This window comes from Pleurodeles waltl, chromosome 5 (genome assembly GCF_031143425.1).
Source record: "Pleurodeles waltl isolate 20211129_DDA chromosome 5, aPleWal1.hap1.20221129, whole genome shotgun sequence".
Classification (NCBI taxonomy): Eukaryota; Metazoa; Chordata; class Amphibia; order Caudata; family Salamandridae; genus Pleurodeles; species Pleurodeles waltl.
In genome coordinates, this window is record NC_090444.1 from 651,332,034 (window position 1) to 651,404,122 (window position 72,089).

At 47.1% G+C, this 72,089-nt stretch overlaps 1 protein-coding gene across 1 annotated transcript; it reads left to right on the plus strand.

The window, feature by feature from the left end:
- The first annotated feature begins 5,077 nt into the window (after window positions 1–5,077).
- CCR6 (C-C motif chemokine receptor 6) lies at window positions 5,078–59,714 on the plus strand. The gene is made up of 2 exons (XM_069236561.1): window positions 5,078–5,677; window positions 57,348–59,714. Exons 1-2 carry the CDS (start codon window positions 5,078–5,080, stop codon window positions 58,494–58,496), a joined length of 1,749 nt encoding a protein of 582 aa, XP_069092662.1. The 3' UTR covers window positions 58,497–59,714.
- Window positions 59,715–72,089: the final 12,375 nt, after the last annotated feature.

Here is a 72,089-nt window from a genome sequence, read left to right on the forward strand (position 1 = left end):
ACACAGTCTCCACACATAGCAGCTTAGGTGAAGAATATCTGGATTTAGAAAAATCCTACAAAGGATCAGAGGGGGCATTAGATGACATCACTGAACATGTTAAAAGAATGTCCCTTCTTGAGGACCATTAACAGGGAACAGTCACAATATGCCTGTGAGGGAGAGGAAAACAATAAGACAGGACAGACTCTACAAAAGAAGCCAAGAGAATTACAGAGATTATTATTTGATGGGGCGCATGCACGCCCATATGAGAGAAAGGGAACATTTGATATGGCAGGAAAAATGACACTGAGGAAAGACATGGCACATGCATTCCCTGTATGCAATAATTTGACGCCCAATGAAATAGTAGCTCAGTATGAAAATAGTTGGTATAATGTTGTCCCTTTTACTGACAACCTAGCAGGTTGGGCAGACGGATTGGCATCACAGATGACACCATGGCCACAAGAGGGTTCCTTTAACCCCAGAGACATGGCTAATGCAGAAATGTGCATTTTTCAGGGCACAGGGGATCCTTACAGGGATTATCCCTATATGCAGAAACACTGATGGCAAGTGACCACACTGGTGCAATATGGGCATGTGTCAGCTTTTATGATCCCAACATGCAGGTGGGCGACATAGCAGATGACCATTTGTTTGCTGATGACCTTAGAAGGACAGAGATTGTTTTTCAAAACAGTGTACCTCTACGCACCGCACTGGAGACAAGCCCTGTGATACCAATAAATGTCTCCAGTCCCATCAAAGATAATGACCTTGCGCAGGTACCCTCCAGCTTGTGGACAAAAGGCCCTTATGATGTAGGCCTCGTCCGCACAACAGTACCATTCAGAATAATTTTTAAGGAAGGAACAATACTGCCAAGAGTGAGACAATACCCTCTATCCAAAGGAGGAGGGCATTGCACCTGTTATTCAGGCATTGGTGGAGCAGGGAGTCATATACCCAGGTGTATCCCTCTGCAACACCCCAATTTACCCTATAAGGTAGACCAAGGGAAATTTGTGGTGCATGATTGAAGACCTGCGCCCTTTAATGACATAGTGATACCAGAATTCCCTGTAGTACCTGACCCTTCCATCATCCTAACCAACATACCCCAAGATTCTAAATACTTTTCAGTCATAGACTTAAAGAATGCATTTTTCAGCATTCCCCTGCACCAAGACATTCACTATTTGACTGCATTTTCCTATTGCGGTTCACAGTACCTTCGTTCCCGATTACCTCAAGGATACTGTGAGTCCCCTGGTGTCTTTAACAGGACGGCCAAGAAGGACCTCACCAATTTTCAATGTGACAGCACAGTGTTGCAGTATGTTGATGACTTACTGATCTGTAGTCCAGAAGAGGAGCAGTGTAGAAAGGACACTGTGCCCCTGTTGTGCACCTTTCCTCAAAGAGGTTACAAGGTATACAGGGAAAGATTACAGTACTGCCAGGAAGAAGTTCAATACTTGGGGCAACTACAGTCTGCATCAGGCTGCCAAATTATGCCTGGGAGAGCAGAATCCATTCGGTAGATGACAGAGCCTGAGACTGTGAAAGGAATGCGGAAGTTCCTAGGCTTATGTAATTATGTCAGACAATGGGTTTTTGACTACAGTACTTTAATATTCCCACTGCTTGCATCTATCAAACAGGCGAAAACACAGAATGACAGGATAATATGGACTACAGAGATGGAACAAACCTTCAGTAAGCTAAAAACAGAGATAACAAATGCACCAGTGTTAGGAACACCAGACTACAACAAAGAGTTTTTTCTTTTTTGCCACTGTAATGGCCAGGTGATGCCAGCTGTCCTCACCCAAAAGTATCCTTGAGGCCACAAACCAATTGCATATTTTAGTAGCCTACTTGATTCTGTCATGAAAAGCCATTACCCTTGTGAACAAGCACTTGCCACAGCAGCCTTTGCAGTAGAGAAAAGTGCCCCCATTGTCATGGGTGCACCTCTGACACTGTATGCTGAACATGCTGTGTTTGCAATAATTCAGAAAGCTAAAACAACATTAACAACACAGAGAGTATCAGGCTATGAGATAATATTATCATTACCATCCTTGAAGGTGGTTAAATGCCACATAGTCAATCCTGCTACCTTCTTTGCACAGCCCATTTCAGACACTGACGATGATGCCCATGGTTGTGCCACATATACTCCAGATGAGTGTAGCCAAGCAACAGAAGACCCCATTCCAGGTAGTGCTGTATATTTTGTGGATGGGTCTTCCACAATAGATCAGGACACAGGGGTAAGACATACAGGTGCTGCAGTGGTCAGAGTGATGCAGCACAACTCTTCAGACACACTGCAGATAACCGAACAGATAACTTTGCCATCTCAATATTCAGCCCAGGCTGCTGAATTAGTAGCTTTGGTTGGCAGTCCTCAAACAAGGGGAAGGAGAAACAATAACAGTATACTCTTATTCAGCCTATGTCACTACGACAGTGTATTCTAGCATTATGCAGTGGAACAGAAGTGGATTTCTGAGTCTGATGGAAGCCCTGTCATTCACCGCCCCCTTTTAGAGGACTTGATACAAGCTTTAACACTGCCACATGCAGTTGCAGTAGTGAAATGTGCAGCCCACACTAATGGTCAGGATTTTGTGTCCCCGTGGAAATGCTCTGTCTGATTGGGCAGCCAAAGATGCAGCAACACGCCCTCTTCGTGATACACATACCACAGTTTTGTTAGCTAGTGAAACATTGATACCTTCAGACCCTTTGAATGCATCCAGACATTACACAGAGACAGCTCATCTGCATATAAGAGAGATTTAAGAAAATGCCCCAGAGCATGAGAAACAGTTGTGGGAAGCCAGAGGATGCACACAGAGAGGAACAGATTTAATATACAGACAAATGTCAACAGGGAAGCCTGTCATGCCCCAAGCATTGCTACTGATAGCTCTAAACCAGCTATATCTTCCTTCACATACTGCTAGAGACAATATGACCCTCCAAATATGTCAGGATTGATTTGTCCCTAACTTACATGAGATGATTACAATGTACATACACACCTGCACAGTGTGCCAGCAGCATTCACCAAGTCCCACCTTTACGGTAATAGCTTCCACAATACCTCACCCACAAGGTCTCTTTAAGGAACTGCACATTGATTACATTGATATGACTGACAGATGCAATCATTATCGCCAGCTTATAGTTGTAGTCTGCCCATTCTCAAGGTAGATTGAAGCAGGACCTTGTGTTCACTGTGATGTCATGTCTGCTGCTAATTTTCTGATCTGTGAGGTAATTCTGCAGTGGGGTGTCCCTGAGGGGATCAGATCCGACAATGGCACCCACTTCATCAATAATATTTTTTCTCACATTACCACCTTGTTCGGAATAACACACAAATTGTCCTCAGCTTATCATCCGCAAAGCAATGGAACTGTGGAACGCCTTAATGGCCTCCTCAAGAATAAAATAAGTAAACTATGTGTGACATTGAAAAGGAAATGGCTATACTGTCTCCCATTAGCACTCTTTGCTTTGAGAAATACCCCAGGATCGGATCACCATTTGACTCCTCATCAAATAGTGACAGGTTGAACAATGAGCACATTTGTGCCATCAACTAGACATAAGTTGGAGACTGAGAGTGCACCTGAAGTTGTACAAACTGAAATTAATGAATACATGTCTGAGCTAACCAAAGTTGCAAAGTTCTTCTATAAACAGGTTACACGTGCAGCCAATAAGCACGCCCACGCATCTCCTGTAAAGGATCAACAAACACCATTACCTTTGGGAACTTTCGTATATATTCGCAATTTTGTAAGGAAGTGGAAAGACTGCGAATTCAATGGACCCTTCCCAGTGACAGACAGCACAACTACAGCAGTGAAAGTCCAAGGCCACAAACCATGGTACCACCTCCAGGACATCCATCTGGCCCCAACCATGCCATCCATCCCTTTGGACACCGAGCAGGAAAAAGAAGGAGGAGAACAGGAGAAGCAACCGGAGTAAAGCTCCCTCTAAAGCTCCAATATTAGACAATTCTTCTTTCTAGTTATGTATTTTGTGTTTGTTTTTCCTCCTCGGTGCACTGATATTGATGTTTTTAGAACTTGGATATTTTTATTTTTGTTATCATATATCAATTATTACACACATGCATAGAACTGTTGATAATGGTATTGACCATCACCCTTTCCATACTGCTTTATTTGATAATATCTGGTACCAACACATGCATAGTATAGGCACATCCACGTCCAACACCAGTTGTTATGTATGCTCTATCATCCCCCATGCTGCTGGAGTAGATAGATTGCATCTCCCTAAAGAGGTATCCCCAAACATTACACATTGTCTCCTGCACCTATTTGTATGCAGAATGAGAGCACAGCTACTACCAACTCACGTAAGTCCTGTTACTGCACTAGTTAACACAACCTGATTTGACACCACCCCAGAAGACCTACAAGTCCTGACACAAAAACAAGAGATAATGGAAGAGATATCAAAAATGAAGAAAGCAGGGCAAAAAAGGTCTCACCCAGATTGGGAAAAAGGGGTATTACATCAAGGTTATTTTTGGAAGGTCTTACCCATCATCTGAATGTAGTAACTATTTAGCTAAACCCCTGCCCCCTGATTGCGCAGGCAGGCCAGTTCTTAGTATCACAGGATCAGTATTTGCCTATGATGAATGGCATACCGAAGCCAAGTTCATATGTAGAGCAATATCATTATGAAATGGCACCGGAGAAACAAGGTCCACTAAGTTTTAATAAGATAATAGGCCAATGTCAGGAAATATGGGATGCAAACATACAGAGATATACATGGACAGAAACTACCATACACCCTAGAATAGCAATGAAATTAACACTGTTTTCTCTTTGTTTCAAAGGGAATGGGACAGGGAAGGTGGGAAGTAACCTCAACTGCAACATCACCACCTACAACGCTGATATGCAGGGTGGCACCTCCAGCTTGATGGATCACTAGTGGATGTGTGGGGCCCGGCTCCACATACAACTATTCCAAACTAGAATGGCCTCTGCTCCCTAGTGACTTTGCACACCCGTCCCTGGTGATGCCAGGTGTGGACATCTCTCAGTTACATGACCATCCCATAAGCCGTCCAACAACCTTACTTCACCATTACTGGACAAAAAGAGCTGCTGAGTATTTTGGTACTGAAGTGTGGAAAGAGGTTCCAAAGGAACATAGACTATTTAATGATGCCCACATCTTTTTTGGTAGCATCCTACCATTTATTCAGGTGAAACAAACTGCACGCTGGCTGCAGATCACACGCTTTGAATTGATGAAGATCATAAATGCAACCGAAGATGGGTTCAATGCTATCAAGGAAGAACTCCGAGCCCTTAGGCTGATGGTAATGCAACATAGATATGTACTTGATTTAATGGCGGCCATGGAAGAAGGGGTGTGTAAGAAGATTGGATCGGCCTGTTGTACTTATGTGCTGGCCAATGATGCCGACAATGGGATATTAACTCAGGCCATTCAGACATTGCATGATCTACAAAAGAAAATGATCGATGAGGGGGGTGCCCCTGAAGGGTGTTTCGAGGGCTGGTTCGAATGGGTGCCATCCTGGATGTCAGGGTTGTTCAAGGCCTTATTGCCTTTGATCGTGTTGTTGCTCTTTATGTGTCTTATTTTTCAGGTAATAATAGCATGTTGCAATAGGATGACAGCTTAATTGGGAGGGACAGAGTAGTGGGTATATGGTGATTCCCCTAGTTTCATTAGTAGATGGGAAGGTAGGAAAAGTAGTTGAGTAATCAACTAGAGGGGGGAATGATGTAGGAAGAATAGGAACACATCATCTACATCACATACATAGAAACATAAGTTCCCAAACCCCAATACAAACATTGTAGGCTAGAGATAGTTGTAAACCAATGTAAGTAGTGAAAGGCTTAATACATGACATGTTAAAAAAGATAGACTGTGGTTTCAATAGAAAAGGCAGGTCATATTTAGGACAAGCAAACACTTATTACATAGGAAACTTATACACATGCTGCATTGTTAAGTTAGCTGTGCTGAAACACACAAGAGGCCCAAACCACATTAGAATGAGAGTTTTTCTTTGGAGCTGCACCAGCTGTCGCTTTCAAAATCTTCACTTAGCACGAACAGGGTGGAACAAAAGGGTGCATCCTGCCTTAGCGCAAGGGTCCTGAAAACCACAAGTCATTCATATCTTCGTGAGCGGAACTGTGTAAGGGTCAGATAAGCATTTGCACAAGGTAGGGCTACCGTAAGCATCAGGTAACATATAATCACTTGTCGAGCAGAAAGATAGAGATGTTGAATGACGTCAATGTTACTTACTCACCCATGAGGCGACCAATAATCATGCATGTGCTCTTTTCAAGAGGTACCTCTCCCCTATTATCTTATCTGTACTGCTTGTTCTTGCTTACGTCAATGCTGAACTTGTGACCGTAGTTTTTTGTGGTTTTACAGTATAAATACCACTGCTTGTGAACTAGAAATTTGAACTTCAGTCATGGCCTCTATGCGGAGACTGCCTGTCGTAACCAGTTGAAAATCGATTAAACCTATATTACTTTGTCTAATTGATCTGTCTTATTTTATTAACAGATTTCCTTCTAACAAAAGTGAAGGCAGATGGCGTGCTGACCAATCAGAAGCATGGAAATTAGAGCAACGTTGATTCCAACGAACAGTAAGTACAGGTAAGTAATGGGTGGGTTCTAAGCCCCGTTTAAGGATTTTCTAAATACAGGAGATTTGGCAAGGACAGCACATGCCTTTTGAGGTGAAACCTAAAGAAAAAAAGGAAATACCCATAGCACAAGCCTGCCAAGGCCAGATCTAATGGCTTTGTGTTAGAAACTGGGTCTCTAGTTGGCAGTGGTATGTATAGAGTGACCAGACGTCCTGGATTTCCCCGGACAGTCCCGGTTTTTAGAGGACTGTCCCGGTGTCCCGACGCCTCTCTTAATTTTAAACAAATGTCCCGGTTTTTGGGACAAAGGTCAGATTGTTACATAAATGTCCCGTTTTTTGGGACAAAGTTCAGATTATCTAGAGAAGCATAAATTAAAGGTATGCTCTCCTTTAACAGACACCTACAAAGTATGCAATAATTACATTAATTTATCTGTTACTGTGAGGCAACACAGTCCCCTGTCTGCTCCCAGCAGAGACACCGGAGTGGGAAGCAGAGAGAGGTGGGTGGGGGCGGGTTGGGTGGTGCAGGATGGGAGGTCAAGCCATAGTTAATTTTACATGTGTAGTCTTGTAAATGTGTGTGTATATTTATGTAAACACACACATGTATAGGCACACATTCACAAAGCTACGCAAAAAAACAGGACAGGCCAGATATAAAAGTGGGTGTAAAGTCTTTAGTCCTTCTTTTATGTCTGACCTGTCCCGGTTTTTGCTCCTCAAAATCTGGTCACCCTAGATATGTAACCTGTCCAAGTAGAGAACACAATCCTAGTAAGGGTATGTCAGTTACACTCCCTAATTTAACCTGTGGTCACCATCCTGGTAGCTTGGCACAGAGCAGTCAGGCTTGACTTAAGAGGCAATGTGTAAAGTATTTGTTCTACACTTAATTGCAGTAGCACATTGAAAGGCAGCACCAAAATATTCAATGCCAGTTTTGAAAAACATATAATATTTATCTGATTAAAACAAGGCCAAAATGACAAAAATCAAATAATTGGATCCTGAGATATGCAGTTTTAAAGATTTAGGTGAAAATATTGCATAGAAGTGCAAAGCGTCAACTGTGGTTATCTGGTCACACTGGCCCGGGACAAAGTCACAAGTTCAGGCCAACTGCGATGGAGCACGGACCAGCTACAGGGACCCACCTGGGCTCATTGAACACAGTACCTTAAATCCTTGTGCACGGTCTCAGCAGTGCTGCTTTGCAAGGCTTTGTGTTGTTCGGCATTGGTTCAGAGAAGCTGAATGGTGAAGCTTTGCTTCACACTGCTTTGCAGTGGTTCCAATGAAAACCACACAAGGCAGAGCACCTTAGGCCCACCTCCAAGGGTCCAGGACTGGTGTGGCACCATTTGGCAAGGTAGACTCACAGATGGCAGAGCCAAGTGCTGTATCAGGTGAGTTGCAGGCAGTCTCTGATGTCTCTGAGACTGCAGAAGAACAGGGGGCAAGCCAACAAGCCCTTGGATACTCTTGGATGCAAAGATGTAGAGAACAAGTCCAGTCCTTCTCACTGCAAGACAGAAGCAGCAGGCAGAAGACTAACAGCAGAGAAAAAAGCAAATTGGCAGTCCCTCCTACAGCACAGCACACAGCGGCAGTAGGCCAACACAGCAATGCAGTTGCAAAGTGGCAGTCCCTCCTGACAGCACAGCAGTCCTTCTTTCTGGCAGAGTAGCCTTGGTTCCAGTAGAGATCTGATTTGGTGGTGCTTGGGGTTCAGTACTTATACTTTGGTGCCCTGGTTCTGGGAGGTGGAAGCAGCTTCCACAGGCAGGCCTTTGAAATGTACAGATGCCCTGCGTCCCCTGACCTGGCTTCAAGCTGGCTGGAGTGACAATAAAGGGTTGTTAAGCCCTATTGTGGGTGGACAGGGCAAGTCTAATCAAGTGCAAGTGAGGTAGTGCTAAGTTCTGCCCCGCTCAACCTAGTTAATGGCCCATTAAGGCCCATCAAGTCACACCCAATCTCCCATTGTGTGTAGCTGTCTAGAGGGAATACACAGAGCCTTTCACCTAAAGTGAAAAAATGCTAACTTTCTAAAATTTAAAATTTGATTTCACCATAAGTTGTGATTTTAAAATGTGAGTCCAGAGACACCAAACTACACATTTTGATCTTTATCTAATTGGGAGTTACACTTAAAAGATGTTTTAAGACAATCCCAATGTTATCCTATGGGAGAGATAGGCCTTGCAATAGTGAAAAACAAATGTAGCAGTTTTTCACTACCTGGACATGTTAAACTTAAAAGTACATGTTCCACTTTTTAAATACACTGCACCCTGCCCTTGAGACAAACTAGGGCCTACCTTAGGGGTGCCTTACATGTATTTAAAAGGAAGGCTTGGGCCTGGCAAGAAGTGCATGCGCCAGGTCGAAATGGCAATTTAAAACTGCCCGCACAAGCTCTGCAATGGCAGCCTGAAATATTTTAAAAGTGCTACTGTTGTGCGTGGCACAATTAGCACTGCAGGCCCACTGATAGCATTTAATTTACAGACCCTGGGGACCTAGGGCCAGATGTAGCAAATGATTGCGAGTCGCAAATGGCTCGCAGCGCTATTTGCGATCCCGTAAAATGCGGAATGGGATGTTCAAATCCCATTTCGGAGTACTAAATAGCGAAGCGACCCATTACCGACTCGCAAAAATTGTGACCTGATTTTGCGACCCGCAATTAGGAAGTTGCAAATTGCGAGTCGCAAACCGTATGCAAAAGCCAGTCGCAAATTGCGACTAGTCGCAAAAAGCCAGTTTTGCACACCCAGATTACCACTGATTCAGAGCATGCCGTAACCAGAACCAAAGTATAAAAGGAGACCCAGAAGGCATCTAGGCTACTCAAAATGGCTGCACTATATGTGATTGCATGGAGGAGGAGAGTCCAGGCTGCCCAGCAGAGGAGGAGGAGGCAGAGACAGGAGAGGATATATCGAACCAGGCAGACACTATTTCAACAAACTGAGGAGGAGATATATGATAAATACAGACTGAGCAGCGCTGTTATCTTAGAGATAATTGAACTGCTGAAACCTCATCTTGAACGACAGAAAATGCGAGGCAACGCCATCCCCACACATGTGCAAGTGCTATGCTCACTGCACCCTTGGTAGCTATCAGGGGGTAATTGCTGTGGCAGGTGGGGTATCCCAAAGTGCACTCTCACGATTCTTCAGATGTTTCCTAGATGCCATACTCGCACACATGTCCAGATATATATACCTTCCCAGAAATGAGGCAGAAATGAACAGAACCAAGTTGGACTTCTACAAAATTGCCTACTTTCCCCATGCAATAGGGTGTGTGGACGGACACATTTACCAATTTGCCCACCAGCAAATCTGGAATATGTGTTCCACAATAGGAAATGTACCCACTCACTAAACATCCAGGTGGTATGTGAAGCCCATAATGTCATTACTGACATTGTGGCTAAATATCCAGGGAGTACACATGATGCCTACATATTCAGGCACAGTGGGATACACCAAAGCCTAGAACGTGGGGAGTTTGGAGAAGTATATTTCTTAGGTAATGGCGAATATACTCTGAAGCCTTACATACAGGTCACTGTGTAACCCTCTGATGCCCTGCTAAATTTGCCTCTTTTGTCAAACAGGTCACAGTGCATATGCCCTGAGACCATGGATACTCACCCCCTACCTAACACCTGGCAATCAGAATGAGAGGTGATACAACATTGCACATCGGCGGACCAGAACTGTAGTCGAGAGGACGTTTGGCTTGTTGAAGTCAAGATTCCGATGCCTCCACAAAAGTGGAGGGGCACTTCAGTTTGCCCCAGAAACAGCATGCAAGATAGTTGCCACCTGTGCAATCCTACACAACATTGCCACCAGATGTGGGCTATATCTCATCCCTGAAGACACAGATACGGAGGATGAGGAGCAAGAGTTATCACACTGACAGCCTGGGGATAGAAGCATCGCAATGGAGGGCAGACAGAGATGGAACCACATTGCAACCCACTACTTTGGCAGGTACGTGGCAACCGTGACAACACTCACTAATGTAAGACACACATAGCCCAGTTGTGTAGTCAAACAAACTAACCCTTTTTAATGCAGGACTATAATGTTGAAATCATTGTGAACTATGATATAGAATGGAAAAAAACTGTCAAATCGGACACATTACGTCCATGTGCCTCTGTAGCAGTACGTGTCAGTAGCTCACAGCCTCCTATGACTGCGGCCACCATGGCTCACTCCAGCTTGGTCCCATGAGCCCTGCCGTGCACTGCTACTCTGCAACACACGTGCATCAGTGGCAGACACACTACTCACAGTTGAGCCCTCCTCACTGTCTTGCGGGGTATCCCCAATGCCCCTTGCAGCCTGTCTGGTCTCCAGCAGATCCACCACATGGCTGATGCGGCCAAGTCCACGTGCCACATCTCCTGCAAAATGCCCTGGTTCTACTTGCAGGCTGACAGTGTGCCTTGACAGGCAGGTTGTGTTGGTTGCCAGGCGCCCTATGGATGCACCCAGCCTCTCTAAACAGGCAGCAGTGTTGCGCTCCCTGCGCCATGCCTGTGGCCTGTCAGCCACCAGTTCCCTGACCAAATTGTCAATGGAGGTAGTCAGGTTACCCAAATGTGTGTTCGTTGTTGTGAACTGGTTGTCCACATTTGCCAGCCCATGTGTGATAGTGGTCTGCAGTCTTGAGAGGTTACAGTTCATTAACCTCATTTGTCTATTTTGCAGGCGCTGACTGTGCAATGAGGATGCCTCAAGTCCCATAAAATCTATATCTGACACATCCTCACTACGCACAGACTGCATTGTTCGTCGTCATCGACGCACTGCGCCTGATGATGCATGTGTTTGGCTTTCCATAGGCATTGGCCCTGGTGTTCCAACAGCTGCCTCCATGCCCAGCACAGGATCGTCCATGGTCTCATGTGCCAATTCCACGGGTGGTGTTGTCCTGCACTCCCCTGCGGTGTCTGTGGCAGCCTCCTCCTGTGGGTCTGTGCCATGTTCCTCTCCCTGCACAGTGGCACTGATGGGGGGGCCTTGTGGGAGACCTGTGGGACATAGGGGATACACTGTCAGTCTCGCACTTATGTTTGATGCCTCTAAATAAACATTTGCCTATATTTTGACTACTTTACTACATTGCCCTTAATGCACTATTCTATAGGTTGCTAAACTGTGAATAGAGTTATTCTGGAGGTGCCTGCTGATGTGTACTGGGATTGTGTGCATTGTGCATATGCGGGTGTGAATGCATATATTTTGGTACTTACTTTTTGATGTTCCTGGTGCAGAACTGTCTACCACTCCAATGCCCAGTACAGTCTCCGGCTCCAGAGCTGTCTCCACCATGCTTTCTATTGCTGTAGTGGTGGAACAGTAGATGGCCCTCCTCCAGTGCCATGTATCTCCCTCATGCACTCTGCCACCCTCTCCTTGGTCCTGGAGCGAAGGTCATACCACCTTTTGCGTATTTCATCCAGGGTGGGGTGGCTTACACCAATGGCATTTCTCTTGTTCTGGATGTCCTGCCAGATCATCTTTTTTTGGGTCACTCATTGCTGCCTTGCCAAATAATTCTTCATGGTGCAGTCAGCACTCCTCGGTCAGCACCTCCAACTCCTTGTCAGAAAACTTCATTTTGCGTTTTCTGCCTCCACTGGGTGTCTCCTTCTCCTGTGTAGCCATTGTTGCTGCAGCTCCTCTCACCTGGGTGTGGCTCTGCAGTTTGGGCTGGTTGGCCTCCTCCCTCCTCCCTGTTCCATTTGGTTACTTCCTGGTTCTGATGTCATCACTCAGAACCAGGAAGTGGGTATTTCAAAAGTTTAATTCCACCTGCAGGCAATTTGCGAGTCAGTCGCAATTTGCGACACCGGACCACACCCTTTGTGCAATTTGCGACCTGACTTTTTGCGAGGTTGCAAAATGCAGTGTGACTCCGCTGTGACTCTCTATTTGGAATAGCGATTTTTACTGGAATATCGTTTTGCGAGTTGGAAATAGCGATTCGCATGGAGTCGCTATTTCCGACTCGCAAATTTGTTTGTTCCCACATTTGGCCCCAAGAGTACCCTTTACTAGGGACTTACAAGTAAATTAAATATGCCAATTGTGGATAAGCCAATGTTACCATGTTTTAAGCACTGGACACATGCACTTTAGCACAGGTTAGCAGTGGTAAAGTGCCCAGAGTCCTGGAGCCAGCAAAAATGAATTCAGCAAAAAGTGGAAGAAAAAGGCAAAACGTCTGGGGATGACCCTGCAGAAAGGGCCATTTCCTACCCTTTGGCATTGTATTTTGTTTGTTTCTACTGGCACCTGCTTTACCATTTTCCTTCTCCAGCTGGGGTTGTTCCAGATCAGGGAAGTTGCCACCTACCATGACCTCACTTATTACTAGTTTTTGCACAGAAATCCCTTCACATCAGCATCTTATATATGTCACTCTGGTACCTCCAGCTTGAGTTGCTGTTAGTCAGTGAGCTTGGGTGTTGCACCTCAGAACCATACAAGAGTGCCATGGAAGTCTTACTTTGCATACTGAACACAAAGGAGTGTGAGGCAGTGGGGGCTGAAACAATATAAGTGCCAAAAAGATGAGGAAGCAAGGCCAGTTTTCCTCACTTTTTAGCAGCTTACAAAAAACAGGAGTGTTTGTGGCAAGGAGCGAGGTACAACAGTGCTGGTGCTGTGGGAATGACCTTCACACCCAGCTCGATTTCAATAAACAGGGGGCTGAAGTGCCCCCACACATCTAAAAAGCATGTGAGTGGCAACTACTGCTCAGCTGCCTGCTAAATAAGTTGTACACCAGCAGTGAATTCTAACCTTCTGTCCGTTGTCCATAATAATTCTTTAATGGTCACCATTTGTAATTTTCATGATTGTGGGTGACAGCCAATTATGTGGCATGTTTCACTCTCCAGTGGTTCTGCAGGGCTTTGTGTGGAGAGCATATAAAGCTGACAAGTATTGGCTTGAAAATCATCAGCCAATCCTACTGCTTGCTGCTCCACTGCAGGACTGTTCTCCTTGCACCTGATTCTTCAGGGACAATGAAAAGAGCTTTAGGTCACTCAGTCTTGAGATACTTGAGGAAGTGGAGAGCACACTTATGGCGTCTTGCCAGTGTTCTGCACTTTTGGGAGAGGGACGTCCTGTGCCTGCAAGCACTCTCATTCCCAGAAGAACCAGGCCTCCGACCAAGTCAGCCACAGGCACCATTTCCCCCTTTAATCAACTTTCCGAAGGAAGGATTAGTTTAACCAAAGTGCATTCATGTTTGTTATTTTTGCATGTGCATTTCCAGTTTCTTGATGTTTGTTGACGGTGTTCTCTCTCTCTCTGTTTCCTCTGGATGTACTCCTTCCTTTGCTCTCTCTATCATTCTCCCTCCCTCTCTCTCTTAATCTCAGTGCATCAGGTTATGGGGAGGGGGTGCCATATTTGCAGCTATAATATGGTTTTGAAAACACCTGGGCATTCCTTCCCTCCACAGATTTTCAGGCAATAATAAATATGTCAAGGTAACTTTGTTGATTATTGTTCTGCCTGGAGATTTCTCTAGTGGAAGTTTTAAGGTAGCGCAGAGGGTTAATATGTCTGCTGCAAAGAATGTGTACTCTACCACAAAGTGCATATAATGCAAATAGGTTAGCAGGTTACTACTTTTGTCAGGGAGGTCAGTTTGTTACTTGCAGTTTATAAGTTAAAATCCTAATATAGCACAGTGAACCATTAACTGTCATCAAAGAGCTGCATGCAAACTACAAGGTATAGGTTAGTGCATCATGATTTTTTCCCCAGTTTTCCATTATCCCAATGTTGCAAAAAGGGTTAATTTGGGTACAAAGCAATTCTTATTACTAAAGAGAACCCCCAGTTATGGTGTTACATTTTGAATTCTGGATTTGTGTTTCTCCAGACCAAGCAATCAAACTATACAGCCTAATGACGTGACTCCTACACTTTGTAGTCATCTGTCGTATGTAACATTTCTTATACACTGATTTACACACCTATGACTGATTGTCTTTGTGTAATCTGTGTGCAATGTAAAGTGCTCTGACACACTACCCTGGTCTGAGTGGTGCTATAAAACTAATTAAATGCATCTGAGAGAGAGAGGTAAAGGAGACAAGATGGGCACTGTTAAAGGGTGGTATTGAGGGAATCTGTGGCGGAAGGGGTCACTGGGGGCTTATAAGGAAAAAGAAGGCAAGGTAACAGGCATCCCATTTCCTTCTGAGTTTTTCAGGGAGTCCCATACCTTTGAGAGTTTTATTAAACCTCTCAACCAGACCATTTGTTTGTGGATGATAAGGAGTAGCGAACTTGTATGTTACACCACACTCCTTCCACATTGCTTTGAGGTATGCAGACATAAAGTTACTACCTCTGTCTAACACCACTTCCTTAGGGAAGCCCACTCTGAAAAAGATTCCCAGGATGCCTTTGCCACTGCAGGAGCTGTAGTGGTCCTTAAGGGAATTGCTTAGTATACCTAGTGGCATGGTCCACTGCCTCAAGGATAAACCTATTGCCTGAAGCGGTTGGGGGGTCAAGGGGACCAACTATGTCAACCTCTACCCTTTCAAAGGGCACCCCAACCACAGGAAGTGGAATTAAAGGGGCCTTTGGTGTGCCACCAGTCTTGCCACTGACTTGGCAGGCCACACAAGAGCGACAAAACTCTTTAGTGTCTTCTGACATATGAGGCCAATGAAACAGGGGAACAAGCCAGTCCCAAGTTTTACTCTGGCCCAAATGCCCAGCCAACGGAATGTCATATGCCAAGGTAAGAAGAAACTCCCTGTATTGCAAAGGGATGACCAATCTCCTGGCAGCTCCAGGTTTAGGGTCCTTTGACTCAGTATACAGGAGGTTGTCTTCCCAATACACCTTATGGCTATCACTGACATCCCCATTCTGCTGTTTGACAGCTTGCTGTCTCAAGCCCTCTAGTGTGGGAAAGGTCTGCTGTGCCACACCCAGCTCTTCCCTAGCTGCACCCAAAAGCTCAGCAGTGTCTGCTGCCAGCTCCTCTGGTGTAGGTTCTGCACAGGGAAAGGATTCCTCTTCCTCAAAAGGGGAATCTTCTGGTGAGGGAGGGATAGTGGGCAAGGATTTACCCTTACTTCCCCTAGCTTTTGGGAGCACTTGGTCCATTGTTCCAGGATCCAAGTTTCGCTGTCCTTTTTGATTTTTGGCCTGAGCCCTTATCAAAGCAAAAATATGCCCAGGAATGCCAGCATTGCTGCATGAGCCTCCAACTCCACTGCAGCCCAAGCTGATATCTCCAAATTTGCCTAGAAAGCAATCTACAGGTAATTCAGTGTCTACCACAACTTTCTTTGGCCCAGTAACCCCCCCCAGTTGAGATTCACAACAGCCATGGGGTGGCTAAGTATGTTATTGTGAGCATCAGTCACTTGGTACTGCTGACCAAGTAGGTGTTGATCAGGGTAAACCAGTTTCTCTATAACCATAGCTACTCTGACTCCTGTGTCCCTGTAGGCCTCAACCTCAAAAACATTTATTAGGGGAAGTTCCTTGTACTTACCCATATTAAGGAGGCACTCAACCATGGTAGCAAAGTCAATGCCACCATCAGAAGTTAAAACAGCCTCTGTGGTCTCCCTAACAAGACCAACCCCAACTACACTGCCAATGGTGAGCCCAGCTACACCCTTGGATTGGCTATTTGTAGTAGACTTCCCACCACCACCACTGCTATTACTAGGGGCACTAGACGTTGCAGTTGGGGTTGCGGTAGTGGGTGCCTTGGTGTTTTTCTTTGGACAAGTGGAATCACTTGCCCAATGGCCTTTTATTTTACATAAATAACACCATGGATTTTTCTGATTATGAGAAGAGGATTTAGACCCACCACCCCTAGAGGATTTTTGTGGGCCTGATGAAGACTCAGAATGTTTTTTATCTTTGTCTCCACCCTTGTCAGAAGACTTACCATCCTTCTTCTTGCCATCCTTGTCACCCCATGTATGAACTTTTCTGTTCACTCTTGTTCTGACCAATTTGTCTGCCTTCTTTCCCAATTCTTGGGGAGAGGTCAGATCTGAGTCTACCAAGTACTGGTGCAACAGATCAGACACACTTGTGTGTGTATATGCTCTCTCAGGATTAGATTATACAGGCTTTCATAGTCAGTCAACTTACTGCCATGTAACCAACCCTCCAAGGCCTTCAGTGAACAGTCTACAAAGTCTGTCCAGTCTTGAGAGGACCCTTTTCTGGTGTCTCTGAACTTAATCCTGTATTGTTCAGTGGTTAAGCCAAATCCATCCAAGAGTGCATCTTTCAAAACTTTGTAGTTATTAGCATCACTTTCTCTGACTGTAAGGAGCCTATCCCTACCCTTACCAGTGAAAGATAGCCACAAGATAGCAGCCCACTGCCTTTGAGGGACCAACTGTACCATACAGGCCCATTCAAGTGCAGCAAACCACTTATTAATGTCATTCCCCTCCTTGTAAGGGGGGACTATCTTATGCAGGTTTCTGGAATCTTGTTCTGTCACAAGATTGCTATCAAAAACACTGCTGCTGCCACCATGGGGAACTAACCCCAACCTCTGTCTTTCCCTGTCTACATCCAGAGATTCCCTGTCTAAGGCCAGCTGCTGCTGTTTTAGCTTCAGCCTGGCCTCTTCCAACCTCAGCTTTCTGAGTTCCATTTCCATCAGGTTATCCTCAGGGTGGGAGGCTTGGGAATTGTGAGATACAGAAGAAATGTGGGAATTGACAGAGTGTGACCTGTCCCTAACTGGCTGGACTCTAGTAACCTGGCCTTTAGGAGTGAAAGGTGCCCTACTAGTGAGTGACCCCCCTCCCACTACCAGTGTCACTAGATGCCCTGTTAGCAGGCAGGTCTTTGGAAGAATCCTCCCCAGCATCCTAAGGGGACTCGTCTGAGTCTGGCTGGGTACCCCCTCCTCTACCTCCTGGGATGGGCCACACTGTTTTTTTTTTTTTTTAATATATTTTTAATAACAATTCGCTGTTTTAAATTTCACAAGTAAATTAATGGGAGCATCTTGTTCTTGTTATACACCATGTTTAAAAGATACATCTTTATATGAGACGTCACATATATATTGTGTCATGACTTAGGGGGTCATTTTGACCTTGGCGGACGGCGGAGGCCGTCCGCCAAGGTACCGCCGCTGAATGACCGCCGCGGCGGCCATTCAGACATTTCCTCTGGGTCGGCGGGCGCTCTCCAAAAGAGCGCCTGCCGGCCCAGAGGAAATGCCCCTGCAACGAGGACGCCGGCTCAGAATTGAGCCGGCGTAGTTGCAGGGGTGCGACGGGTGCAGTTGCACCCGTCGCGTATTTCAGTGTCTGCTTAGCAGACACTGAAATACTTTGCGGGGCCCTCTTACGGGGGCCCCTGCAGTGCCCATGCCATGGGCATGGGCACTGCAGGGGCCCCCAGGGGCCCCGCGGCACCCCCTACCGCCATCCTGTTCCTGGCGGGAGACCCGCCAGGAACAGGATGGCGGTAGGGGGTGTCAGAATCCCCATGGCTGCGGAGCGCGCTCCGCAGCCATGGAGGATTCTGTAGGGCTTTGGAAACCGGCGGCAGACCGCCGGTTTACCCTTTCTGACCGCGGCTGAACCACCGCGGTCAGAATGCCCTCGGGAGCACCGCCAGCCTGTTGGCGGTGCTCCCGTGGTCGGTGACCCTGGCGGTCACCGGCCGCCAGGGTCAGAATGACCCCCTTAATGTCCATCTTGACCTTCATTTGATCTTCATTATCTTTAGCACTAGTGTTCTAGCGTTCCTAACTTTGGGGGTCTTACTCACTGTTGTTCTGTGTTACCCTTTCATTTTATACGTCCGCATAACAGCTTTAACACAAAATTAAACTATGTACAAACTTGGTGGCTTTTTGTGGGTGGTACTTGTGTTGGTTAGGGGGGGGTCTCTCACTCAGGTCTTTATTATTAGTGGGACAGCTAACCAACCTCATACATTTCCCTTCTGCTTTTTGCGATATTATGTGACCAACTCCGCTCTGACCCCTGTATCATATTGTGGACTGCTGGTATACTCGTCTGACTGCTTCACTGGTGTTTTTCCCTCCCCCAGAGGTGGTTCTATTGGGCGCATCCATTATCTCATCTCTATACCCACTCAGGGCTCTGTTTCTGTTAGTACCGCATTGGGAGCTATTGGTCCTTTCACTATATCGTCCCAGCTCATCATTAGGTCTTCCCATTCTGGGGCTATGGGAGTCTGTCGGATGCCTTTTGCTCCCTCAGCTTTCAGGACCTGTAATTCGGCCCTGGTCCATTTTGTGACGTCGCTTTTCCATTCAGCAAGCGAGGGGTGGCTAGGACCTTCCAACCCCTCGTGATCAGCCTTTTGAAGAGGGCCACAGCGAGGTCTAGGAAGCGGTTCCTAACTTTCCCTCGTGAAGTACCCGTTTTTAGGCCCAGTAGACATATATCGGGGGTTAACGGCAGTTCTGTGACATATAGCCTTGACATGATCGCTATCATTGCCCTCCAGCCAATCTGTATTACTGAGCATTTCCACATCATGTGGTCAAAGTCTGCCTCACCATCTCCACATCTGGGGCAAGTCCTAGGGGTCCCCCCATATATACGGAACAGTCGGTGAGGAGTAAGGTACGTTCTATGTAGGTAATTATATTGGATGTATTGCAAACGGGTGTTACGAGAGATCCCCCGGGGATAAGCCAGAGCCCTGCTCCACTCCGTCTCAGACAAATCGTGTCCGACCATTTTCTCCCACCTCTCCCTCAGCGAGTGCAGGGGATCCAGTGCAGCTTCTATCTGGGCCCAATATATTTTTGCAATCAAATGGGGTTCTTCACCCGATGTCAACAGGAGGTGTAACACTCTGTGGACCTTGGGCTCTGCATTAATCGTATCCCAGTGGCCTTTCAGAGCATGCACTAACCTCCTGAACAGCAAAAATTGGCCCTGGGGGACCCCCCTCCCTACTAGGTCAACGAAGTTCTTCAACACCCCTTCCTTGAAAAGCTCTCCCACCGTCCCTATTCCTGCCCCCGTCCATGGTCCCAGGCCCCCGGAACCGGTCCCCTTCGGGTCTACAACTAAGACCGAAAGTGGTAGCGCCGGAGAGTAGGGTGGGCCCACTCCAACCTTCCTCGTACATCTCTTCCAGCATGTCATCGCAACATTAGTCATTAGGTTGTCTCCAAGGGGGGCAACCCTCCTCTCTATTATACGTGCTATCATTCGAGCTGTGTCCAACAGACCATGGGAAGTAAACAAGTCCAGTTGTCCTTTGCCTACCATCCAGCCGGCCACCCATTGCATTTGAGATGCCAGATAATATGCCTCAAAGTCAGGAGCCCCCAGTCCGCCCACACGCGTCGGTCTGCATATAGTCGTCAGTGCTGTACGCCTGCGACTCTCATCCCATATTAGCTCCCAGAGCAGAGCATTCAATTCACGATACCACGCCGGGGGGATCCATAACGGTAGGTTAGCGAAATAGTAGAGGAGGCGGGGAAGCATAACCATTTTAGACAATGCTACTCTGGCCATTGTTGTTAGTTTCAGCGATCGACAGAACCCAACCGAGGAGCGCAGGGAGCGGAGCGTCCTACCCAGGTTGCCGTCTCGGAGGTCGGCCAGTTCATGGAATATTTGAATGCCCAAATATTTAAAGGTCCGTGGGGCCCAGTTCACATCCCTCAGGCATGTTTCAGAGCGCATACAGTCTGGCAGCATGGGGAATACAAATGTCTTGCCTCGGTTAAGGCGAAGTCCCGACAGTTCCCCGAAGTCCTCCAGAATCCTCAGAGCCCATGGGAGACCACTGGTTCCATCTCTCAGATACACCAGAATATCGTCAGCGTATAGGGAGATAACATGCTCTTTTAGACCCAATTCAATTCCTTTACCCACACCCTCTTGTCGCAGCCGGGCCGCCAGAGGCTCAATTGCCAGGGTAAATAGTAGTGGGGATAGGGGGCATCCCTGCCTAGTTCCCCGATATACCTGGTATGTGTTGGATATCGTTCTGCCCGTCTTCACCCTAGCTAGCGGGGAGGAATACAGCAGGTCCACCCATTTCACCCAGCTCTCTCCAAATCCCATTTTTAACATCACAGCCCTGAGGTAGTCCCACCTAATCGAGTCGAAGGCCTTTTCGAAGTCCACCGCAAGCAAGACCCCATGTAGGAGGCTTCTCTTCTTCTGGCATATATAAGTTAGCAGAAATTCGCCTTAAATCCAGCGAGGTGCTGCGGCCAGGGACGAAACCATTCTGGTCTGTATGCACTAATGTGGTCATAAGGGGGAGCAACCTGCTAGCCATGATCTTACTAAGAATCTTAAAGTCGCTGTTCAGCATTGATAAAGGACGAAAGTCAGTCACTGGTGCTTCCCTGTTTTTTGTTTTAGGGAGCGGCACCACCAAAGCCTCTCGTAGCGTGCCCGGTAGCTCCCCTCGGCGCAGAGCCTCCGCGTACACCTCCGCCAGCTAGGCTATCAGTAATGTCTTATATTTTTTTATAAAAGTCCATTGGGAGGCCATCTGTACCGGGAGTCTTCCCGGGAGCCAACCGCGATATGGCCTTGCTTATCTCCTCCGCTGTCATAGGACCCCCCAGGCTATCCCTCTCTTCCGGGTTCAGAGTTGGGAGAGTGACTTGCTGCATGAGGTTCTCAAAGGCCTCTGCCCCCAGGTCGCTAGGTTTCCTGTACAGGTGCATATAATACTCCTTAAATGGTTCATTAATTGGGCCTAGACTACGTCTGCAAAGTCCCTCTTTGTCTTGTACACTCGTGATGGGCTCTCCACCCCCCGCCTGGGCGCACCAGCCACGCCAGCAGTTTCCCTGACCTACCTTCCTCTGATTGTACTGATGCCAAGTATTTTTGTATGCTATGACATCTAAGCTGCTCCTCGATCCGGGAATGCTCTCTTCGAGCTCAGTTATATTCCTCGTTCTCCTGAGCTCCAGGATCCTGTCTCAATTCCCCTTCGTGTATTTTCTTCTCTAAGGAGGACAATTCCATTTCAAGTGTGCGTTTCACCCCCACCGATTGACCCAGGCAGAAGCCCCTCGTCACCACCTTAAGTGTTTCCCATTCTGTGGCCCTAGATGGGGTGGATCCACTATTAATCTTAATATGTTCTGTCAGGTGGCAACGAAGGGTGTCTCTATACGTCTGATCTTCCAGCACAGCGGGGGACAGTCTCCATGATGGTATGGGGGGTCTGTCCTCCAAAACTCTTAGTGTCAGCAGCAAGGGATTATGATCTGACAGTGTGCGGCCAAGATACTCGGAGTGGGTCATATAACGCGCAAGGCCCGCCGTGGATGTCATTCTATCAATTCTAGTATTCAGCCGGTGGAGGCCTGAATAATACGAGTAGTCTCTGTCTTTTCGGTGTTGTTCCCGCCAGATATCCACCAGCCCCCAGGTGTCCAGCCATTCACAAAACTTTTTGGCTATTCTAGTGGACACTGCACCCTGCAGTGGCGGGGTTGATCTGTCCATGTTAGTGTCTAATATTGCATTAAAGTCCCCCCCCCACTAGCAGTTCTCCTGTGCATTGGTGGGTAAGGTGGCTCGATAACTTAGTTAGGAAAGGGATCTAGTCCTGATTGGGGGCATAAATGCAGCTCATGACAATCGAAATACCATGTAGTCTCCCCTCCAATATCACAAATCTGCCTTCCTGATCTATATTGGATGAATCTATTATTAGCGGTACCCCGGCCCTGACCCATATCATCACCCCCCTTGCATAAGCTGAGTACTCCGTGGCAAACACCTGTCCCCTCCGTCTGCGTCTCAGTTTCTCCACCTCTCCAGTTACTAAATGGGTCTCCTGCAGCATTGCCACCTGCACACCTCTTCTCTTTAAGTAGGAGAGGATTCTATGTCTTTTGGCTGGCGTGATGGGCCACACTGGTTCTGGTCACTTTCCAGGAGAAGGCTAAGGAGAAGATCTTTTGTGGGATTCTTATCAATACATAAACCCCTTTCAATGCAGAGACCCCTCAAACTTTTAAAGTTTAAACTACCATATGTTGCCTGGACAACTGTGGGAGTGGGTTTCTACTGCAGACATGATTGTTAGAAAGAGTTTAAGATAGAGAGAAAAAAGTTTAGAGATTTTTAGAGAAAAGAGAAAAACGTTTTTAAACTTTTCTAAAACTTTTTAGAAAGTTTAGAGAAGGAAAGTTAAACTGTTTAGGTTAACTGTGTATATTCTGAAGTATTTGGTATGTTTTTCTTATGAAAAGCACCAAATGACAAAGTGGTAAAGCAGTTACAAGTACTTATCCCACTGCTGCACCACCAATGTAGGAGGCTGGCCTGGCTTATAGTGGGTACCTTGTGGTACTTACACCCTGTGCCAGGTCCAGTTATCCCTTATTAGTAGATTAGTAGTGTTCTAGCAGCTTAGGAGGATAGAGGTAGCTATAGCAGAGCAGCTTAGGCTGAACTAGGAGACATGCAAAGCTCCTATTATACCACTTATATCATATAGCACTATATCATAAGAAACACAAGAGTTACTAAAAATAAAGGTACTTTAGTTTAGTGACAACATGCCAAAAGTATCTCAGAGGATATACTCCCTTAGGAGGTAAGTAAAATACACAAAATATACACACAAACCAAAATCAGGTAAGTAAACACTTAGAAAAATAGTGCAAACACTGTAGAAAACTATAGGATGCAATAGGACACAATAGGTCTAGGGGCAACACAAGCCATATACTCCAAAAGTGGAATGCAAACCACAAATGGACCCCAGGCCTAGTGTAGTGTGTAGAGGGTCAATGGTAGTGTAAGAAAACACTAAGGGTGTCCAAGATACCCCACCCCAAGACCCTGAGAAGTAGGAGTAAAGTTACCGTACTACCCCAGAAAGACAGTATAGTCACGAAAGGGGATTCTGCAAAGGCAACAACTGACTGTAAAGCACTGAAGATGGATTCTTGGACCTGAGGACCTGCAAAGGAAGGGGACAAAGTTCAAGAGTCACGCACGTGTCCGGGGGGGCAGGAGCCCACTAAACCCCAGAGGAAGGTGCAAAAGGGCTGCCTCCGGGTGGAAGAAGCCAAAGATTCTGCAACAACGGAAGGTGCCAGGAACCTCTCCTTTGGTCAGAAGATGTCCCACAGCATGCTGGAGGATGCAGAGTTGTTTCTACACAGAACGACTGCAAACAAGCGTTGCTAGCTGCAAGAGTCGCGATTGAAGAAAATGGGTGCTGCCCGGCCCAGGAAAGACCAGGAGGTCGCCACTTGGAGGAGGAAACAGAGGGGGCGCTCACCAACACAGAGAGTTCACGCAGAAGCAGGCAGCACCCGCAGAAGCACTTGAACAGGCATTCAAGAAATCTGAGCACGGCGGTCATCTCAAAACAACAAAAGAGGGTCCCACGAAGCCGGTGGTTAACTCAACGAGTTGAGCAATGCAGGACAGAGTGCTGGGGACCTGGGCTGTGCTGTGCATGAAGGAATCCTTGCAAAAGTGCACAGAAGCCCTAGCAGCTGCAGATCACGCACTACATAGGATTACTGTTTGGCCTGGGGAGGCATGGACTTAGCTCCACCAAATTTGGACAGAAGGACCACTGGACTGTCGGGGTCTTGGATCCAGCTCCTGTGTTCCAGGGACCACGCTCATCAAGATGAGAGGGGACCCAGAGGACCAGTGATGCAGAAGTTTGGTGCCTGCATTAGCAGGGGGAAGATTCCATCGACCCACAGGAGATTTATTATTGGCTTCCAGTGCAGGGTAAAGGCAGACAGCCCTCAGAGCATACACCACCAGGAAACAGTCAAGAAAGCCGGCAGGATTAGGCACTACAATGTTGCTGGTAGTCATCTTGCTACTTTGTTGCGGTTTTGAAGGCGTCATGGAGCAGTCAGCGGTCGATCCTTGGCAGAAGTTGAAGAGAGAGATGCAGAGGAACTCTGGTGAGCTCTTGCATTTGTTATCTGCCGAGAAACCCACAGGAGAGACCCTAAATAGCCCTCAGAGGAGGATTGGCTACCTAACCAGGTAGGCACTTATCAGGAGGGGTGTTGGACCTGGCCCTTTTACAGGGTCATTCCCCAGATTTTTAGCTTTTTGCCTCCTTATTTTTCTGACCTTTGTTGGCTGACGTTTTGACTCTGAGCACTTTTTCACTGCTAACCATTGCTAAAGTGCATGTGCTCTCCCTTACAAAATTGGTATGATTGGATTATATCCAATTCCCATATTTAATTCACATATAAGTCCCTTGTAAAGTGATATCCCTATACCCAGGGCCTGGGAATTAAATGCTACTAGTGGGCCTGCAGCGCTGCTGCGCCACCCACTGAAGTAGCCTGTCAAACCTATCTACGGCCTGCTAGCGCAGAGCCTGTGCGCAGTTTCCTGCCACAGGAACCTGGCATCTAAAATTACTTGCCAGGCCCAGAGCTCCCCTTTTACTACATGTAAGTCACCCCTAAGGTACGCCCTAGCTAGCCCTTTGGGCAGGGTGCCATGTATGTAGAAGGCAGGACATGTGCCGTGTTGCGCGGCCTGTCCTGGTAATGACAAAAAGCCTAACTTCGTGTATCACTGCTGTGAGTGCTGCCTTCTCATAGGATTGCATTAGAAATGCCCTGCCTTATGTGTAAGGGGTTTTTGTCTGAGTTATGAGGGGTGCGTAGGCATGTTTGGTATGGTTGTGATAGTGGTGAGAAATGCTGCTTACTGTTGTATGTGTATTTTTTTATTACTATCACAGAAATGCCACTTCTAGAAAGTGCACATTTATCTGTGCTTATGACTTTGGTGTTTTGCAGCTTGCCTCCAATCCACGTCTGGGCAGACTGACAGTTGGGGCTTTGTGCATACTTCTCAGACAGCCTGAACACAGGGAGGGTAGCGGTGTCACAAAGGTGCATCTACATATTGTAAAGCCTTCCTGGGCTTAGAGAAGGGAGAGGCGGGGCACACCTGCATTTGTAAAGGCTGTGCCCTGGCCTCACACAATAGGGTCATTTACCCCCCACTGATGTTTGCAGCCTGTGCAGGAGGAGGGAAGGGGCACTCCCAGAACCAGTTGTAACTGTTTGAAATCTCCTCTCCTGGCCACTGTAAGACACACTATAAACCCGGTATAAGCACAGGGGAATTTTCCCCACATTTTGAACATTCTTGGGACTTGAAACTGGACACAGGACGCTGATGAATGGACCCACCAGGAAACCGCCTTGGACTGCTGCTGCTGTGCTGACCTGTGACCTGCCTGGTCACTAGAAGGAACTGCCGCCATCTGTACCCCTTGTGCTGGCCTGTAGCTGGACCCACCAGCCCTGTACTTCTTTTAGTTTTTGCTTGTTCCCAGGGGCAGGGTGCTGTGGCTCCTGACCCCTGCAACGATCCCTGCAGATTTGTCCTTAGCGCTTTCCAAAGCGCCCTGTTGGTGCCCAGAAAAATCACTGCCACAGCCGGGGTCATAGTGAGGCCTTGGCGCTTTTAAAAAGCACCCCTTGAGGCCCCCAAAATCACCGCCGCAGCCCGGGAGCATCGGAGTGCCCCTCGCGCTCTTCACAGCTCCTCTTCCCTGCCGGGATTCACCGCCGCAACCCGGCTTTTGGTTTGTTCTTCAGCGCGCCAGAGCCGCACTGTCCTCGGTGCCCGCGGGGCACGTAAAAATAAAGGAATAGGAGCGAGCGTGCTCCTATCGTGCCCCCGGGGCGAGCAAGCTTTCCGGAGTGCCCCGGGGCACAGGCAGACACCTACTTTGGGTGCCTGCTCATTGCCGTGAGCCGGACAGGCTCCTTGTGAAGATTCCCAGCCGGGCGAGGGGACGGAAGCCTCCTCAGAGGCTCCCCCTACCCCACCAGGTCTGCAATATTGTGTGGGGCCCTGTTGCCCACCCTCTTGAGGAAGGGCCGGTCGAGGCCCAGGGGGAAGCTCCCCCAGAGGACGCGGTCCCCGGAAGGCCCAACACCAAAGCAGGAAGAGCGGGCGGGGTGGAAGCCTCATCAGGGGCTCCCTGCGCTGCCAACGAACTTCCCTGTTGGCATTTCTGGTGGCCCCCCCTTGGTGGTAGGGCCAGTGAAGGCCTGGGAGGGGCCCCACAGAGATCACGGTCCCTGGTAGGGGCCCGTTTGGAAAACAAGAGAGGGTGCTGGCTGCCCCTCTCCCCTACAGAACAACGTGTGGCCCCTGTTGAGCGCATATGAGCGCCGGGGACCCCCACCATGAACTTCCAGGCACTGGAGTGCCTTACACTGTGAACTAAGGTGCTCTTGGGGTCACTGGGATGGTGGGATGTTCCAGGGTTACCTACTGAGAGAAACGTATTTTATTTATGTCTTGCCATATGTTCTCTAATGTTCCTTTTAGGGGTATTTAGGATTTATACATGACAATTGCATATAGTTCTTATTGTAATTCCTGACTACTGCTTATGTTGCAGAATCCTGAGTACTTACGTGTTCTAATGTGACAACTGCGTATTCTTGCAGAGTATTAGTAACTTGTGTAACGTTCTGGCAACTGCTAAGGTAGCAGGGTATTACTTACGTATAATGTTGGTCTAAATATGTTTTGTGCAATACAGATTATTTTTACATAGGTCAGTGTTGTGTTTACTTTGTGGTGTACATTTTGCGTCACATGTGTTGTGTGTGTTGTGCAAACGCTTTACACATTGCCTCTGGGATAGGCCTGACTGCTCTCGCCAAGCTACCAAGGGGGTGAGCAGGGGTTATCTTAGATGTGTAACTCCCTTGCCCTGACTAGAGTGGGTAGGTTCTGCCTGGCTGAAGTGCATACCCTAGCCAACCAGAAACTCCATTTCTAACAAGAGGTCTCTGACGTCACCTACTGGCACTGGCTACTCATAGGCCTCCATTGTGCCCTCACACCTCTGCATTCAAGATGGAAGAGGTTTGGGACACAATGGAGGAGCTCTGGGCAGCACCCCTGGGATGGTGATGGACAGGGGAGTGGTCACTCCCCTTTCCTTTGTCCAGTTTTGCGCCAGAGCAGGGGCTGGGGATCGCTGAACCAGTGTGGACTGGCTTATGCAAGGAGGGCACCATCTGTGCCCTTCAAAGCATTTCCAGATGCTGGGGGAGGCTACTCCTCTCCAGCCCTTAACACCTATTTCCAAAGGGAGAGGGTGTAACACCCTCTCTCAGAGGAAATTCTTTGTTCTGCCTTCCTGGGACTGGGCTGCCCAGACCCCAGGAGAGCAGAAGCCTGTCTGTGGGTTGGCGGCAGCAGTAGCTGCAGTGAAAACCCCAGAGAGCTAGTTTGGCAGTACCTGGGGTCCATGCTGGAGCTCCAGGGTTGCATGGGATTGGCACCCCAATACCAGATTTGGCATGGGGGGACAATTCCATGAACTTAGACATGTTACATGGCCATATTTGGAGTTACCATTGTGAAGCTACATATAGGTATTAACCTATATGTAGTGCATGCGTGTAATGGTGTCCCCGCACTCACAAAGTGTGGGGAAATTGCCCTGAACAATGTGGGGGCACCTTGGCTAGTGCCAGGGTGCCCTCACACTTACTAACTTTGCATCTAACCTTCACTAAGTGAGGATTAGACATATAGGTGACTTATAAGTTACTTAAGTGCAGTGTAAAATGGCTGTGAAATAACGTGGACGTTATTTCACTCAGGCTGCAGTGGCAGTCCTGAGTAATATTGGTATGAGCTCCCTATGGGTGGCAAAAGAAATGCTGCAGCCCATAGGGATCTCCTGGAACCCTGATACCCTGGGTACCTAGGTACGATATACTAGGGAATTATAAAGGTATTCCAGTGTGCCAATACGAATTGGTGAAAATGGCCACTAGCCTGCAGTGACAATTTTAAAAATAGAGAGAGCATAAACACTGAGGTTCTGGTTAGCAGAGCCACAGTGATACAGTTAGGCACCACACAGGGAACACATATAGGCCTGGCTAGTAGGATCCCAGTGACAAAGGGCAAAAACAAACTGACACACAAATAAAATTGGGGGTAACATGCCAGGCAAGATGGTACTTTCCTACAGGGCACCAACAAACATTGTTGCACAGGGTCTACCAGCGCTAAGGCTAGCCATCCTTGCTTTCCTCGAGTCCTTGCACTTTTGTTTAATCTGTTCAGATGCTTCTGAAGTCTGTTCAATCATGTCCCCTGAGCTGAACAGACTACAGCAGCATCTGCACACATTAAACAATTTAACATTCGCAGCTATTTCAACAAAGATTGCCTGAAATTAAATCCTCTAGGAAGGGGAGTAGCCTGGTAAGTAAGATTGGAAGGGTGTGAGCTTCAGATTTCCGACAATTAGGCCGGCATATAGGGGGTCATTCCGACCCTGGCGGCCGGTGATAAAGCGGCGGCCAACCCGCCAACAGGCAGGCGGTAAAAAAAAAGGTATTCTGACCCTGGCGGGAACCGCCAACACAGCCCGCCACTTTAACACTACGACCGCCACGGCGGGACAGACAAACAGCTCGGCGGTCACCGCCAACAGCCAGGCGGCAGACAATGTACCGCCCACCCTATCACAACTCACCAATCCGCCACCTTTTCCGGGGCGGGAGCCCCGCCGATAAAAACACGGCGGAAACAGACTACGAACGGTAAAACTCTCACCTATACACACTCCACGAGGAAGGAGGACAGCATGGAGCCCGAATTACACATCCTACCGGCTATTGTCTACCTGCCCATCTACCACGAGTACGAACGCCGGCGCAGACGACAACGGTGAGTACTGCACCTACGACACAGGGGAGGGGGGAGGAGGAAAGCTTACGGGCACACACATATGCGACCCCCCCCCCAACTATCTACACACCAATGCAGAGCACCAAGTCACAGTGACACCACCCAAACCCCCCGGAATAATGCAAAGACATAATTAAAGTGAGAAACAACATTTATGTATATAAGAGGTTCTTTGAAGTCATGGTAAAATAGCAATATGAATAGTAAAAAAACAAGTAAGAAAATTACGAAACCGATAAACATAGGCAATAAGTCCTGCACAGTCACCTAAATTTCCACTGTCCGTGGGCCAAAGTGTATCAACACATGGGCAAAGCCCACACAGGAGACCTGAGTCCGTTGGAGAGAACACTGCTGGGGCATCAGATGACAAAACTACAGGCACCTCAGGGGGAAGGGAAGGGGGGGCACCTCAGCCACATGAGTCCACGACGCCAGATCCACGAAGGGTCCACCATGCCCACTGTGCCATCCTGGGGAGTGCAAAGCCTCAGTCTCACAAGTCTCGACAGTGGGTGGGTTGCCCACCGTGCCATCCTGGGAGTGCAAAGCCACAGTCTCACAAGTCTCTACAGTGGGTGGATTGCCCACTGTTACATCCTGGGGAGTGCAAAGCCACAGTCCATCAGGTGGATTACAGAGACCACTGGTCATGGAGGAGGCATGGTGGGCAGAGTGCGTCGTGAAGGCCTGCCCGACACAGAACCGGGACTGCCAATGGGCCAGCGGTGCTTGACAGGAAGGGCCCAGCGGAGTGGTGCTTGAGACGGCGGGGCCCAGCGGAGCGGTGCTTGACAGGAAGGGCCCAGCGGAGCGGTGCTTGAGACGGCGGGGCCCAGCGGAGCGGTGCTTGAGATGGCGGGGCCCAGCGGAGCGGTGCTTGACAGGAAGGGCCCAGCGGAGCGGTGCTTGAGATGAAGGGGCCCAGCGGAGCGGTGCTTGACAGGAAGGGCCCAGCGGAGCGGTGCTTGAGACGGCGGGGCCCAGCGGAGCGGTGCTTGACAGGAAGGGCCCAGCGGAGCGGTGCTTGACAGGAAGGGCCCAGCGGAGCGGTACTTGACAGGAAGGGGCCCAGCGGAGCGGTGCTTGACAGGAAGGGCCCAGCGGAGCGGTGCTTGACAGGAAGGGCCCAGCGGAGCGGTGCTTGAGACGGCGGGGCCCAGCGGAGCGGTGCTTGAGACGGCGGGCCCAGCGGAGCGGTGCTTGACAGGAAGGGCCCAGCGGTGCGGTGCTTGAGACGGCGGGGCCCAGCGGAGCGGTGCTTGACAGGAAGGGCCCAGCGGAGCGGTGCTTGAGACGGCGGGGCCCAGCGGAGCGGTGCTTGAGATGAAGGGGCCCAGCGGAGCGGTGCTTGACAGGAAGGGCCCAGCGGAGCGGTGCTTGACAGGAAGGGCCCAGTGGAGCGGTGCTTGAGACGGCGGGGCCCAGCGGAGCGGTGCTTGACAGGAAGGGCCCAGCGGAGCGGTGCTTGAGATGAAGGGGCCCAGCGGAGCGGTGCTTGAGACGGCGGGGACCTCTTCAGCGGTGTCTTTCTGCACGGCGGGGCCCTCTTCAGCGGTGCCTTTCTGCACGGCGGGCCCTCTTCAGCGGTGCCTTTCTGCACGGCGGGGCCCTCTTCAGCGGTGCCTTTCTGCACGGCGGGCCCTCTTCAGCGGTGCCTTTCTGCACGGCGGGGCCCTCTTCAGCGGTGCCTTTCTGCACGGAGGGGCCCTCTTCAGCGGTGCCATTCTGCACGGCGGGGCCCTCTTCAGCGGTGTCTTTCTGCACGGCGGGGCCCTCTTCAGCGGTGCCTTTCTGCACGGCGGGGCCCTCTTCAGCGGTGCCTTTCTGCACGGCGGGGCCCTCTTCAGCGGTGCTTGTCCAGTCATCCAAGGGAGCCAGACCTGGCCAGGACTCCCTGCTTAGTCGCCCTCCGACCGTGCAGTTGCTGGACCCTTCTGTGACGGAGTCCTGGGCCCGTGGGTGTCCTCCCTCACACCCGGGATGGGGCTTGTGGGGCCCTCCTGGTCCGCGCCCCTGCTGGCTGACTTCTCCGCCCTGCTGCCCTTGCCCTCCTTCGATGAGGCTCTCTGGCCCTTGCCTCCCCTGGATGTTGTGGCAGGTGAGGGCCCAGGACTTTGCTCCTTGGGGGCAGCCGTGTCAGTCTTCTCGCGGCGGCCCCTGATTTTACGGGTCCTCTTCCCAGGGGGGGGGCTGGCTGTTCCCTTGCTGCTGGCCGATGTATCTGTGCTGGGAAAGGGTGGACTCCAAAACCCCTGCACAATGTTAACACTTGAAGCAGGGCTGGTGGTGGCTGAGGTGCTCTTGGGACTCTTAGCACATGGAGGGGGTGGGTCAGGTGGGGCAAAGAGGTTAAGTTTGGAGAGGTAAAGTTTTTTAGGACCAATGTAAAGGGTAGGTGTAGTGGGTATGGGAGTGGAGGAAGAGGATGTGGTTGTAGGAGAGTCAGGTGTGCTGTCTTTGGGTGCAGGTGCTTGTGACGTAGGCTGTCGTGAGGTGGTTGGCTGTTGGGTGGGTGGCTGCCTGCGTTTGTGTGTCTTGGAAGAGGGGGTGACAGACACAGTGGGAGAGGACACAGGGGACATGTAAATGGCAGTGGGGGTGGTGACTGCACGTGTGCAGACTGTACTGGAGGGTGTGCTGGTGATGGAAGTACTGGCTGATGGTGGTGTGCATGCAGGTGTGAGTGGAGATGTCACAGGGAGGGAGGAGGGAGACGAGGAGGAGGGGGACACAGGGGTGGTAGTGACTGTTGGCATGTCTGCATCTGGGTGTTGCTTGGGTGAATGCTTGTGTGATCTGTGGTGCTTATGTCTGTATGAGCTGCCCTTGGGTGTTGAGGTGTGTGCAGGCTGGTCTGATGGTGTGGATGGGATAGGCTGAGGAACAGGAGACAGAGACAGGGTGGAGGCAGTTAGAAGAGGGAGGCTGGAAACAGGGACAATGGCTGCCGTCAGTGCTGAGGCCAGAGCATTGAACGATCGTTGATGGGCAGCCTGACCCGAATGAATGCCCTCCAGGTATGCATTGCTCCGATGCACCTCCCTCTCTACCCCCTGGATGGCATTCAAAAGGGTAGACTGCCCAACAATGATGGTCTGTAGGAGGTCAATGACCTCCGCACTGAGGGCAGCAGGGGTAACAGGGGCAGGGCCTGAGGTGCCTGGGGCGAAGGAGATGCCCGCCTTCTTGGGCGAGCGGGCACGGAGCGAAGGCTGAGGGGCTGCTGGGAGGGCGGAGCTGGTGCGCTGGGTGGCGGCTGTACCTAGGGAGCTCCCTTCCGAGGACGTGTCGGTGTCGCTGGTGTCACCACGGGTCCCCGTTGTGGTGCTCCCCTCGCCCTCCGTATCACTGGTGACCTCGGTGTCTGTAGCATGGCCCACCGGGGCCTTGTGAGTTGCAGCTCCCTCGTGCTCCGATGCCAATTCTCCTCCGCCTGATGATGCTAATGCACACATGCACAAGAAGACAAAGAAAAAAGGTGGGGGGAGAAATAAAAACAGGTTGAGTGCATGCATTGTCAACACCGTTGGCGGAGAGGACAGACACAGGAGCCTCATGCACTACGCCGCGCAATCGGGGTACACTACTCAGTACTTGTGACTAGGCCAACAGGTCTATGGACAACATATGCGCACATGGGTGATGCTGGACCATGGCTTGCTGTACTTGGCACCCTACAGAGGTGGGGGGCGGGGGCACAGGGCCATGCCTAAAGGAGGGGACTACACTACAGAAAGCGCCCTGGCCTAATGTCACCCACAGCCCTCCTCCCCCACCCAGGCACCTCCACTGCGCGTAAAGATAGCAGTATGTGCTGGTACTCACCCCCTTGTGTCTGCTGTGATGTCCTCACGCGCCCATCCAATTCGGGGTAGGCCACCGCCAGGATCCGGGACATCAGGGGGGTCAAGGTACGACTGGCACCCCTCCTACGTTGGGAGGCCATCCCCAGCAGTGACTCGGCGGTCTTCCTGGTCCCGCGGCGGATGTCCTCCCACCTCTTTCGGCAGTGTGTGCCCCGTCTTGTGTGGACCCCCAGGGCCCAGACTTCCTTGGCGATGGCACGCCAAATGTCGACTTTCTGATGGGCGCTGACCTATTTGACATGTACAGGGTGGGAAAGGAAATTTCAACATTTTTCTGCATGTTAGATGTGATTGCCCCCCCCTCCCCAACCCTGCCATGTGGCACATGCTCTCATCTGTTGTGCCTTGCACTCCTCATTCGCTCCCCACCCCACCATCTTACATCCACCATACACAACCCAGGCATAGCCCATTCAACGTGCACCCAGTGTACTTACCTGTTGGTCTGGAGGACCGTAGAGTAGAGCATACTGGGGTAGGACCCCATCCACAAGTTTCTCCAACTCTTCTGAAGTGAAGGCAGGGGCCCTTTCCCCAGTCGCAGCAGCCATTGTCTCTTCCAGACCGAGGTCACAGCAGCACTTGCAGTATAGGTCCTCTCCTGTGGATGATCAGGTCTCGAGTGATTAAGCAGATAGAAAATGGCGGTCACGCCCGCTGCGGTGCGTACCGCTGCGGTGCGTACCGCGACCGCCGGCGCACATCGTCATTGGCTCCTGAGACCCATAGGGTTCAATGTTCACCAATGCTGCTTTGCACCGCGGTCTTCGACCGCCTACCGCCACGGTGAGCCACGACAGCGCAGTGACCTCACATCCCACTGTCACACTTCACAGGTCAGGCAGCCGCCATTTCAAGGGCCCACATGGCCTGATTTCTACTGCGTCACACAGGCCTGGGCCTTGCATTGCCACTCATACAAGCCTTTCAATGCATAGCGATTCGTGTACTGTGCAAGCTGTGGGAACGAACCTGAGGGTTGCTTGACTCTGTGCTCCATGTTGTCCTTCCTAGGCACCGTCCGCTGGGACTTGCGAGGAGAAGGATGAATCCTCCCGTGTACCGACCGCTGGTGGACCTGTCGACAATGGAAGAACGACATATTATACTTCGATACCGACTTGACAGAGCCACTATACATGAACTGTGTGCCCAGCTGGAGCCAGACCTGATGTCCCCCATCCGCCAACCCACAGGGATTCCCCCTCTGGTGCCGGTGCTGTCAGTACTCCATTTTTTGGCAAGTGGGTCTTTTCAGACAACAGTGGCCATGTCATCAGGGATGTCTCAGCCTATGTTTTCTAAGGTTTTGTCCAGAGTGTTGTCTGCCCTGATGAAATACATGCGGAGATACATTGTTTTCCCTGAGGAGGGTGATTTGGCCACTGTGAAGGGTGATTTCTTTGCCCTTGGACATATCCCCAACATCATTGGTGCCATTGATGGGACCCATGTGGCTTTAGTACCCCCAAAAGACAATGAGCAGGTGTACAGAAATAGAAAAAGTTACCATTCGATGAATGTCCAGGTGGTCTGTTTGGCTGACCAGTACATCTCTCATCTAAATGCCAAGTTCCCTGGGTCAGTGCATGACGCGTATGTCATGCGAAATAGCAGCATCCCTTATGTGATGGAACAGCTACAGAGACACCGTGTGTGGCTAATAGGTGACTCTGGTTACCCCAACCTGCCTTGGCTATTGACCCCAGTGAGGAATCCCCAGACCAGGGCAGAGGAACGGTACAATGAGGCACATGGGCGAACTAGGAGGATTATAGAACGGACCCTCGGGGTCCTGAAGGCCAGGTTTAGGTGCCTGCATATGACAGGGGGATCCCTCATGTACTCACCAAAGAAGGTGTGTCATATCATCGTGGCCTGCTGTATGCTTCACAACCTGGCTTTGCGACGCCAGGTGCCTTTCCTGCAGGAGGATGGTCCAGATGGTGGTGTTGTAGCAGCTGTGGAGCCTGTGGAGAGTGAAGAGGAGGAAGACGACGGGGACGACACGGACAACAGGGACACAGTTATACAACAGTATTTTCAGTAGCACCCAGGTAAGAATCACCCACGCCATTTTACATTTACTTCTGGCCTCCTGCATCTCTACTTTCTGTGTTTCCCCCCAGTTCCTTTTCACTGATTTTTGACTTTCCCTTCCCTTTTTCAGAGCTGTATGACCCACAGCGTGACTTCTGCTTTGTTTGCCCATGGACTAATGCTTATTGACACTGGTATGTTGTCATCACAATGTAAATGAACATTATTGCACCGTTATGTGTAATACATTTGTAAAGAATACAAGCAGACTCCTGACATTTGAAGTGCAATTGGTGATTTATTTTAAGTGCTGCGTATAGGTCCGTGATAGTAAAACGGTGATGGGTGGGGGTGGAGTAATGTCCATGGCAGAGTCCAGTTCTCAGTGGCACAGGTGCAATGTCCATATGCCTGTGGAAGGATGGAGCAGGGGCAGTTCAAGGTTGGACAGGGTGACAATGTGGGACAGTGGGATGACATCAGGGGGTATCTTAGGCTGGCGGGGGTCTTGGCATCCTACTCTGTCTTCTTGTGTAATCTCAGGTTCCGCTTGCGGGGTGGTTGATCTTCAGCAGGAGGTGGGGTTCTGGTGGCCTGTCGTGGTGTGGGGGCCTCCTGTCCACTTGCGCCGGCGGAGGTGGTAGGCTGTTCGTCGTCCGGGCTGGTGACAGGGGCCCTTTGGGGTGCCACATGGTCCCGCAATGTGGTGACTATCTGGTTGAGGGCCAGGACGATGGTCCCCATTGCGGTACCGATGTGCCGGAGTTCGTCTCTGAACCCCATGTACCGTTCCTCCTGCTGTGCCTGGATCTCCTGGAACCTGGCCAGTACCGTCGCCATCGTCTCCTGGGAGCGGTGGTATGCTCCCATGATGGTGGTGAGGGCCTCTTGGAGAGTGGGTTCCCTGGGCCGGTCAACCCCCCTCTCGCGCAGCAGCCCTCCCAGTTGCCCTGTTTCCCCGGGCCTCTGTCCCCTGGACGGTGTGCCCACTACCACTGCCCCCAGGTCCCTGTTGTTGTTGGGGTGGTGGGTCAGCCTGGGTGCCCTGTAGTGGCGGACACACCGCTGATTGACGCGTCCTGGAGACAGAGGCATGGGCCCCCTGGGTGGGAGCTGTGCTGGTATTCCCAGAGGGGGTTGGGTCTGCTGCGGCCTGTGTCTGTGTGTGGGGAACCGACTGTCCAGAGGTCCCCGATGGTCCGGGCTGGTCATCAGGTTCCCGGTCGACAGAGCTGCTGTCATCACTGTGGGCCTGTTCTGGGGGCGGGAAGGACAAATCTGGACCCTCCATGGCGGTGTGTTGGCGTTCGGGCCCTGCAGGGGTAAAAGAGTATGGTTATTGCTTCTGTGTGTGCCATGGCGTGCGATTTGTGGGTGCCCTTGTCCCCCAGTGCTGGCATTCCCTTGTGGGAGGAGTTGTGAGGGTGGTTTGGGGGGGGGGATGGGTTTGTGCAGTGGTCATGCTTGGGTGATGGGTGTCCATGGTTTGTGTTGGCATTCAGGGATTGGTGTTGTGTTGGGTGGGTTGTGCTGGTGAGACATTGGCAGGGAGGAAGTGTGCTGGGGGGTTGGGGGTGAGGGTGGGGGTGCGGGTTGGCATGCTGGTGGTTGGGGGGGTGAAGTATTTGGGATTAGACTTACCAGAGTCCATTCCTCCGCCTACTCCAGCGAGGCCCGCAGGATGCAGGATGTTCAAGACCTCTTGCTCCCATGATGTGAATTCGGGTGGAGTGGGTGGGGGTCCGCCGCCAGTCTTCTGCACAGCGATGTTGTGTCTTGACACCATCGACCGCACCTTCCCCCGTAGGTCGTTCCAGCGCTTTCGGATGTCTTCCCGGTTTCTGGGATGCTGTCCCACAGCGTTGACCCTGTCGACGATCCTTTGCCATAGCTCCGCCTTCCTGGCTATTGTGGTGTGCTGCACCTGTGTGCCGAATAGCTGGGGCTCTACCCTGATTATTTCCTCCACCATGACCCTGAGTTCTTGGTCCGAGAACCTGGGGTGTCTTTGGGGTGCCATGGGGTGATGAGTGTGGTGTGTGTGGTGGTGTGTGGTGTTTTGTGCGTGGATGTAGTGTGGGTGATGATGTTGTGTTCCTCTGTGTGTTGGGGTTTGCGATAGCTGTGCTCTCTCTCTCTCTCTCTCTCTCTCGCTTTCTCTCCGAATTTCTAGTAGTGGGGGTTTGTGGGTGATGTGGGTGTGTGTTTTATAGTTGATTGGATGTGTGGGTGTGGTGTGTGTATGTGTATCAGGTGTGTGTATTTCGAATTGTCCAATGTGGCTGTGTTTTGTAAAGGTGTGTGTATTTTGACCGCGGCGGTGTGTACCGCCAATGGAATACCGCGGTTGAAAGACCGCCGCGTGGATTCGTGGGTCGTAATGGCATGGGCGTGTTCGTGTTGGCGTGACGGTGGAGGTTTGGTCATCTCCAGTTTATCGCTGACCGCTGATGAGGCGGCCTTCCGTGGATGTCGGGTTTTTGGCGGTTTGGAAGTTGTGGGTCAGAATGACCGTGGCGGTTTGCCGCGGCCGCGGCTGTAGAATGGCGGACTTCTGACCGGCGGTAAGAGCCTTTTACCGCCGAGGTCAGGTTTGGTCATCTCCAGTTTATCGCTGACCGCTGATGAGGCGGCCTTCCGTGGATGTCGGGTTTTTGGCGGTTTGGAAGTTGTGGGTCAGAATGACCGTGGCGGTTTGCCGCGGCCGCGGCCGTAGAATGGCGGACTTCTGACCGGCGGTAAGAGCCTTTTACCGCCGAGGTCAGAATGACCCCCATAGTGTTAAAGTTCATTGACAAGCAAGGTGAATGAGAGGGGTCTAAGGGACAATGGGAAGGGAGAGTAATGTGAATTTATAGGAGTACTCAAAGAGAAAACACAATATTTTGTAAAATAACCAACTATTTTGTGGACTTTCAATACATAGAGAGAGAAAGTGTGCATTTTTGTCTGTGTGTATTTAAACATTCTTGGTCAGGCATCTCACCATACCTGACTGAAAGCACCTGTACCCAACTATTTATCAGGAAACACATTTTTTAGGGGGGGTGTAACACCCCAAACACTCGCCTTGAAGCTACACCGCTGCCTCTGCGTGAATGGATGAAGACACATTTCAAGTTTGAGCCTTGGCAGTGGTCGAGGGGGTTACGGAAATTTTATTTTGATTTTAGAGTGGTTTTGGATGCAACCACTAGCTTTATCACAGACCAGTTTCATATGGGGCAGGATTGTTTGCCTTAGATTCTAAGGTAAACTGGGATAGCTAGGTGAATGGCATGTGGAAAGAAATCTTGAGTTTACTACCCGTTAATATTATCCAAGCAAGAGAATGGCAGGACTTGGCTATTATGCATGCATTAAGGTACTTATTCTCTATCATTTAAGGAGTATGATAAATTTTCAGCATTGTGTTGGTATGAGTTATCAGGCTCTGCTGTGAAGACTCCACTCAAATCTTAGCACTAAAAGCATCTGTAACATTATGGAGAAACGTTGTTTAGATTGTTATCATTAACCCAAATTACATTTCTAGCTTTTCAAGAGTCATGCTTTAGAGACAGAGGACTTCTGTAGTCTAAGCAAAAACGGCTGAGAATATTAAATAGTTTAATCACTGCAGGCACTGCTGCCAAGTTTCCAGTCTGCTTGTGTGTGACACTTCCATTTTGCACTGTTATAATATGTGACATTTCCTAGTCCATATGTGACACTTTGGTGACACTTAGAATTTAACGTAATCATTGTCCCAATCAGAATAATATCACACACCAGTAGTAATACAAATGTCACCCAGAGGTAAAGTCAATGCCCTACAGCATAGAACTTGCCATAACAGCAACAGGACTTATTCCAGCAGCCCAAAATACTTCACTGTTGCCTCTCATATCATCAGGAATTCACTGCCGGCAATCTATTCCTCAAAGCGACTGGCCACCATAACCTGCCTTGTAAAACTGAAGACACAGCTGCCTTCCGAAAGTCCCCTATACGTCATTCATCATTAACAGCATCCCCATCCTAAAGAGGTATTAAATTGTGGAAACCTAAAAACTAAGCTAAACAGTTCTGTGGCATATTCCTGCTTTTGAGACCATCAATAAAGAAAAAGTAAACACGCCTATTATGTCCTTCAAGTGCCCAAGAAATTATTCATAACATCTTTACAGAGACCTCATGTTGTTCAAATGTGAACAGTTAATTCACATCACATTTCTCCATTGCATTTTAATGCTTGTAGTCCCAAAAACAGAAATAGAAAAACCACAACAGTAAGGTCAAAAACAGGACTGCTGTCTGATATTAGACAACTTGAGTTTTCTGCTGTTAAAAGGAAGGCTTTATTGGCAGTGCGTATTAAAATTTGGTTGAATGAGGTATTTAAAAAATATATAAATCAAGTTCATGCACATAAGAAAAGCTGATCAAGCGTGCATACAATTGCCAGCTCTGTTCTTTCTAGTATACAGACCTCCCACGTTTTGAGTCCAGTAGTGTTATGCATTTCAAGTGACTATACGTGTAAATCATTCTACAGCAGCTAATCAAACGTCTGTCAGTCTCTTATTGTCTGCTGTTTGTGGCATAAATAATTCAGAAATATACAATGTTTAGCTACTGCTTGGCTCGTTGTTCATGTGTTATACCCCCACTACGTCTGACTTTTCAATCTGTACTCCATTTCAATCTGAGATTTGTAGTTTGACATTTCCAACCACGCTTTAATTTTAAAACGGCTAATATGCCAAACTTCAGAAATCTGCTAGTTCAGATAAAAAATACAATTTCAAAAACATGTACTAAAACTAATATTGCTAATGTCAGTGAAACCATGTACTAGCATTCATATTAAGGGTGCAAATTCCTCTGATAAGTGTCATTTACATCAGTTGTCAGATTTTGCTTGGTGTGCTTTACTACTTTTTAAGTTTACATAACCTAATAGAAATGCATTTTACCTTGTACTTGTGTTGGTTGTCTGTTTACTTATCTACTATTTCGTGACCTCCTCTGATGTGTCTGTAAAAGTTTCTTTTGTCCCAAAATTTTGTACTTAATTTTGACCTTCTCTCCTGAATGTGTCCTGAATTTTGACCCTTTGTCTTGAATTCTTTACACTCACCGTCCTGAATTTGCACCCATGCCACATGGTCACCCTATATTGTGGATTAAAATCCTAATCTTATGAGTGAGTTGCTGTATACATGTACATGTTGTTGACCCCTCTAAACTGCAGGTGAGGTGACACGTCTGTTGTGGTGTTCTGTTATTGTGCGCTTGGAGCACAGACTGCCATGTCCTCAGCACCAAGACATGTGAATTCACAGCCTGTCTGACCCAGTACGCGGTGTAATTGAATTCCAGAAAGACAAACACCAATCAAAGAAAAGGAGATTTAACCACAAGTCATGTCAAAGTGAAAAACGCAAACATTCACAAAGCCAATAGGTTTGTTTTCATTGATTGGTGAGTGTGTGTGCATGACCCCCCTGGATAGACGTAGGCGAGCAACAAATTAACAAGGAGAGCCAAGCCACAGTATAGCTAGTTTCTGGCTTGGCTTTAGGAGCCCATGCACGATGGGATCACTGAAAATGTCATGCCATAAACATCATCAAAAAATCGTACTTTAACACATGGAAGCGTTTTACTTTAGTGAATCAGAATATATGTCTGCATTGATAGGCATTTATTATCACATGAATTAAGAAATGTTCATGTCTCTGTGCTCCCTGACGACAAATCTATTAGAGAACAAAGAGGCAAGTCAGTTGTCACATGCACCCTGTGTGTGGCCTAAGCGCTTATTATACATGGAGCTTCATTATAGTCAGTTAAATCAAAACATAAGAGGATTATGTACAACACAGGTCCTAAACTCACATTTCAAAATGCTTTCCTATGCTATAATGAAGAAGAAGGAGTGGTCTAATAAAATATTTGCCTTTAATTTTTTCAAGCATGGATGTGGTTATTTACCACAGTTTTTATGGTTTCACACTGGGCAATTCACTCTCTAGATAGGTACCTCTTTCTTCCTTGTTCTATAACAAGGTTTAATGTTTGTTTTAACATTTTTAAACATGAGGTCAGAAAGTTGGTGGTACTTGAAAGCCGTTTTGAGCTTAAGGGTCAAAGATGAACTCAAGCTGAGCCAGAGCCAAGCATCTGGCCTCAGGGTGGTTCAAGCCTTTATTTGCTCACCCACCTCTTCTTGTGAATGGCTGAGTGGGTCAATGTAAAAATGGGCTCATTAGTGACATGTATGGCTGAGTGTTTGAATGCATGGATGAATGCATTGACATAGCAACCGGATTTTGAAAACCAAACACTGGGACACTGCCGTGCATACAGGACTGCAATGTGCCAGTAACTATGGGTGCATATTTACAAAACTCACAAATACTGAAGAAGATATACAATAACTGTGCCCGGTACATTGCTGCACACTCTTCACTTGTGGTATGTACGAATGCAAGAGCCTACTGGTAAATGAGCACACTGCACCATCAAAGCAGCAGGGTGACTGGACTCAGGTACAAGAAGGGAATGTGTACGTCACAGACTGTACTTCCTCTGCCTTCACTGCCACTAATGTCGCTGCACAGGCAGTGGAGCACATGGTCAGTACGTAAAGACAGGTTATGCTCAATGATGGAATTGGAAAACAACTGCTCTGTGAACCCATATATTGGGGGTCAAGGTGTAGCAGCGGAAAGGGGTGGAGTCATAAGGGCAGAGTCTTCAAAAGCAGAGTCGGACAGTCAACTTAAACATTTAGGGCCTCATTTACAATGTCTTTTCGCCACTGTTGCATAATTAGTTTTTTCTCAGCGATGACGCGAAGCAGTGCTTTACACTGCTCCAGATTTACAAACTGATGCGTTAGGCCCAATGTGTCAGTTTACAAACTCTTGTGTCACATTATACCTGCACTAAGTATAATGTATGCAATGTAGGGGTTCCCAGGCAAAAAGCCATACAGAACTGACGCAGTGAAATTTACAACATTTCACAGCATCATTCTGCGACTTCACTGCGTCAAACTTTTAACACCTGCTCAGAGCAGGTGTTAAACTTATGCAAGGCTTTTGTCAATGGGAGCCTTCCTTTCATTGCTGGAGTAGCATCATTTTTTTACACTAGTCCAGGAATTTCTGAAGCATCTGTGAAAATGTGTGACATGGAGCTCTGTATAGTAAATACAGCGCCTCCATGGCGTTGTTAGAAAATCGTTGGGCAGCGCAAGTAATCTGACGCATCGGGCCGATGCGCCAGTTTCATATAAATAAAGCCCTCAATTTTTTAAAACTCTGTGGGAAAGAAATTAGCAACATGGACAACGTGACAGTAAATCTGTTCTGTCTTACCTAATTGGTGTTGAAATGACCATCTTTTGCTCTCTTTTGCATGGAATTCCCTCAGATTGTTGGTTTCTTCTACTGATCCTGTTTTTGTGGCCACAGAACTCTGTGCACTTTACTCCTGCTAACCAGTTGTAAAACACGTGTGCCCTCTCTTTAAACATGGTAAAAGTGATATTTTCCTAATTCCCCCTTTTATTTACATATAAGTCACTAGTACAAAGAACTGCACGTATCCAAGGACGGAAAATTAAATGCCACAAGTGGACTGCGGCACTTATTGTGCCACCCACTAAAGTAGCACCATAAAACATGTCTCCAGGCTGCCTTTGCAGCCAGGGTATGCACTTTTAAACTGTCACGTCGACCTGGCAAAATAAGCATTTTGCCTAGCCTAAACTTCTAGGCCATAAGGGCCAGATATATCAAACTGCAGTTTTGCATTTCCTAAATAGGGTCTCCATAAAAATCGCTATTTAGGAAATGTAAAATATTTATGTATTTCCTGATTTCCTGATAGTGATTCCTACAAAGTAGCAATCGCTATTAGGAAATCACAAATAGGAAATCCCATAGCATTTGTTCCAATGAGCTGGTTTTGCATTTCCCAAATGGCGATTTCCTATTAGGAAATCGCCATTTGGGAAATGCAAAACCAAGGATGGCTGTGGGCAATCGACCCCCTGTGATGCACCTCAAAAATAGTGTGCACATGTAGAGCACACAATCCTGAATGTCCTAAAAGGGACATATGTGTGCTCTATGCACTTTAAAAAAGCATCTTTGGGTGCTTTTTCAAACTGCACATGGTTACCATCGACTTGGAGTCGATGATAATTTCATTTCATAAATGCCCATTTTGCATTTAGGAAATGCTTTGTACATGTGCTTTGAAATCGCAAATAGGAAATCCCTATTGGTGATTTCCTATGTGGGAATTGCAAAAAGTGATTTCTACTGGATAGAAATCGGATTTTGTGATTCCCTAAAGAGCTTTGTACATCTCAAAACCTCATTTAGCAATTCCTGACTGCCCAAAATAGTGATTTGGAACATTAAGAAATGGCAAGTGGCTTTGTACATCTGTCCCTAAATGTCCATGGGGCAGGGTGCAGGGCATTTAAAAAATAGGACAGATATATTTAATGTTTTACATGTCCTGGCATTGAAAATAATCCAAAGTTGTTTTCACTGTAGCAAGGCTGGCTCTCTCATTAGAAAACACAGGGTTACGTTATGACCGTTTGTAATGCATCATTTCAGTTTGGGAGTAGGTTAAAAAAATGTTCAAGGACTTGTTTTAAGAGTAATTTAAAATGCAACTTATTAGTAAAGTCACATTTTATACTACTATTTTGGAAATTACACTTTTAGAAAGTTGTATTTTCTCTGCCTTAGCCAAAAGGGCCTTCCTGCCAGTGTCTATTGTCACCCGACTGTTTAATTGTTCCTCTGTACTGATTGCTCCCAGACAGTAGACAAAAGGCTTTGGTGTGGAGAGGTGTTTTTCCTCCTTGAGCAAGATGGCCTGGAAGGCTGTTTCCAGCCCCTACCTGAGCTTCAAAGGATGCCTACCCTGTCACTGGTAGACATAGCTTACACCTAGGCCTGCCTTCCTTTGTCTTACTAGTCAGCAAGCCCAGCGGGAGAGGAAAGCTGTCCCAGAACTGGTTTGGAGTGACCATTAGGGAGGGTTTGCCCATTTCCCTAGCTACACCTCTGGGTAGGCACACTGATCTCTGACCAGGAAAAGAAGGGTTCGGACAGGTTGATTTTAGGGAAAGAGGGATACAATGGTATAGGGTGAGAATTGTGATGTATTATATGGTGTGGTGGTAGATTTAATTGTGTAATACACTCACAAAAACCTCTTGGGTCCAGTCAGGCAAGTTTGCAAAAACGCTTCCTCAACCCTGGGAAGCTGTGGCTTCCCGCAGAAAGGCTTACACAAAGGAACTAGTGTACATTATTTAGAATCACCAAACAATGGAATAAGACAGTCACACAACACAAAAGAAATCAACACCGATTCATACAAATTGATTCTATTTTTTATGAATTTTTAGACACCATGATGAGCAAAATCCTACGGAGGATTCCAGAGATATAGATTTTCATGTAAAACATAAATCTCAGCTTTTTAGTCCAAAGTATAAACAAGTATTGGTAACTGTAAAGTTTGCAAATGTTTGAAAAGTTTGAAAGAGTTGTGTTTGGCTACTCTGGCCCAGACAAGGAAAGCAATTCTGCAGGGGATAACTAAGGTCAGGGAGGCCAATAAGGGATATTTGAACAGTTACCTGGTCACCAGAGCAGCCTTGAGCTCAGTATCACACTTTACATCAAAACCACCATAGACTCCAATGGGTGGGCCTGATGCTGAGGGCAAAGGATGCTGAAACCTGCTCTGGGTGCTGTCTAGTCGACGGGGGTCTTCCTGGGATTATTCTTTGGTCCATGGGTAAGGTGGGAGGCTTTGGCCACAGGAGCCGGAATCCCTCACAGTCCTCTTTGAGACAGTACAAGTCCAGCAGTAGCTAGGCAACTGTTCTCCATTCCCAGCGGTTTCCTTTAGTGAGGGCTCATGTCCGTCTTCGGTAACCAATCTGCACTCTGATGACTCTCTGATGTCTAGTCTAGTCCTGAGGGGCTGTCTTCTTGGCTGCATGTCAGTGGTGATTCCTGCTGGGTGGCTACTGACTAGCCAGGATGGGCTACTTCAGCTTTTATGGCCCTGGTGCTAGAACAAGGAGTCAGCTGACTGACCCTCAGAATTCACCATCTCAGTCTACAGCTCTAGAGTGACTTTTCCAGGACCCAGGCACCACAGGCACAGCCCTCTCTTCAGTAGCCCAAGGAGCAGCAGGTGCAGTCCAGCATCTGGTGCAGTCTCTCTTGCTGGGTTCAGGGGTCAGCAGTGCAGACCTTCTTCGGTCCTCTCTCTAGCCTAGATGTGATCTGAGGTTCAGGGTGCCAGGGGTGCCATATTTCTGCCCAGAAAGTGCCCTGGGGGATGATGCGGTCACTAGCCAATGGGCTAACAGGATTCCTCCCACCCTATGGCGACTTCCAGTTGTATGTGGCATTTAGCAATCCCAGAGTGCACTCTCTGTCCACTCTCAAGATGTCAGAACCCATCCTTAGATGCTAGGAGTTTGTTAGCCCACCCTAGAAGTGTGGCTACATGTGTGCTACACGCCCATGGAAAAAACAGTTTGGCAAATGGTTTGCCCTCTCTGTTCCCGCTGCCAGCCTGTCTACCTGAAAGAAGGGGCAGCCCTTCTTCAGTGTGATCACCATTTGCCCACCAAAGCAGCTTTTCATTTAAAGCTCATGCTTTGGGCCAATATCCTGTGTGGTTTCCTGTGAGGGGGTGGCATGCCTCTATAGTTCCTAATCCTTGGAGTCATTCACATGACTCCCCAGGAGTGCAGAAGGCTATCTGGTGGCCAGCAGCTGTCAAATGCCATAGAGTGGCAACGTTTTAAAAGTTGTTTTACCTTAAAAGTGACATTAAATTCAACTTGGGCATCAAATCGAGTTTAATACCACAATTAATTTGATACCTTGAAGTACTCATTTTAGTAGTCCCATTGAGAAGTTAGCAGGACTGCAAGGACAACCCATAACTCTGTCCTAGCCAATGGGACTGCTAGCTTTTCCAAAGTAAAACGATAATGTGAAAGTTTTATTGTTAGGACATATTAACATACTCATTCACTTACAAATGTACAGCTACCTGCCTTAGGGCTTAATACAGCTTCCTTTGCCATTGATTTAAAAGGCAAAGTCTGCAGAGGCTGACTAGGAGCCATTTTGTACTTGCCTCACTCAGGCTGCACAATCAGTGCTGCAGGCCTGGGTGGACGCTCCCACTTACATGCCCTAGGTACCCTTGATACCATTTGTAGGCACTTATAAGTAAGTCAACTTATGCCAATTAGGGGTAGCCAATTCAGCATACGTTTTGTAAGGGGTCAGAACACTGACGCTGAGGTGCTGGCTTCGGTGCCCCCTGTTGAAAAACCATATGCATCAGTACAAAGCTTTGGGTGATCACACACAAATATAACTTTCCTTATAGATAACCTACAGTAAAACACACAGGAATTGATGCAAAAGTGGGTAGGTCACCCCTGGCAACTTTTATCCCATTGCTGAGAGAGTGGTCAGGAGTTTTCCACAACACACAGGCTGGCACTGGGCATAAATGTGACCGTCCCAGAACCCACTTCAGAGCACTCCTGGACCTCTGAAGGTGAGAAGAAGGATTTCCCTGTTGTTTGAAAGAAGACTGGACCTCCTTGCCTTGAACCCAGGACCCCAGAGGTGTCTTCAAGGATCAGTTGGCTGACCTCTTGTTTGAGCTACAGGGATATAACAAGCTTCCAAAAGCCTTTTCCCTGCGACTGCACAGTTGACCATTACCGTTTTGGCCTGCAATAGACTTTGTTGCTGACCTCTGTTAGTCCTAACCCCCCAAGTGATAGCCAGGTCCTGGGGCCTTGACTGGTGTTAGAGTGTACTCCTCCTGCCAAAACTGCAAATGCTGGGACGTAGGAACTTTTTGCTCACTTTCCTCCCAAAGGACCAGTGGGAGTTCGAGACCACCGGTGAGTCAAAGCTGTGGAATTGCTCACTGAATTTAACATTCAGATTTGCCCCGCTGAAGGAGCTCTGACTTCCAGAAAAGTTTCTAAGTCCGAAAGTAGAGGGCTTCATTGGGACCAAAGCTGGCCATCAACAGTCAACGTCGAGGCCTGCCTAGGCACAGACTTTGAACTTCACCCACTCTGAGCCTTCGTACTGTCACAGATGACCACACTGGGACCCCACCCTTCTGCACCCTGCCAAATTGGAGCACATCCCTGGATCCAGCTTGCCCTGCCGGTGACTGGTCTTCGAACTCCATTTTCTCCACAAAAGCTTCTAAGTCAGAAGGTAAACTTTCCACTAGAACTAACCTTGTCTCTGTATCCAGGCTGCACTCCATTGCGCTCAACTTTACCTTTTGACTTTGACCCAGAGTAGTACAACCAGGTTGCAGTTTGGTGCTATTTTTAATTCAAACTTTAGAAATCCATATCTTCAGTTCTACTGATTGGATTGCTGTCATTTTTTATGTCATCTTATGTATTACAATGTCCTTTATTTTTCTGAATTGGTTTGGGTTTTTTTTTTTGTGTAGTGGTTTCACCGTATTACTGTGTGTGTACCCCATAAATATTTTACATATTGCCTCTAAAACTAAGCCTTACTGCTTTGCAGCACACTACCACAGGGTTAAGGACAGGTTTATTTAATGACTTTCGTGGTTCACCCTGACAAGGATTGTGAATATTATTGGAGGTTGGTACTCACTTGCCCCTCAGCTAATACTCCAAGTTCGTGCAATTGATCACAAATAGCCTGCATTTGAAAATATTGCACACGGTTAAGGAACCTGCTTTGGAGTTCTTTGTGTGCCCTCCAATGCGCAAATAACTGTGGTGGCTATTTCATTTGCTATAGAGATTTTTGTTTTGTCTATCACAGTTTGGGCTTATAAGGTAGCATAGATGGTTGATGTGCCGCAAAGCACACTGTGTAGCATGCATATCACAGATTTGTATTTTATGTAGATAGGTAAATGTGTTACTGCTTTTTGCACAGAAATCCTTATGTTACTTGCAATTTATAAGTTGCAATAATTCTAATATAGTACAGCGATGTATAAATAGCATCAAGGAATTGGATGAAAATTCCAAAGCATGAGTTTAGAACCTTGCTTTTTATTTTTCTCAATCTGTCCATTATTCAAAAGGTTGCTAAAAAGGGTTCCTTTGGGTAATAATAAGTCTTATCAATACCAACAACTTTAACCACTGTGTTACTTTATGTTCCTCCTGACCATGAGCTCTTAACATATGATGCCTACAGTAACGGATATGCAGGTCTTTAACCTTGTCGTTCTCATTGTCTTATGTAACATTTTCTGCAGATATGATTTATTATCTTTGTGTAATGTGTGTGTAATGTAAAATGCTCTGACACCTTACACTGGGATGAGTTGTGCTTGAAAAGAATTTTAAAAATAGTAAATGCTATTCAAATTCTTATCTGTGTGATTACTCACAGAGACAGATACAACGCATGCTTATCTTTTATATACAACGTTGAACAAAGTAGAACAAGGTCAAATCCTGTCTCTAAATCATAGTTTCTCTTAAGTACTTGTAAAGTGATAACAAGCTATGTGTCTTTGTTTCCCTCCATTGCAGTTCCATCTAGGTGTTAGGCTCCAAAAAGCTCCCAGCTAGGATGATACTGAACAAAAGGAGGGCTGATGGCCTTTTTATATCAATCCAAGCTGGAAGTGAAAATAGGAAAGACGCCTCAGGGCCTGCTGGTAGCTGCTTAGAACAGGAAGCACAAAGTGGAGGCACTGCTGAATGTTTCCTGTGTACTGGGACTAATTCAGAATATTAGACAGGGACCAGACCTGATCCCAAATCCGGTTCAGTAATAGCTGCTGGATCACAGATCTGCCCAGATCGCCTTCATTTCTTACACTGGTTACACCGATACAGGATGCTTCCTGTTTACAGCCTGTGACACACATGGGATTTGCAGGTGTTTAGACGGTCCTTCCTGCAGGGGACAGAGGTGAGGTATGCTGCTGAGACTGTAGGGAGTAGGGTCCACTAATAAGGGGCATTGCACAAACAGATCTGCTGTCTGCTTTCTTAGGGGGTGGGGACTGTGTCCGGCACCCAGGATGCTAGAGCCCGTAGGGACATTAATAAGGTCAGATGTGTACGAATGCATTGCTTCGTTCTGGCAGGTGAATAGAAAGCAAGGGATGGATGGTTAACTGGCAGGAGCTAGCTCCACAGTAATGGAAGGCTTCCTTTATGCAGGCAGGAGTGGTTACAGACTTTCTTTCTAGAGCTTGCACAGGTACATAAGATGAAGATGTTACGTGGATCCTTCCTGCAGGCCTAGCAGGTGCACGTTATGTAAAAGTGTTCAGAAGTTACATTCCAGTCCTTCTGCATGGATGCCCTGAATTTCCTCTACACCAGACCTCCCAATCTCATGCACAGTGCAGCTGTACAGGCTGAATTGCTTCGGCTTCTGTTGACTCAGCTGGCTTGGAATGATGAATGCCAGAAGTAGGTGAGACAGTAAATTAATAGGGAGAGCAGAGTCACACCCAAGCTAATGGTTGTCTCTATAGAAGTCACTTTTTTTATCACAGTTATATATGCATACTAGTATGAATCTATAGAAATGTAAATGAAAATTCTGAGATGTACAGAAATGTGTTTTTCTTACCGACGTTCAATTAGGCCCCAACTAGGCCTCAACTTTATTTTAAAATAATATGGCTGCCGCCTCATAATATTCATTTTCTATTTAGATGTCTAATTTCACACTGTATGCAGGAAAATGTGCATTGTTTATTTTGTACTTTTGAAGGTTCTTCCTGCGCACAGTCTGTATTGCATTCAGTTATAATTATTTTCATTACTTATGTAACTAGTTTGTTCAGGCACTCCCAATGACATTAGGTCAAGAACAGCATAATAGTATTCAAAATAGAGATAGTACTAACCTGGTGGGGTAATATGATGTTTTATAATGCTTGTATGAAAATGACTTATTAATTGAGAGGGGAGAAAGCCCCATTCAATTAATAAGCCCCATTCAATAAATACAATCCTTGTCAGGGTGGAACGCACAGGTCACTAAATTGGCCTGTGTATAACCTTCTGATAACTTGGCACAAAAGCAGCCACACTTAACTTAGAGGCAATGCATTAAGTATTTATGCAGCACACAAACAGCCATAAAGTGATAACACAACACAAGAAAAATACCAAAGCAATAAGGTAAAATAGAGTGAATGTTAATAAATCAGAAGACACCAAAATGAACTAAATCCAATCAGTAGAACAGGAGATATTAATTTTTAAGATTTTAGGTAACCAATGTCTCCAAGAACCAGAAAGCACCATTCATGGTTATCTGGTTGTCTTAGACCGGGAGAAAGTCACAAGTGCAGGCAGACTGTGATGGGATGTGGGTTTGATACACGGTCCAGGTTAGTATCACTGAAAACTTACCCTCTCAGGTCCGGCGAGAAGACTTCCATTCGAAGGGGCAGAGAAGATGATGCTTTTGGCACGAAGAGCAGGTTGAGGGTCACAGACTGTCTTGTTGCTGTAGCAGAAAGAGCTGATCGTTGCTGAAGTTTTGGGTTAGTCTGTCATCGCTGATGGTCTCTGTCATCTCGAAATGCAGGTCTCAGGTTGCCTGTTTTCACCGACGGTCACTGTCGGTACGAAGAGCAGGTCCCACTGGAGCTTTGCATTGGCGGTCTCTGTGGGTGGTCAGTTATCGGTGTGAAGGGCTCACTTCGCTGTTGCAAGGACCCCAAAAATTATTTTTTTTCACCTTTTCTTGAAGAGGAGCTCTCACTGAGCCCAGCCAAGAGTTCTGGACCTAGGGGATACCTCACGCGGATCAGGTCTCACGTCAGCAGAGGCCAGCAACAGGGCTTAGGCATGTCCAGTTGATGCTGGTCAGCTGGACAGTTGCAGGGAGGCCTCTGGAAGCTGTTCTGTCCCTGTAGCTCACACAGGAGGTCAGTCAACTGACCTATGGAAAAGTGGCAGCTACTGTAAATAAAAAAAGGACTTACCTGCTGCTGACACTGCCAGCCACCTGAGTGCTCCTCTGCTCCTGACAGCACAGGCTCCCAGAGTCCCCACCCAATCCAGATGCTGCTCTCATGCTACTACCAAGCATGAGAGAAGCATCAGGATTGGCCTGAGTGGACTGGTTTGACGCTCGCTCAGGGACAGGAAGCCTGAGATTTTTCTCTACCCTGCTGTCCAACACAGCTGGGTTGGAGAAGTATAAGTGCACATGCCTGTTTGCCAGACTAGGACAGCTGTCCAAACTGACATCCACAGTTACAAGTGCCCACCACTCCTCCTCCCTGCCACTGTCCAAGAGGATGGCCGGCCCACCTGGCCCTAGACTCACAACAGCTGTCGGTGAAAAATAAAATGCTAATAAAACTATTTATTTTTCATCTACTGTCTTTGCTCAGGGGGAGGAGGAGGAGCCACAGTTGCCTTGGAGTCACTCTGAATAGTCTGGGACCAAGTCAACTGGGTTCAGTCTTCCTTCGGCAGACAGTGAGGCAGCCCTTCTAGCAGCAGGACAGCTCTACAGGCAGCAGGAAGTCCTTCTTCTGAATCTTCCAATGGTCCAAGAGTGTTTTGATGGGAAGTTCGGAAGGTCATATTTTTATACCTAGTGCCATCCTTTGTGTGTGTAGAATTCCCTGACTTAACCCCAAAACTGGTTCTGGTCAGTTCTTCCTTTTCCCCTGGCTCCAAACTGAATAGGGTGACAAAGGCAATGGCAGGCATAGTTTTGGTTTCCTTTGAGTGTACATTTCAAAGCGCCCTGCCTGCAGTAATCATGGCAGGGTACAGCTACTCTCAAGCCTTCCTATCAGCAAGACCCTCTCTCCTCACACCTAGGCTTCCTTTGTCTCACTATCTAGAAGCAATATACAACCCCCAACAGAAGAGCTATTTACTGTCTTGTGCCCCAGGACCCTGGCAAGATGGCACTGTTGGTTTGGGGCAGAAAAAGGAAAATTGCATTTTTAAAATTGTAACTTATAATCCGACTTCCCCATCAAAAAGCATTTTAAATTACATTATTTTGAGTTGTATCTGCTCCAAATTTGAAGTTAGCACATTTTAAGTGTAATAAGGCAACCCAGTATTAGGTAATGGGAGAGATAGGCCTTACAGCAGTGAGAAATAACTGTAGAGTTTTTCACATTAAGGATATGTGAAACTTAAACAGACAGACACACATATTCTACTTTTTAAATACCATGCACCCTGTCCCATGAACCTTCAGGGCCTACCTTAGGGGTGACTTGAAAGTATTAAAAAGCAAAGTTTAGAATTGGCATAATGTATTTTGCTAGATTGAAATGGCAGTTTAAAACTGCACTAAAAGCAGCAGTGGCAGGTCCGAGATATGTTTCAAAATCACCACTCTGTGCTGAGGCACTGCGCACATCAGGCCTTAAAACTGAAGCATTCAGGCCGAGGCTATCAATATCGCTCCCCCTGGTCACAAGGTGAAGGGCCTCAAGGTGTTTTGCCAGGCTGAAGAGGTCATGCCCACAGGAGCTTTGACATCTTCAGCATAGCGAAGTTCAGCTAAAGCAGACAGGAGCCTGTGCATTTAGCACTTGTTTAGCTCCTGGCTTCCTGACCTGAACAAGAAGAGTGTCTTCCAGGCTGACCTTTGCTCCGCCTGACAGACACTTTTCTTGTGGGGGAAAAAGGTGGTGGAGGGGGTGTTAGCGCCTCAGACCTTAAATAAGTAAACTTACACGGGGACGCGCATAGGTCGATGGACCTTTTGACTCACATTTAAGAAGTTTCCACCATAGATCCAGTACACGCAGATCAATAATCAATAACCAATCAATAATCAATGATAATCAATAGCATTAGCAATCAATTAGAGTCAGTAATTATCACACACCATGACCTATTGGTCATGAATAAACACACCTTTTAGTAAACGTTAGAATATTTATTTCCCTATATTAACAATGCTAAGGTCACGTAAGATAATCTCAAAATCAAATGATAAACATACAGAAACATCACTGGCTGCCCAAAGCAGCGAAAGAAACGTAATCTAATCAGAGCCTGAACAATTACACATTTTAAGGTTACTGTGCAAATTAATAACAAGAACAATTGTGCAAACAATATCACATACATTTATTCAGCAAAAGAAAGACATCAAATGTTACTCCCTATAGCAGACTTTCATTAGTGAGGATCCTTATCTAACACCACATTTGCATTAGCATGTTGGGCTTCATGCAAAACATTTCAGTCAACATAAATTGGGAAAAACATCTATCTATGGCTCTATCAAACCAGTGCGGTTGGTGCCTAGAAAGAAAAAGCAAATGGCATAGTAAAACACGTATAACAGTATACCTCTCCTCAAGTGGATCGGCAAGCTAAGATAGTCTTTGTCGTCAGGACATCAGTTTGGTCAGCAAGGCATCAGGATTCAGCACCAAAGTTCAGAAACCCAAAGTCTTTAAGCAATTCGAAAGAATAGACGTAACCCTCAAGAATAATGGGTAGAATGGCCTCTCTTCCCTCTGTCCAGTCCTACTAAGTTAGATTTCCTAAAACTACTTCCCATATCCCTATTGATCAAGCATGTTCACACTTTGTCCCATAAAACTAAAACTCTAAATCTACAATTTCTCCAGTGCATGGTTCACATGTCCATGATTGGCTCCTCATCTCCTGTTCCCAGCACATGGCTCGTCATGTATCAATATTGTTGCAGCTTATACTCCAGTCAGTGCGTTTATTGTTCTCCTCCTGAGAAAGTTAGTCTTACACGCATTATACACATATTGTTACATTTACCAAGAACAGCGTCTTCTAGCAAGCAGTTCTCATGAGAAAGACTTTTAGCTACGAGCACATTTAGTCAGCGCAGTGGAAAATTACAATTTGAATTCTCTGAGCTACAGCATCCATTTTAGGACATCCTCATTCCTCACTCCTCATCCCTACTTCTCAACCGTGCTTCTTATCCATCATCCCTACTTCTCATCAATCATACATCATCACTACTTTTCATCCATCATCCCTGTTTCTCTTCCATCATCCCTACTTCTCATCCATCATCCCTACTTCTCATCCATCATATATCATCCCTACTTCTCATCCATCATCCCTACTTCTCATCCATCATCTCTACTTCTCATCCCTGCGTCTCATTCCTGCTTCTCATCCATCATCCCTACTTCTCATCCATCATCCCTGCTTCTCTTCCATCATCCCTACTTCTCATCCATCACCCCTACTTCTCACCCATCATATATTATCCCTACTTCTCATCCATCATACATCATCACTACTTCTCATCCATCACCCCTACTTCTCATCCATCATCCCTGCTTCTCTTCCATCATCCCTGCTTCTCATCCATCATATATCATCCCTACTTCTCATCTGTCATCCCTACTTCTCATCCATCATACATAATCCATACTTCTCATCCATCATCCCTGCTTCTCTTCCATCATCCCTACTCCTCATCCCTGCTTCTCATCCCTACTTCTCTTCCATCATCCATACTTCTAATCCCTCATCCCTGCTTCTCGTCCCTACTTCTCATCCATCTTCCATCATTCCTACTTCTCAGCCATCATCCCTACTCCTCATCCATCATCCCTACTCCTCATTCCTCATCCCTCAGTCATACCAACACATTTTCAGTTTTGGGAAACACACCTTCACACTGATTGGTTGGGAACAGCCAATCAGAGTTATGAGAGAGAGCTGCATTCTATTTCAATGAAAAACAGCCTCCTCATTGCACATGGTGGGTGAAGAGGGAGGAGAGGAAATGCAACTGTGTGTTTGTTTCCAGTGAATTCAAGGCTGCACAATATTTCATTTTATTTAACTCAGTGTTTTTCTGTTTGCACAGGCCTCTGCGGAAAGCTCTGCTGGTTTGGGAAATACAAGGAGTGCACAGCCTGGGCCATAAATCAGCTCTTGGATAAAGGGTTACACAGGTGATCTGCAGTTCAACCGAAAACCTTTCTGGTTTCAGTTTCATATGTAGAAAGAAAATGTTTAAAATCAACTCTGGTGACAGTGCAATCCAATTCATCCAAACCTTTTCTGGTTTCATTTTTATTTGTAACAAATAAAATGTTTACATCTGAGGCTGCTTTTATCTCTGAGAGCTGTTTTTTTTTCTAAAACCAGAAAGATTTTCGATGAACTGTATAACCCTTTCTCCAAGAGCTGATTTATGGCCCTAGCTGTGGGCTCCTTGTATTTCCCAAACCAGCAGAGCTGTAAGAATGCAGCTCTCTCTCATAACTCTGATTGGCTGTTCCTAACCAATCAGTGTGAAGGTGTGTTTCAAAAAACTGAAAATGTGTCGGTATGACTGAGGGATGAGGAATGAGGAGTACAGAGGATGGATGAGGAGTAGGGATGATGGCTGAGGCATGAGAAGTAGGAATGATGGAAGATGGATGAGAAGTAGGGATGAGAAGCAGGGATGAGGGATGAGAAATAGGGATGATGGAAGAGAAGTAGGGATGAGAAGCAGGGATGAGGAGTAGGGATGATGGATGAGAAGTAGGAATGATGGATGAGAAGTAGGGATGATGGATGAGAAGTAGGGATGATGGATGAGAAGTGAGAAGTAGGGATGATGTATGATGGATGAGAAGCAGGGATAAGGGATGAGGAGTAGGGATGATGGATGAGAAGCAGGGATGATGGAAGAGAAGCAGGGATGATGGATGAGAAGTAGGGGTGATGGATGAGAAGTAGGGATGATATATGATGGATGAGAAGTAGGGATGATGGAAGAGAAATAGGGATGATTGAAGAGAAGCAGGGATGATGGATGAGAAGTAGGGATGATGGATAAGAAGCAGGGATGAGAAGTAGGGATTATGGAAGAGATATAGGGATGACAGATGAGAAGTAGGGATAATATATGATGGATGAGAAGTAGGGATGATGGATGAGAAGCGGGGATGAGAAGTAGGGATGAGGAGTGAGGATGTCCTAAAATGGATGCTGTACTGAGCAGACATTTAATTAATCAGTTCAGAAATACATCTTGACATGAGGCCGGGCAACTAGGCCAAGACCTCCGCTAAATTAAGGCCTACAATTATTAAAGCAAATACATAATGCATAATCCTTAATATGACATATTACTACATTAATGAAACAAAAGCTCCATATTTCATATTAATAAGTCATTAATAAGTATACTTTGTGAACATTGACGGCCACTCATGTGGACACATTTTCAAATACATGCCTTATTTTTCTCTATATTATTACATTTTCTACGCAAATCCATTACACAGAATACATGAATAATCATTAACAAATTGTTAAAAACACCTGCTTCAGCAGGGAAGTGGCCTCTCCACCCATAAGGACTGGCTGTGGTTGCTATGGATTAACTTTACGCTCTGATTTTATGAATAGCTAAAAATATTAATGTTACTCAAAAGTGCAAGAATTAAGTTACACATGTAAATTACTCGCCAGTGTAACTTACCTAACTAGACCCACACGTCTGAAATCCATGAATGATAAGTTTTGTTTTGTAATTGCCTTTTTCACAATTTTTACCATAAAATATTAGAGTTGATGGTCAATTCTTGATCAGATAGTCATAACTTTTGATGGACATCACATGTTAATTGATACATATTCAGAACACGTTATATTGTGAGACTTTTACACATCTTAGGTCTAACTAAAAAACTAGAGTTATTTAAATCATAAAACACTGAAGCAGTTTAAAGATGTACATTTTATCTGTTTTATTCGAGTTATCCGCAGGAACAGTTCAATAAACACAGATAGTCGGTCTTATGTGTACTGCTGTGTACAACATGCAAGTAAACTGTGGGTAATGTTGCACAGTATAACTCACTGTTATTTTCCTTTTCAGGAAGCCGAGATGAGCTTTCCGCCTGCAGTATACGATGAAACATCAAGTTTAGGCACGCATGCTACATATCCAGAATATTCAGATGTATATGAACATTATCCAATTGAGGATTATGATTCGAATTCGTTTCCGTGTAACAAAGAGGAGATAAGGACATTCTCAAAACTGTTACTGCCTGTTGTTTATTCTTTAATCTGCATCGTAGGGCTCGTGGGTAATATTTTCGTGGTGCTGACTTTCACGTTTTATAAGCGAACCAAGTCAATGACAGATATATACCTTTTAAATATGGCCGTAGCAGACATACTGTTTGTTCTGACACTACCGTTCTGGACAGTGTATCGCTCCAAAGAATGGATCTTCGGTAATTTCATGTGCAAACTTGTCCAAAGTGTCTACAAAATCAACTTTAACTGCAGCATGCTGCTACTGGCGTGCATAAGCATTGATCGATATATCGCTATTGTGCAGGCCACACGGTCATTCCGATGTCGAGCAATGATGCTGACATACAAGCGAATCATATGCGTGTTTGTGTGGATATTCTCAGTCCTGCTCTCCAGTGTAACCTATGCCTTCAATACAGTCTACCAACACAACAACATCAACGGAGCCAAATGGGTCTGTGAACCCAAATACACGCTAGGGGCGGCCGCGACATGGAAAATACTAAGCTGGAGTACTCAAGTTGTTTTGGGGTTTTTCCTTCCTTTTCTAATCATGGTTTTTTGTTATTCCTTGATTGTTAAAACCCTACTGCAAGCGCACAATTCTCAAAGGCACAAGGCCATACGTGTTGTCATCGCAGTTATGGTTGTATTCCTGGTTTGTCAAATACCCTACAATATCGTGATCATGGTAAACGCAGCAAAACTGTCCAATGGTTGCGCCGCTGAAAAACGATTGGCCTATGCTCAAGTGATCAGTGAAGCGTTGGCCTTTCTCCACTGTTGCTTAAATCCCGTGCTCTATGCTTTTGTGGGGGTGAAGTTTAGAAATTACTTTCTGAAGATCATGCGAGACATCTGGTGCCTGAGCAAGAAGTACGTCACAGGGAGAACCTCTTTAAGGTTATCTTCTGATGTCTATCTTTCTCGGGGGACCAGCCAGATCTACGAGGATAGGCACATCTCATCTTTTACCATGTAAACGCTCTGCAGTTACAGCAATGCTTCTGCTCCCAGCGAAACCAAGAGGTTTTGAGCCCAGTGAAAACGACAGTAGTTAGCTTTGTTTGCTGCGGACAATCTGTTATTTATCTGTTCAGTACTCACTAGGCAAAAAAAAAAAAAAAAATCTGAAAACTGAGAATGCCTGTGCGATATGCCTACAAATGTATTGTGTTCACCAGAGCGGTTCCTTCTAACCCAAATTCCATTTTTAGGTGCAGCCTACCAGGCAGCCGAGCCCTCTGGTTGAAAAAGGTGCATTTTCAGCTTACCAAGATTTTACTGGGGCTTAATGCCCACCCATTGCTTATAATTGATTGAATATATTTTCACTCATTTCCTTGCTTTTCATTCGATGGTTTAATTCCCCTGGAGCCTAACCTCTTTACTTCTGTCCTTCCACTGGTAATTTTTGGGAACTACTCATTTTCTTTTGCTTATGTACTGCACAGCAGTGCATGTGGTTTTCAACTGAGTCCCTCGCCAGCTGTGACTGGTGATATTTGAATGTGATGGGGCACACACGTTAGGGATGACTTTTAAGTATCAAGCACTGCATTTTCTTTTACGTTTGCCTTTTTATAATTTTGAAAAGAGGGTACCTCTCATAATGGGGACGCCACTACACCCATTTGTACAGAATCATCATTATTCTGAGCACCCTGTAAGAAACTCACATTGTCTTCAGTCACAGCTCAAGAGCTCTTGGTCGTTGCCTTTTACAAACATGCGGTGCAACTCAGTTCAAAAGTAGCATGTGCTGTACAAGAGTAATGTGATATATGAAAAAATATACAGAAACAACATTCTGGAAGCAGCCAACACTTTTAGGGAATGCAACTATGCAAGATTAAGTAAAACATGCAATACAAACAGGAATTCAATTTTTGACCTTAACGTTTTGAAGTCCCAGTTAAATGTTAAAAATGTTAACATTTATTTACCTTAATTGCCAGCTCTTGTCTCCACCATTGCATCCTCAAACACGGAGAGCACTTTCTTAGCTGCCCTTTTACTTGTTCTTAAAAGACTGTGCCCTTTGGAAATCTGAAGGACTGTCAGAGAGGCCCAGAGGTAGCTGTTGCTGCAAGGGATGGCAGTTTCTGCAGCTTTGTACAAGTGCTCTTTCTAAAGTCAGCCCTCCTGCCTCTCCTCGCCTCTCCCTGACAAAGAACTCTGTCCCTGACTCAGAGTTCAGTTTTCTCACCACAATAAGATATGTCTCGGGCCCTTTCCATGCAGTCGGCATGTCTAGTCCAGCATGTGAGATCGATACCCTGTGTGCGGGGTCCCAGAGCAGAGCCAAGTAACCTAACTAATCCAAGAGCTGCTCTCATGTTATCCGAAATAGTAATCAGCATGAGAGAAGCAGCAGGATTAGTTATAGCAGGCTAAGCTTGTGCTTCTTTTGAGACTGGAAGGCCGTGTCTGCATTCCACCCTTGCTGTGGGAGAGGTATGAAGCACGTATGTCATCTATGACAACCTCCTCCTGTATAACCCACCCAGTGCCACAATCTACGACCAACCCAGCACCCCAGAACCCACCCAAATCATCCACAGCTGGTCCACGCTCACCACAGAAGAGACTGAAATCATCATGAAGAGCATTCACTGCGGAGCTCCAACAGACTCCTGTCCTCACCACATCTACAACAGGACAGTGCATCCATCGCCCCCGAACTCTGCAAGTCAATGAACTGCTCCATCACAACAGCCACCTTCCCTGAAGATTGGGAACATGCTGAAGTCCGCCCCTCCTGAAGAAACCCACAGCCGACCCATCAGCTCAAGAATTTCCAACCCACCTGGCTGCTACCCTACCCAGCCAAAGTCCTTGAAAAAGCCATAAACTTCAGCTGCGACAATTCCTCGAGGACAACAACTTTCTCGATACCTCTCAGTCTGGATTCTGCAGCAACCACAGCACGGAGACAGCTCTTCTTGCAGCCACCAATGACATCTGCACACTCCTCGACTGTGGACACACCGCAGCACTCATACTCCTCGAGCTCTCAGCAGCCTTCGACAAGGTCCCCCACAGCACCTTACGCACCAGACTCCACGATGCAGGAATCCATTGAAAAGCCTTGCAATGGCCCCCCTCCTTTCTCACCGGAAGAACTCAGGGAGTCAGCTTCCCACCCTTCATATCCAAATCAACAGAAGTCAGCTGCGGAGCCCCTCAGGGATCCTCCCTGAGCCCAATGCTCTTCAACATAAACATGGCCCTGCTGGCAGCCATCGTCAGAGACCACGGATGAGTTGTTGCGCTTTACAAAAACTGATTGTATGTCAGACCGCAGTTGGAGGACAGCTGGCCAATCTGACATGCACACTTTAAACTTTAGGCCAAGTCATCCCCGCTGACAATCGGCCCTCAGACTCAGGCTGGACTGGCACACTTCAGTGCTTAATAATAAAATGTTAATGGCCATTTTATATATGTTAGCTGGGCTCGCAGTGGAGGAGGGGTCCTCAGCCCTAAAGAACAAGCCACACTGTCCCTCATATGCATCTGTACTTCCTTCCCGCTGCATTTTGATCTCTCCCTCGTGCACTTCTTCCCCCATGATGTTCCCTCTTTGTGTACTTCTTCCTCCTACCTCCGTGTTGTTCTCTCCTGTGTGATCTGCCCCAACCTCGAATTCCATGCTGTTCTGTTTAAGGTGTACTTCTCCCCTGCATTCCTGTACTCCGTTTTCTCTCCCTCATTGTTTCCCCCCTGGCTTCACGTTGTTTTCCCTCTCGTATGCTACTCCCTCTGCCTTCTGTGTTGTTCTCTCCCCGGTCTGCTTCTCCCGCGGCCCAGTGCTGCATGTTGCTCTCCTACATGTACTTCTCCTGTTGCTCTCTCCAACTGAGTGTTGCACTCTCCCTTGTGCACTGCTTTCTCCTTTCTCCTCCACCTGCACCCAGCAGCCACTCCTTTTTAGGGTCGAGCCTGCGTTGCATGCGCTCACGCATGCGTTTTGCAGGGAGACTCTTTTGTATTTATAAAAGGGATCGGAGCCCTGTCAACTTCACATCAGTGTTTTTTATTGGTTGGTGGGCTTCCCTAATAAAATCTGCTTGCTTTCATTAGTCGAAGGCAGGCATATGGCATGCCTTTTCCGGTGGCTAGCCCTCCTCGAGCGCAGCGACCAAGTACAGAAAACATGCGAGGCTCGCTGTTTTCCATCGGGCTTGTGGACTTTTTTTTCTCTAATTTACGAGCCCGATCTCGCTTGGCAGAAGTAGAGCGCTTTACGTAATTAATTTCACTTTTTCGGGTTATGTACATAAATGCACTTTTGCCCGATAGGTGAAACGTCGGGTTAGGAGTTTACAACGAGATCAGCTCTAACATGAGCAAACGCGAGACCCGATGCATTGTAAATGCTTGTTTGTATCCTCCCATCATCTGCTGTACTTTGACAATTTCCACTCACTGTACCAGGGCGTCCTTCTGTACACTTGGAGTCAAAATTAACCTGCACCCAAAGAAAGTATGGGAACACTTAGTGCTTATAGTGCTCAAAGCGTCAGAGCTATGATGATGCTTCTCTGGAGCAGAACTGCAGAGTCTGAACTTTTCCTACAAATGCTCCGACTCGGTTCATACTTTAGAGTGCCATTGCAGGAAAGGACATTTGTGACCAACAATTTAGGCATTAGCACATTGTAGCCCACACACAAGGAACACTCCGGAGCAACGTATCTCAAGCACCTCAGTAATTTTTATCATATAGGCACCATCTATTCAACACAGTGGACAGCCACGCTAAAGCACAAGACACGCTATGTATGAACAAAGGTCAGCATTCAGAATATGGGGTTACATTTCCAATCGTTTCACTCAATAAGTGCACAGACCTTCAGTTCTACATTTATTTAACTCATGCAGTATACTACATCTGTCAATTGGTTCCCTCGCATATAAGATATACCACTTTCTGCAGGCAGGCCAGTTTTCTGAAATGCAGGGCACAATATCTTCCGTCAGTTCACTTACATATAATGCAGGGCGCTATGCATGTGCACAATCAGCTTGAAATGAGGTCACCCTCATACTGCACAATACGAAGTATTTGCAGTTGGATCATGGGATAGTTATGCAATACACAAGACTACATCATTTCATTCAGGGTATTATATATGTATAACTGAGCAATCTTGGCATAACAGTTCAGGATGGGTTCTTAGTAGATCAGCTAGAAAAGATAGCACTGGCCAAACCATATGTGAGCATGGGTAAAGTTTGCTCAAAACAGTGCCTCATGAGACAAGAGCGAGTGAACCACCTACTGCGGAGGGCTTCATGTGTGCACGAGAGTTCTGCAATACTGACTCGATGTTAATTAATTAACAATCTTGACTGGGAAGGTATATCCTCACTGCTTACGATTCACAACAGAGCTTCTCTGTTGTCCTTTCTAGTAAGAGTTCACTGGAGGGTCATCCTTGCCACCCACCAACCACCCTGCTTTAAGACGCAAATTCCGGATTTAGACACTTGCTTTTGGTGTGTGCTGTGGGCTGTATTTTCAGGAGAGAGTTTTGTGTTTAGCACTTGCCTACCAGACAGCACAAGCAGTCTGGTTGCCAACGATCTATTCTGAACCTGCGGTGGGCATAGAGAACACCTGTTACTTACCTTTGTTTGGCTTTATTGTCCCGATCATTCGGTTCCTTCTTAGTAAATTGCTTGCCTTCTGTTTCTTAGGTTTGTTCGTTCCATGGCGACAGTCCCTTACAATCCTTTTGATTGGCTGTCTTGTATGCTTCCCCTGCTAATTTTTAGATAATTACTTTTTCCTTTTTGGTTAAGCAATCAACGACAGTGCATGTTTTTCCAGCACTTTCTCTCGTGTGTTTCTCTCTTGCCCCAATGCTCCGTGTTACTCTCCTCCTGGTGAGCTTCCCTCCTCACAACCTTGTTGCTCTCTCCCTTGACTTTTTTATCTCCCACCCTCTGAGTTGCTTTATTGTGTACTGCCTTTCCCCTCCTTCTCTTACTGGCTCATATTGTCGTCCCTACTCCACTTCCTACTTGTTCCTCCATTGCCACCCACACCCCTGTGGTAATTTTTAATAAATATTTTTTTTTTTTTGAAAGGCCAAGCAGCAAATTGTTGTTGGACGCTCCGCCATAAAAAAAAAAAAATTAAAACTTTAACGCTACTTTAGTTTAATTAGTTTGTTTTTTAATTTACCGATCAATCTCAGATCGGTAAAATAAAAAATACGAATGTAGGCTCTTGCATATGTGATGACACACACATACATGCACATAGGCCAACACATATGTATGATCCTAGAAAATGATGCAACTATCAGCAGCAACCATGTCATTGCCTCTTCTTTTCTTTTTTTTTTCTTTTGGCCAATCTGCACAGCGTCAGGAAAAAATGTTTTTTGCTAATGCTGTTCATTATCGCTAAAAGGCATTAGAAAAGCCAGTATATTCCAGTGGCAAGACCCATTGGCTTGTTTAATTCACATGGCTGTCTCCAACTGAGAAATGTAATGAAAGGAAGCATTAAAAATCTTTCAGCAATTTTTAGTTTCTGTGTATATCACATTTTTGCCCTAATATGTCTTACTTAGACGTTTTTCAGAAGAATAACTTATGCTGTTCTGTTCTATGGTTTGTTCCACATCGTTCTAACTTCTTTTCCTGGTGGTTTTGTCAGTTGATACAGAGCTAATGGTTAAAGGTATTGCGGTCTTCTTGTGTCAATAAAGCTAATTTTACATTTAATGGCTTTACTTTCTGAATACTGTGCTTCTTTTATAAGTTCTCCACAATGGGTATCTTTTCAAGATCACAAGCCAATGTCCCGTACCATAAGGCTATGGCCATGACAAAATACATTTCTAAACTATGCTTAAACTATCTGCACTATTAGGTCCCTCAATGTTCTCTCGGTTTTCTTTCAACCTTTCTCCCATGATCAAAATTCCGAGTAGGCCGTTAACTTGAAGCAAAGTAAGATGTATTTTTGGATAACACAAAATAGCTGGACGTCTCCTTCCAAGATGAGGAGGGTGGATGGATCACTTAAGAGATACTATCAATTGAAAATCATGACCATAGTGCACTACATTTATCTTCTCCCTCATGGGATATCCTATAGAGCCACTACTGGTATTTTACTAGTAATGACAACAGCAAGTAGCAAGATAACAATATTTAGAACAGAGTGATCCCAGCATTTCCCTTAGAAGAGCAGCTGAAATCAAGGCAACAAGGTAAACATTATTTACATTGAAGCATAGTGACATTTCTTGCTTTGAGTTATGTTTTCCATATGTCTTCCCTATTACACACATTGTAAGAAATTCTAAATGTGTAAGAACTTCGTTCTCAAATGTTAAATTCAAATACTGAGAGATCAATGGTATCATTATCACTTAAGAAGTCTGGTTCAGTGTCCTTGTTTTCTCTTGTATTAAACTTGTTGAGACAAAACATTGTCATAATTAGTGTGATATGATCTACCACTGTAGGAACTTATCCCTTTCTGCAGTACCCAGGATTTTCCACCTTTTGTTGGACCCTATATTTTATAATAAGGTGCCGTACAAATAGTACACAGAGCTTTCATAGGGCCAGCACTCTAGTGTTGTCCTGGTACATCCCTGAAGCTTACTTTCTTATAAAAGGATTGTGACTCTTCTCCATTCATGTAAAGTGATAATTCAGGTTAGGCCCCGCTAGAAGGTACAAGTCTCAGAAGTTCCACAAAGGCTTCTTGAAAAGTTGAAGTGTTCCAGGCCAGTAGCACTTGTAGTCAGAGCAGGTTCATTCAGTGCTTGACGCCCCAGCAGTCTTACATGCTCGTGCATGGAGTTGCAGTTTGGGAGGCTTAGTGGCTTGCCGAAGGCCTAGCAGTGAGCAGAAGTCTGGGTGCTGCAGTACGGTGGCAGGAATCCATGGTATTCCACCAATCATGCAGTAAGTCTTCCTGAGTCCTGCAGCCAGTGTTGGGTGCGCCTTGGTTCTGGTGATAGAATTGGTGCTCTTCTTCTGTGGGTCACAACCCACTATGGTGCTCTAGCGCATGCTGTTCCCTGGTGACGTCCCTCTCTTCACAGCAATATCCACTCATAGCAACAGAGTCGCAAACAATGCACTCCGGATGATGGCCCCTTTAAGCCACAACACTGAACAGGAGAGACGGCCCTCTTCCTTGTAACAGGGCTGTAACAGGGCGACGGCCCTTACCTTCAATGTGGCCCCCTACTGGCATACAGGGGTCATGAACAGCACCTTCTGGGTGATGGTTCTTTGGGTCAAAACACTACATGGGAAGTGCTCGCTTCTTCACTGCAATGCTGGACCAGGACAATGACCCTTATTTTCACCTCACCCACCACCTGCCAATAGGGGTCCTGAACAGCACACATAATACTGTCCCTTCAGCTCACAACACTGCAAGGGCAATGGCCCGCTTCTTCTCTGCAGTGTTGGACCAGGAGTGACATGTATGCTGTCCACCATGGCCCCACCTGGCAACGGGATCAGAAACAGCAGCACTTAGTGCTGATGGCCCAATCAGAGTAACGGTCATCAACATGGAATCTCACACACTGCTTCAGAGAACCACTTGACAGGATTCCTACTCGACCTTTGCTCCCTCCTGGCATTCCTTTGCCCAGAGCCCTCGGTCTTTGCAGGCAGACACGGGCTGGTGCTCCAGGGCAAGTTGTTGTGATTCTCCTAAGTGATGTCCCCTCACCTAGCTGGGTGGCTGGCGGACCTCAGTCCCTAGTCCTGGTCACAAAAGTCAAAAGTCATGCTGGGGTTATCCAGCCTGATATACAGCTCCAGTTTGACCATTTTGGAAGGCTCAAGATCCCCTTTTAATAATCCATTTCCAAAAGCAGATGTGATTTATTGCCAGTAGCTGTGAATTAATGATGTGTGGTGGTCCATTTTGAAGGGCCTACTCCTCTGTCCTGTCGTTGGACAAATAAGAAGTATGTCACATCGGGAGTGACTCTAAATTTGATAGACCAACACATAGGCCATGCCTATGACTAAAGGATCACACATGGATGTCTACCTCACTGGTATTTGCTGATCAAAATGCTACCCAGGTCCCCAGTCCTATTCTTTATGAATCCCCTTTATCTCATTTCTGAGATGTCCTGAGGCCCCACTGACCAGTGATCTTTACAGAATCAAGGAATCATTTTTGAAGTGCACATGCTAATTCTTGAACTTTAAGGATTCAGCCTGACAAGGCTTGTGATTGTGTCACCCATCCCAATTCATAATCCAATTTATTAAACCCATGACTTTCTATTTCTTCAAAATAACACCCATACGTTTCAGCTTATTATTGAAACTATTTCAGTGATATCAATGCAAAAAAGGAAATGAACAGCAAACTGTCTGTCCGGGGATACTGCGACACCCTATTTTGAACGCATGCAGAGTATTGCTAGGCATCCGTTTTGTACTTAGTTTGCAAGCTTTCCTGTCTATCTGAACTCTCACAGAGTCAATACATCTGTTTCTCATAGAAAATACACATCTTATGATTTCTTCATTTTATGAAATATCACGTAAAGTCCACTGATATGCACAAGAAAGAGTGTAATTAGGAAGGGAGTTACTCAGGTTACCAAGTATGCAGTGTATACATATTTTATGGTAGGAGCTGGCTGTGACCAGAGGTTAAAGTTCTATTTCATATACATTAATTTCATAGCTCAGGGAACTAGAGGCAGTGTAGGAAGATAATTAGGTGTCTCTCAGTCGAGCACGCTTACGATGCAGGAAGACATGAACAGACTGTCGTCTATCACAGCATTTGCTTGTGACACAAAATTAAGTGTGATGCCTCGGTACGTTGAATTATATCCACATTGCCTGAGGGAATCAAGGGCCAGATGTAGGAAACGATTTGCGCCTCGCAAACGGCAAAAATTGCCGTTTGCGAGTCGCAAATGTGAGTTTCCTATGCAGAAATGCATTTTGTGAGTCGGGACCGACTCGCAAAATGCATTTCCGACGCGCAAATAGGAAGGGGTGTTCCCTTCCTATTTGCGACTCGCAGTGGGATGCAATTCCATTTGCGACCGCGTACGCGGTCGCAAATGGAGTCGCAGTTACCATCCACTTGAAGTGGATGGTAACCCACTCGCAAATTGGAAGGGGTCCCCATGGGACCCCTTCCACTTTGTGAATGGACCCAAAAATATTTTTTCAGGGCAGGGAGTGGTCCAAGGGACCACTCCCTGCCCTGAAAAAATACCGAAACGAAAGGTTTCGTTTTTTTTTTAAGTGCAGCTGGTTTTCCTTTAAGGAAAACGGGCTAAACTTGAAAAAAAAAAAACTGCTTTATTGAAAGCAGTCACGAACATGGAGGTCTGCTGATGACAGCAGGCCTCCATGTTTGCGAGTGCCTATACTCGCTATGGGGCCGCAATTTGCGACCCACCTCATGAATATTGATGAGGTGGGTCATTGCGACCCCATAGCGAGTCGCAGTCGGTTTCTGAGACACCGTGCTGCATACCAATTTGCGAGTTGCAAATTGCGAGTCGCATGGACTCGCACTTTGCAACTCGCAAATTTTTTATTTGCTACATCTGGCCCCAAGTGCGGTACTGGGGGCAATCTGGTTCTTCTCGCATTTGCTCTGCGCTGGCTCCAGCCGCGCGTGCACAGTGTTTATTTCTCCCCAGGGGGTGCACCAACAGCACGCTTTGCAAGACAGACTTTGGCCAATGGGGAAGTGCCAGCGAAGCAGGTGCAGCGAGTCGGTGACAGACCCAGCAGCCCGTGGGTTGTGGTGCCGAATCAGCTACCCCAGGGGCTGCACGGCACCCTATATCCTGTGCGTGTTTGAGCGCCAGCTACTGCCTGCTCTGTTGGTAATGGTTTCAAACAGTTTCTTCAAGCTTCAGTGATGGCAGATTATAGTGACCACCGACTTCCCACTTAGCTTATTATTCTTGCCCCAGAGCTTGAAGGGCGCTGGGATCTAAACGAGTGTTGGTACCTGTAGGTCCATGATCATTGCCTACTACCTTCTAACAGGCCTTTGTACCTATAAATAACTGATCTTACTACAGGTACATGTTGTCAGGCACCCCACACATACCAGTTCAGGCAGTATAAACATTTCTGATTGTCATCTTACCTACCACAGCAGGTGCATGCAGAAGGGAAGACGGTGGAAACAACGGAGGCGGTACAACTGTTTCTCTTCATTCACGAGACCCCGGTGGATGCCATAAATGCATCATTACAGAAAGCAATTTAATCTGCCTTACAGGACCTAAGTAGGCAGATTGTCATGCTAAAGACAAAACGTAGAATTCCACCCTGACTGGGGAGGAGTGGGGGCCATATTGGCCCATGGATGCTAAGGGGACCTAAAAGGGAAAAGGCAAACTAAAAGCGCTGTTAGCTTCACCCCTTTCTGATACTGTCAAGCCTTCCTAATAAGGCACTTAGATGCCCTAGAAAGTCCCATGGAAGGATATCTCCCTGATGATACCCCTTTAGGTCGAGATTTAGTCCCTGCAAGGAGATTATTTAGATGCCAAGGAAGAATCCCACAGCCAGGACAAGGACTCTGGTGAAGCGCCAGGTCCCAAGCAGACCATGGTCCAAAACGTCTAAGGGTGGAACACCCCATGTTCATTCCTGACAACATTTATCATCTGTGCTTAGTGTATTGGGTTCCTGCAGTGAAAGAAGCCCAATACGTGGGAGGCTGCATGTGAAAATCAATGTACAATGAGGTTCAGGCAAGACTAAAGGCAGAATACTGAGACCATCCCTAGCAAAGAAGATGGCCTGGTCTGCTGTAATGGATTGTTAAATTTGCCACATTTATTAAAAAAAATTTATTAAGGACCCAAACAGATCATGGAAGTCCTGCCAGGAAAAACTTATTGATGTGTTAGGGCCCCTCACAAACAATTAGGTTAAGGCCAAAGAAGCAAGGGAAACTGGCAACCTCAATATCCCTAGTATGTTTTGCAGATGGGTACACAGAGCAGTTTGATTTCTAGGGAACGTGAGCTGCACGTTCTCTACAGAACACAGACAATCACTATTGATTAAAATTGAACCCAGGGTGAGGGAGCTAGCCACCATAGAAGCAGGGGCAGTGGCTGAATGTGGTCTATTCAGGGACACTTTTCATCAAAGAATTATGTAAATTCATAACATTCTCCTCCCTAGATAAGACACAACCATTGATGCAAAAGTTCCTTGGCCAGAAGATTTATGGGAGGGTCAGCAGCAGTAGGGGGTGCTCCACCAGCTGTCCCTGCACCACAGCCTCCCACAAGGTCCAGACAAGGAGATCACTGCAATGACAAGACCAACAAAAGTTCAAGGGTTTCTTCCCCCACACTAGGCAACAACAACAGGGGAGCCTTCTGAGTCACCCACCAGTAAGAAATATTGTTATTTCCAACAAGAAACAGAGCGGGGGGAGCTCAGATGGTATGCACTAGACCTGACAGCCTTAGGGTGGTCTTCCCCCAGCTTGCCTGCCTCCCTCCATTTTTCTGAACTCATTGTGCTGATTTTAGGACTCTGCATGTTTACCACTGCTGACCAGTGCTAAAGTACTTGTGCTTTCTCCCCTAAACATGGTAACATTGGCTCATACCCAATTGGCATATTTAATTTACCTATAAGTCCCTAGTAAAGTGCACTTGATGTGCCCAGGGCCTGTAAATTAAATGCTAATAGTGGGCCTGCAGCAAAGATTGTGCCACCCAAATAAATAGCCCCTTAACCATGTCTCAGGTCTGCCATTGCAAGGCCTGTGTGTGCAGTTTAACTGCCACTTCGACTTGGCATTTAAGACTTAGGGGGTCATTTTGACATCAGCGGTCTTTTTGAAAGACCGCAGAGGGACCGCCGTGCGGAAGACCGCCAGTGGTGGCGGTTTTCCGCTCGGCCTATTTTGACCGTTGGCAGCACTCCGTCCATTTTCGGACGGAGAGCCGCCAACAGCCATACTGGCGGGAGGCGGGGAAGTGGAGGTTGCTCCACCTCCACGCCAACAGAACACCGCCCAGGGAATCACGTCCTGTGATTCGCCGTGGCGGTGTTCTGTGGCGGTGTGGTGTCGGCGGAGCTGCCCCCATGGCTCCCGTCCTCTCCCGGAGGATCGTCGGACCAGGTAAGTCGATCGTCCGTGAGGGGAGGGGGGTGGTGGGCTGTTGGGTGTTGTGTGCGTGCATGGGGGTGTGTGTGTGTGTGTATGTGAAGGGGGGTGTGAGTGCGTGTATACTTGCGGGGGTGTTGTGTGTATGGGAATGAGTGCGTGTATGTCTGTGGGTATGTCAGTATGGATGTGTGCGTGAATGATTGAATGTGGGTGTGCGTGTCTGCCTGTGTGTGTGTATGTAGGCATGTATGTTGCCGTGTGTGCGTGTGAGTGTGTAGGTGGTGCCTGCATGCATGTTGTGTGGGAATGGGTGATGTGATGTTGGGGGTCGGGGTGGGGAGGGGGTCCCTGCCACCTTTGGGGGGGTGGCAGGGGTGGTGGGGGGGTAGGGGAGGGAGTCGGGGTGGGGGTAGGGGGTGGGGGTTAAGGCCCCTATCAGTGCCAAGGAAGGAATTCCCTGGCACTGATAGTGCTTACCGCCATGGATTTCATGGCGGTTCAAACCGCTGGAAATCCACGGCGGCAAGCCGGGTCAAAATACCGCCGGCGGTATAGTGACGGCCGCTGGGCTGGAGACCCAGGTCTCCAGCCCGGAAGTCGTCTCCGCACTGGCTGGCGGAACAGAGAACCGGCGGATGAACATGGCGGTTACCGCCATGGTCATAATTACATGAAGGGAGACTGCCAGCCTATTGGCGGTCTTACCGCCGGTCCTTCGCCTTCCGCCAGGGTTGTAATGACCCCCTAAATGGCAAGTCTCAAATTCCCATTTTCTTACATATATGTCACCCCTAAGGAAGGTCCCTAGGTAACCCATAGGGCAGGGTCCTATGGAAGTAAAAGGTAGGACATGTAGTTATACGTTTTACATGTCCTGGTAGTGAAAAACTCCCAGAGTCGTTTTTCACTACTCTGAAGCCTGCCCTCTCATAGGCCAGCATTTGAAATTCCCTTATATGATTTTAACTGGTAATTTCTGATCCGAGAGGAATAGCCTTGTCATGTTTGGTGTGGTTCGAATGGTAGTGAGAAATTCTACTTAATGGTGAAATTGGATTCTACATTACTATTTTAGAAATACTACTTTTAGAAACTAGGCATTTCCCTGCACTTACCGCTCTCTGTGCCTTCCAGGCTGTCTCCAATCCACATTTGGTCTGTGCTGGTTGACAGCTCCCCTTGTGCATTCCACCCAGACAGCCATAAACACTAGACACTCAGCTCCATCTGCATTACTCTGCATACTGATGGATCTTCTTTGGCAGGAAGGGTGGAGGGGCTCTCACACTTCAAAGGCCAGTGGCCTGCCCTAACACAAAGGACTGATAACCCCCCACAGGGCTCCTGGCAGACAGAGCTGGGTTGAAAGGGGAACCACTTAAAAGGCACTTTGGGTATATATACTGCGTCTGTGACCCCACCAAATCAGACACTTCTGGA

Coding starts and splice junctions, on each gene's coding strand:
- CCR6 (XM_069236561.1), top strand. CDS start 5,078: ATGCCAGGTGTGGACATCTCTCAGTTACATGACCATCCCATAAGCCGT. Junction 5,678..57,347: donor TTATGTGTCTTATTTTTCAG/GTAATAATAGCA, acceptor TTTCCTTTTCAG/GAAGCCGAGATGAGCTTTCC.